Source organism: Sus scrofa, chromosome 7 (genome assembly GCF_054392235.1).
Source record: "Sus scrofa isolate SSC_HxYL_T2T_F1_AM1 chromosome 7, Sscrofa_HxYL_maternal_Yorkshire_Landrace_v2.0, whole genome shotgun sequence".
Lineage (NCBI taxonomy): Eukaryota > Metazoa > Chordata > Mammalia > Artiodactyla > Suidae > Sus > Sus scrofa.
In genome coordinates this window covers 21,854,345-21,926,433 of record NC_139389.1, presented here as the reverse complement: position 1 = coordinate 21,926,433, position 72,089 = coordinate 21,854,345, and the positions used below count along the sequence as shown (strand labels likewise).

The window sequence follows — 72,089 nt, the reverse complement described above, 5'->3', positions numbered from 1 at the left end:
TTTTATGGCTGAGTAGTATTCCATATACCACATCTTCCGAATCCAATCATCTGTTGATGGGCATTTGGGTTGTTTCCATGTCGTGGCTATTGTGAGTAGTGCTGAAATGAACATGTGGGTGCATGTGTCTCGTTTAAGTAGAGTTTTGTCCGGATATATGCCCAAGAGTGGGATTGCAGGGTCATATGGAAGTTCTATGTATAGATTTCTCAGGTATCTCCAAACTGTTCTCCATAGTGGCTGTACCAGTTTACATTCCCACCAACAGTGCAGCAGGGTTCTTTTTTCTCCACACCCCCTCCAGCACTTGTTATTTGTGGACTTATTAATGATGGCCATTCTGACTGGTGTGAGGTGGTATCTCATGGTTGTTTTGATTTGCATTTCTCTTATAAGCTGTGATGTCGAGCATTTTTTCATGTGTTTGCTGGCCATCTGTATATCTTCCTTGGAGAACAGTCTATTCAGGTCTTTTGCCCATTTTTCCATTGGTTGATTGGCTTTTTTGCTGTTGGGTTGTATAAGTTGCTTATATATTCTAGAGATGACGCCCTTGTCCATTGCATCTTAAATACAATTTAAAATTCAGTTCCTTAGCTACCACATTTTAAATGCTCAGGTAGCAACGGGTGGATGATGGCTGTTGTCCTAGGTAGTGAAGACAGAATATTTCATTAGTAATTCTATTGGGGAATTCTCCTTCAGCTTCCTATGGGATCAGACTCATGTTATTCCAGGTGAGATCACATCATGCTTAGTACCTTTTCTGCTCGCTTTTGCTTCTCTCACTCCTTTTATCCGGAATGTATTCTCTCAAAAAAGACATGCAATGGAATTCCTAGTTTCGCTTCTTGTTCCATTAAACACTGTCTGTGTTAGATAGATGTGTCATTTCCAATACCAGGATAGATCTGTTCCCCCTCATTTATATGTCCTCCATTGCCGTCTTGGGCCAGTGCTGATATAGGTCTGGGCTGAACGCAGATATGACATGGAAGCATTATGAATGCAATAGCAATTCAGTCATAGCACAGAGGTTGTGGAAATTTTGCCACGAGTTGTTCAGGATTCATTATAGGGCAAAGTCGTGTGTTGAATATATCAGTGAATTTTTGTGTAATTTGAAATACCTTTAAAACCGACATTATCTTGAAATCTTGTTTGTAAAATACATGGTTAACATACTGAGTGTTTAGGTTTATTGAAATACTTATTCCTCCACTAATATCTAAATTTTATTATGTGTCATTATTGTACAATTATTGTGATTGCAGACTAGTGCCTCTACCACCTGATATGTGTCAGCACTAATCCTTTAACCGCTTTCATTTGATGAGTATTCCCTTGACTAGTATATTAAAATTGTGTTCTTATAAGACATCATTTTCCATTACATCAAATTTTTAATAATTGTGACACAGAATATCATATTGTGTTTTAGGGTGTATTTATTTTTATTTTACCTATTTAAAAATTTCTCTCTCTTTATATATGTTGCTTTGTTCAATTATTTCTTTTTTGTATCCAAGTAATAGTTTATCTATAATGCTTATAACAAGATTTTCATGTATCATGTCATATCATAATGGTTGCCAGGGGCACTATTTTTTTGTTCCTATATTAGGATGAATGTGTCTAATGTTTGCAGTCATTATTATTTCACTAGTGTGTCTAATATAAGTCAGTATTTCTTACTGCATTGTCAATGGATGCTTATCTTAACATAGATGATGACTACAGAATTCTTTACATGTGGTAGGAAAGAAATGAGAATTTCTCATTAACTTTAGCCAAAGAAGATTCCTTCTCCTGGAAGGATGCCTTTTGTGGTGGTGCAAATGGCTTTAGGAGAGATGGATGTTGAGCAGAGTAGGAAAATAGGCAGGGAACAAGGTGACCCAGATGAGCAGAATATACTCTTGAGAATCAGTGGGAAAATGCACCTTGCACCTAGAGATTTTCCATGTCTGTTGTTACTAAAGGATAATAATTTCCTGGATTGTAAAAGAAAAACAATTTCAAGAGGACAAAATATGACATTGGTAACCTAATTTCATCCCAGGGTGCCCTCCATGTGGCTTGGAAGCAGCTGAAACATGTACAGTTACTTTTTTTCCCCCTGTTTTAGTTGGTGTCTCCTTTGCCTGATACTTTATTTTTCAACCTAAAATCATTAAATTTTATAGCCATCAGATATGTAGCTATTCAGCATTCTTTTTGTTAATCTACATGTTATTCTGTAAAACAGCCCATGCTTTGTGCAAATTATCAGGGAGATTTTAAAAAATCGAGTATATTTGACTTACAATATTCTATTAGTTTGAGATGTACAACATAGTGATTTTGATATTTCTGTGGGTTGCACTCCATATAAAGTTATTCTAAAATATTATCTATCTTCCCTATGCCACACATTTTATCCTTGTATCTTAATTATTTTATACCTAGTAGTTTGTACTTCTTAATCCCTTACCTTTGTCTTCTCTCTTACCCACTTCTCTCTTTATTGTTAACCACTGGTTTGTTCTCTATATCTGTGAATTTGTTTCTGTTTTATTTTATTCATTTGTTTTATTTTTTAGATTCCAAATGTAAGTTAGAACACTATTTGTCTTTTTCTGATATTCGACTAGGCAAAATACCCTCCAGATTTGTCGGTGTTTTAAGCGGCAAAATTACATTCTTTTTTATGGATGAGTAATATATGTATATAAATATAAATACCACATCTTCTTTATGCATTCATCTGTTGACGGACACTCAGATTGCTTCCATATCTTGACTATTATAAATAATGCTTTGATGAAAATTGGAGGGGTGAAGTTCCTGTCATGGCTCAGTGGAAATGAATCCGACTAGTATCCTTGAGGACACGGGTTTGATCCCCAGCCTCGCTCAGTGGGTTGGGGATCTGGCCATGCCGTGAGCTGTGGTATAGGTTGCAGACATGGCTTGGATTGATGTTGCTGTGGCTGTGGAATAGGCTGACAGCAGTGGCTCTGATTCTACCCCTAGCCTGGGAACTTTCATATACTGTGGGTGTAGCCCTAAAAAACAAACAAACAAAAAAAAAAGTGTATTTACTTTTTTCTCAAGTACTTTCTTGTTCGTTATTAAATATTCTTATGTTAAAATTGTCATTATTTTATTATACTGATGCATTATGCATTATTATATTGGTCTTTTCCTTGGATAGTTAACATTGTAGGCGTTCCCTTCGTGGCGCAGTGGAAACGAATCTGACTAGGAACGATGAGTTTGAGGGTTTGATCCCTGGCCTTGCTCAGTGGGTTAAGGATCTGACATTGCCGTGAACTGTGGTGTAGGTTGCAGACTCGGCTCGGACCTGGCATTGCTGTGACTCTGGCGTAGGCTGGCGGCTATAGCTCCGATTAGGCCCCTAGCCTGGGAACTCTCATATGCAGCAGGGGTGGCCCTAAAAAGCAAAAAAAAAAGAAAAAAAAAAAAAAAAAGAGCAGTATTTAGTTTTTTCTCAAATACCTTCTTGCTCGTTATTAAATATTCTTATGTTAGAATTGTCATTATTTTATTATACTGGTGCATTATTATATTGGTGTTTTCCTGGGATAAGTTAACATTTTATTCTCTTAACTCCTGTGAATGCATCATTATTAGTACGTTAAAAAAGTTGTTATCTGTCATTTTAAATTAGTGTATTATATTTGTGTTTGTGTTCATGAGACTGAATCATGTTTTTTAATATAATCTGTCACTGGACTTTGGTTTTTATTTATTATTGTTTTATGGCCACAGCCCTGGAATGTGGAAGTTCCCGGGGACAGGGACGTTTGCTGTAGCTACAGCAATGCGGGATCTATTAATTAACTGCTCCTGACCAGGGATCCATCCCATGCCTCCCCAGCGAGCGAAGACAGTGGAGTCAGATTCTCTACCCACTGTGCCACAGCAGGAACTCCTCCCTGGACATTTAGACTGTCTCTTATACTTTTATTTTTCTCATAGTTTTATAATTCTGTTAGGAAAATTTTGGACGTGGATTGTGAGTACTACTTAACAACAAATCAAAGGAAGTATAAAATATTATGAAATAGCACGTTCTTTATGTCACATGAACTGTCTCTCAGTTTTAATATATTCGTTTGATTGATGATAGGTGTTATGATGGTGAAAAGAGTGAATTTTGATATCAAAGAGACCTGATTTGTGTTCAAATAGTTAGGAGTTTAATAATCTTTTGGTAAGCTATTTAATCATGTTAATGTACTTGTTCATTTGTGAAAGGGAAACTAATACATTTTGAAAAATTTTGGAAATAGTTGAGATTATGCATGTAAATGTTTTAGGACATATCAAACACTCAGGAATACCAGTTATATTGATGTTGTTAACTGTAAGTAGCAGATCAGTCCAGGTCCAGACACTTGGATGTTTTATTTTACAAGCATTAAATGTGGAAAAAATTTACTAATGAAAAATCGTTTTTGCAGGGTTTGTGAACTAGTACTCTTGCGTAGAGCTGTTAGGTGACCGAGTGTAAAGCTATATGAGTTTAATTAATGCCTACATATGAAGTACTACATTTCTGTTATGCTTGCTTTTGTAGTTTATATTTTTTGGTTGTTTGCTTTCCTTGCAACTGAATTATGGGTCAAGGAGGATGTTTATGTCAGTGATGGAAGACTACTTCCCAGTGGCCTCTCTACCACTACGTGTCTTTGATTTGACCTTTACTTTTCCCTATTCAGCTTTTGTTAACATTTATTTTATGCCAAGTTTGTACCAATTTCTTTCACACATCAATGGGTCTACACCCACACCCAAACCCGACTCAGATTTCAAATGTCTTGGAAGAATTACAAATTTACTGTATGTCTAACAATTTGACCATGATAGAACTGAACTATTTGTCTTCTAATGACACTTGAGTCAGTGTGTGACCGTGTTTATGCAAATACTAAGTCACTGGATAAAACTGGTAATGAAATAAGCTTAGAGGTGGCAATGTGTTTGCTTTAGTATAACTAATGCTTCAGGATTGCTCCCAGAAAGGTACCTATGTAAAATTAACCTAAGGTAGGACTTCCTGTCGTGGCTCCGTGGTGACAAACCCGACTAATATCCATGAGTATGTGGGTTTGATCCCTGACCTTGCTCAGTGGGTTAAGGATCTGGTGTTGCCACAAGCTGCGGTGTAGGTCACTGATGTGGGTCGGATCTGGCGTTGCTGTGGCTGTGGCGTAGGTCAGCAGCTACAGCTCCAATTTGACCCCTAGCCTGGGAACTTCCATATGCTGTGGGTGCGGCCATAAAAAGACAAAAAAATAAATAAAATAAATAAAATTAACAAAAGGTAGATGGAAGTTCTTAGATTTTTATAATATCCAAAATATCCTTATGCCTTTCCTTGTATGACTTTTATTTTTGTGTTCTATCTTTGCCCTGTCATTGCACTGACAAGGTATCTGTTATTATCTCTATGTATTTATCAATTTAATTGTTTATCATAAGGAGTGATGTAAAACATTACACTTTGTAGTAGGTTGCACAATTGGACAACTTTGAAAATGTCTATGTTGATCAGAATGTTGCTAGTGAATAATCCTACCTACTTTGGGAATTGCGGTCGCTCTAGTTGTTGGTAACATGTGAAGTGAAATCAACAGAAAGAAGAGGTAAGTGTTGCTCCTTGGATTTTGGACAACTGAGTATGCACAGCCAGTGAATTTTTGGAGTCCTTGTTAAATTGGGAGAGTAATTTTGGTATCTTGAGGGCAATACTTAAACACTCTAATGGAATGGTAATATTTTCAGGCTTTACCTGAGGATTTAACTGCTTTACTCCCGTCCAGAAGCCCAAGGTAGCATTCACAAATATATTAGGAGAGAAGATGGGCAGTTCTGCTAAAATGTTTCTGTGTAGCCCTCTTAGTGATATGTTGAAAGTAATTTAATCCTTTGTATAGGTACATTCTAGGCCATAAAATCCTATTACCGAATGCATTTTAGAGATTTTCTTGTGTTCAGTTACATGTGATGTTTGTGCAAATTCCATTGTGTAGGATTATGAGATACCTATTTAAGATACCTATTAAGGGCTCTCTCCCCTTGTCGAGCTGTTTTTCTTACTCTTTCTGATCAGTCTCCCTATTTCTCCTTATTCCCAGTTTCTCTAAAGAGTACATATATTCTTAGAGTACTTTTAAGTCCTATTAAACTCGATCTGAAGCAGTCCTTTTATACGTATGATCGATGCAAAAACCATTGTTGATTTTTCGTATATAAAATATCAATGTTTTTGTGATAACGTACAACTAAATTGGGATAAGATATGTCAGTCCCAATAAGCACATCCTTTTTTCCCCAAATATCTGCTTATGCTTTCCCATGGTCTTGTCTTTTAACGAGATAGGTTCACTTCCTCCCATACCCCCACCCTTTTTCAAGGTACCCTTTCAAAATAACTAAATGCTTTTTCTTGTTAGGAACCATGTGCTAACACAGGATGGAACAGAGAAATGGAAGTTCTTTCACTGGATTTATCCTGCTGGGTTTCTCTGACAGGCCTCAACTGGAGCAGGTCCTCTTTGTGGTTCTTTTGATCTTCTACGTCTTCACTTTGCTAGCAAACACAGCTATCATTGCATTGTCCCACATGGATTCACATCTTCACACCCCTATGTACTTTTTCCTCTCCAACCTAAGCTTTGTGGACCTGTGCTATACTACCAGCATTGTCCCCCAGCTCCTGGTTAATCTCAGAGGATCAGACAAATCCATCTCCTTTGGTGGTTGTGTGGTTCAGCTCTACATCTCTTTGGGGTTGGGAGGTACAGAATGCATCCTCCTAGGAGTTATGGCACTTGACCGCTATGCAGCTGTTTGCAAGCCCCTTCACTACACAGTAATCATGCACCCCCGTCTCTGTGCCCTGATGGCTTGTGCTTCATGGATCACTGGTTTTGCCAACTCCGTATTGCAGACAGTGCTCATCTTCCTTTTACCACTCTGTGGGAGAAATGAATTAGACCACTTCTTTTGTGAGGTCCTTCCTTTGCTCAAGCTTGCCTGTGTTGACACCACTGTGAATGAGTCTGAGATCTTCTTTGTCAGTGTCATCATTCTTTTTATACCTGTTGCAGTAATCATGTTCTCCTACAGTCAGATTGTGAGGGCCGTCTTAAGAATAAAGTCTTCTGCAGGGCAGAGAAAAGCATTTGGGACCTGTGGATCCCACCTGACAGTGGTCTCCTTGTTCTATGGCTCAGCCCTCTATGCATATCTTCATCCCAGCAGCAATGACTCCCAGGATCAGGGCAAGTTCATCTCTCTCTTCTACACCATCGTTACCCCCATGATCAATCCCCTGATATATACATTGCGCAACAAGGAAGTGAAGGGAGCAATGAGGAGGGTGCTTTGGAAGGATTCTGCCTCTAGATGATGGGTTGAGGAAGACAATTTAATGAAAGGACTTTGATTGTCAGAGCTCTTTGGATGTATGTGTGGCCCATGTGTCATTGAAAATTGAGCCGGAAATTCTGATGGGACTTTCTTTACTTCAATTCTCTTTCAACAGTGAGTTTTCAGAATCTAAGTTCATGGATTCATTCCAATTCCTAGAGATGTACAACATCTTATTTATATTTACTATTATTTTTATTGTTGTTGTTGTTATTATTTTTATTATTGAGGCCAGGCCCACTGCACATGGAAGTTCCTGAGGCATGCATCAAACCTTAGCCACAGCAATGACAAAGCCAAATCCTTAACCACTAGGCCATCAGGGGACTCTTATATTTATTATTATTATTATTTTAATTTTTATCATTGTTGATTTACAATGTGATGTCAGTTTCTGCTCTAGAGCAGAATGTCCCAGCTGTACATATACTTTCTCTTTTCTCATATTATCTTCTATCATGTTCTATCACAGTGATTGGATATAGTACCCTGTGCTATGCATCAGGACCTCATTGCTTATCCACTCCAAATGCCATAGTTTGTATCTACCCTATACTCCCAGTCCATCCCACTCCTTCCCCCCACACCGGCAACCAGAAGTCAGCTCTCCATATCTGTGAGTCTGTTTCTGTTCTGTCGATAGGTTCATCTGTGCCATATTTTAGATTCCACGTATAAGTGATATCATATGGTATTTGTCATTTTCTTTCTGAACTTCAGCTGGTATAAGAATATCTAGTTGCGTCCATGTTGCTGTAAATGGCATTATTTTATTATTATTATTTTTTTATTGCTGAGTAGTATTGCCTTGTGTACCACATCTTCTGAATCCATTCATCTGTTGATGGACATTTAGGTTATTTCTGTGTCCTGGCTATTGTGAATAGTGTTGCAGTGAACATAAGGGTGCACCTGTCTTTTTGAATGAGAGTTTTGTTCTGGTTTAAGCTCAGGATTGGGATTGGTGGATCATACAGTAGTTCTATATTTAGTTTTCTGAGGAACCTCCATAATGTTTTGCATAGTAGCTGTACCAGTTTACATTCCCATCCACAATGTAGGAGGGTTCCCTTTTCTCCACACCTTCTCCACTATTTGTTATTTGTAGACTTATTATTTAAAAAAATTTTTTTTAGGGAAGCACCTGGGGAATATGGCAGTCCCTAGGCTAGGAGTCAAATCAGAGCTGCAGCTGACGGCCTACCCCACAGCCACACCAACACAGGATCTGAGCCGCCCATGTGACCTATACCGCAGCTCATGGCAATGCCAGATCCTTGATCCACTGAGCGAGGCCTGGATCGAACCCACATCCTCATGGATACTGGTCAGATGCATTTTTTCTGAGCCACAATGGGAACTCCATTTGTAGACTTATTAATGATGACCATTCTAACCGGTGGTACTTCATTGTAATTTTGATTTGCCTTTCTCTACTAATTAGTGAAGTTGAGCACTTTTTCATGTGCCTGTTGCTCATCCGTATGTCCTCTTTGGAGAAATGTCTATTTAGGTCTGCTGCCCATTTTCCCCTGGGTTCTTTGTTTTTTTGCCGTTGAGTTGTATGAGATTTGGAGATTAAGCCCTTATTGGTTGCATCGTTTGATACTATTGTCTTTGGTTCTGTGTGTTGTCTTTTTTTTTTTTTTTTTTTTTTTAATGGTTTCCCTTGCTGTGCAAAAGCTCGTAAGTTAGTTTAGGTCCCATTGGTTTATTTTTGTTTTTATTTCTATTGCCTTGGGAGACTGACCTAAGAAAACATTTGTAAGGTTGATGTCAGAGAATGTTTTGCCTAGGTTCTCTTCTAGGAGTTTTATGGTGTCTTGTCTTACATTTAAGTCTGTAAGCCATTTTGAGTTCTTTTTTTTGCATGGTGTGAGTGTGTGTTCTAGTTTCATTGATATACATGCAGCTGTTGAGTTTTCCCAGCACCGCTTGCTGAAGAGGCTGTCTTTTTTCCCATTTTATATCCTTGCCTCCTTTGTCAAAGATGAATTGACCATAGGTGTCTGGGTTTATCTTTGGGCTCTCTCTTCTGTTCCATTGGTCTGTAGGTCTGATTTTGTACCAGTAGCACACTGCCTTGATTACTGTGGCTTTGTAGTATTGTCTGAAGTCTGGGAGAGTTAGGCCTCCTGCATGGTTTTTGTTCTTCAGGATTGCTCTGGCAATTCTGGGTTTTTATGGTTCCATATAAATTTTAGGGTTGTTTGTTCTAGTTCTGTGAAAAGTGTCCTGGGTAATTTGATAGGGATCTCATTGAATCTGTAGATTGCTTTTGGTAGTGCGGCCATTTTAACAATATTAATTCTTTCAATCCAGGAGCATGGAATATCTTTCCATTTCTTTGAATCCTCTTTAATTTCCTTGATTAATGTTTTATAGTTCTCAGCATATAAGTCTTTTACCTCCTTGGTCAGGTTTATTCCTGAGTATTTAATTTTTTGGGGTGTGATTCTTAAAATGTATTGTATTTTTATATTCCTTTTCTAGAATTTTGTTGTTGAATATACAGAAATGCAATTGATCTCTGAATGTTAATCTTATATCCTTCCAGTCTGCAGAATTTGTTGATTAGTTGAAGTAGTTTTTCTATGGATTCTTTGGGGTTTTCTATATACAGTATCATGTTATTTGCATAGAGCGACAGTTTTAGCCCTTTTCTTCCAGTGTGGATCTATTTTATTTCTTTTGTTTGTCTGATTGCTGTGGCTAGGACTTCCACTCCTATGTTGAGTAAAAGTAGTGAGAGTGGGCATCGTTGCCTTGTTCCAGACTTTAGTGTGAAAGATTTCAGCTTTTCTCTGTTGAGTATGATATTGGCTGTGGGTTTTCCATAACATAGAAATATACCTTTTATGAGGTTAAGGTATATTCCCTGTATGTGCACTTTGGTATGAGTTTTTACCATTGACGGATGTTGGATTTTGTCAAAAGCTTTTTCTGCAACTATTGAGATGATCATTTGACTTTTATTTGTTAATGTGGTGTATGATGCTGATTGATTTGTGTATATTGAACCACACTTGTGAACTTGGGATGAATCCCGCTTGTTGGTGGTGTATGATCTTTTTTATACGTTTTTGCATTCAGTTGACAACAATTTTGTTGAGACTTTTTACATCTGTATTCATCAAAGCTATTGGCCTATAATTTTCTTTTTTGGTAATATCTTTATCTGGTTTTGGCATTGGGGTGATGGTGGCTTCATAGAAAGTCTTTGGAAGTGTCCTTTTGGAAAAGTTTAAGAAGGAGTGGTTTTTTTAAAAATTATGTATGAAGTTTCTTTCTTTTTAAATTTTATAGTGATTTTTATCTTTTCCATTATAGCTTGTCTACAGTGTTCTGTCAATTTTCTACTGCTCAGAGTAGTGACCCAGTCACACATATACGTATACATTCTTTTTTCTCCCATTATCATGCTCCATCATAAGTGACTAGTTATAGTTCCCAGTGCTATACAGCAGAATCTCATTGCTTATCCATTATAAAGGCCATAGTTTTGCAAAGTACATATTCAATTTCATTTCTAGTGGTTGGTCTGTTCAAATTTTTCAAATTTTTTTTTTAAGGGCCACACCCATGACATATGGAGGTTCCAAGGCTAGGGGTCTAATCAGTGCTGTTGCTGCCAGCCTATGCTAGAGCCACAGCAATGCCAGATCTGAGCCGCCACTGTGACCTACTCCACAGCTCACGGCAATGCCAGATTCTTAACCCGCTGAGTAAGGCCAGGGATGGAACCTGCAACCTCATGGTTCCTAGTCAGATCCATTTCTGCTGCACCACGATGGGAACTCCAAATGATCTATTTCTTCTTGATTCAGTTTGGGTGGGCTGTATGTCTCTAGGAATTTGTCCATTTCTTCTAGGTTGTCAAATTGGTTGGCATATAATTGTTCATAGTATTCTTATGTGGTTTTTTTTTTTTTTGGTATTTCTGCAGTATCTGTTGAGATTTCTCCTTTTTCATTTCTTATTTTGTTTATTTGGGTTCTCTCTCGCTTCTTGGTGAGTCTGGCTAGAGGTTTGTCAATTTTGTTAACCCTTTCAAAGAACGAGCTCTTGGATTCATTGATTTTTTTTTTCTATTGTGTTTGAATTTCCATTTTATTGATTTGAGAGTGAGGCCCTTCAGTTGTTATACCTGTGGATTTATTGTCAGTGAAGCATTCTCAGCATTTGCAATGAATATGTTATTGGGGCTGCTCATGACTGATGGGATGTCACGGGTGTCAAAGCCTTTTTCAGGAGCCCACTGCTGATTCTGTGTTAGCAAGTTACAGTGTTTGCCAAATATTTTTAAGTCCCTATTTCAAACATTTGGAGATTGTACAATAGGCCTGCAAGATTCTCTTTGGAAAGTTTCTTTATTAATTTATAGCAATGACAACTCTTCTTGTTTTAATGTACTTAAAGGGAGCATCAAGGCCACAACGCGTCATTTTTAGCATGAGATGAACCTCTCTACGGATTGATTTCCTGTCTTGGAGAGAGCCTCTTATACTCCCCCAAATTATTTCTCTTCATATTCCTCCACAACATGTTACATTATGGTTTGTATTTGGCTTGAAATAACATATATATTAATATGTTATTACACACATGGATATACACATGCACGAGGCACGTACTCCACTTGCAATCTCTTGTAGGTCAATATCTTAACTCTTTCTTGAGGATGACTAGTAGAAAAAAAAATGTTTCCTCCAGTTCATGCGACTTAGAACTTATAGGTGTATAAATGGTGTAATTCCAGTGTTCTCTGAGATAAGTACAAATATACAGAAGTAAATGTGGCAACTATTTATTCCTGAAAGTCATAATAAAAGGAAAACGGATAGAATTTTGCTGCAGTAAAGAGTTCCATGGAACAAATTATACTCCTTTTGCTCTTGTGATAGATACACATAATTTCGAAGATTTACATGCGCCATTCTTTCAGGCTCTGAATTGGACTTTGGATCAAGAGTGGTCTGTGCTTGCACATAGGCCAAACCTAGAGAATACTTTCATTTATTACACTATGTAGAGGGCTTTTGGTCTAAACAGTAGTAAAAATCTAGCCTTAGGAGAGGAGTAATAAGTAGACTGAAAGAAATGAATGATAAATCTTGTTCTTACTTATTGTTTCCCAGATTTACTGAGATTTCAATGACATGTAACATTGAGCAGGTTCAAAGAGCAGAAACTGATTTGACGTACCTATATGGTGCAAAATATTTACCACATAGTGTGTTGGATAACACTTCCACTATGTCAAATATTTACCCTTTTTTGTGGTGACAGCATTTAAGACATCTACTCTCTTAGCAACTTTCCAGTGTGTAATCTAGTATATTTAACTATAATCACCATACTGTACATTCAATCTCCAGAATTTATTCATTTTATAACTGGAAGTTTGTACCCTTTGCCCAGTATCTCCCTATTTCTCCCGCCATTCTTCTCTCTGTTTCTACAAGTTCAGGTTTTCTAGATTCCCCAGATATTTGAGATCATCATATAGTATTTGTCTTTCTCCTCGGACTTATTTCACTTAGCAAAATGCTCTCAGGGTCCATCTCTGTTATCACAAAGGGCTGTATTTCTTTGTTTCTCATGGTTGAATAGTATTCCTTTGGCTATGTTTGTATGCCATATCTTCTTTATCCATTCATTTCTCTGAACACTTGAGTTGTTTCTATATCTTGGCTATTGTGAAGACCGCTGCCTTGAACATGGTAGTGCTGATATCTCTTGGAGAGCGTGATTTCGTTTTTGGGGATAAGCCCTGAATTTAGATTTCTGGGTAATATAGGTAGTCTCTTTTATGAAATTTTTGAGGAGTTCCCATCGTGGCACAGCAGAAATGAACCCAACCAGGAACCATGAGGTTGTGTGTTTGATCCCCGGCCTCACTCAGTGGGTTAAGGATCTAGTATTGCTGTGAGCTGTGGTGTAGGTCACAGATGCTGCTTGGGTCCTGCGTTGCTGTGGCTGTGGCATAGGCTGGCAGCTGTAGCTCTGATTTGACCCCTAGCCTGGGAACCTCCATATGACATGCGTGCCACCCTAAAAAGCAAAATAAATAAGTAAGTAAATAAATAAATAAATAAATAAATAAATAAATAAAAATTTTGAAAAAATCTCAAACCCTCCTTGAAAAAGACACTTGCACCCCTATGTTCATTGCAGCACTATTCACAACAGCCAAGGCATGTAAACAGCCTAAATATCCCTCGACAGATGAACGGATTAAGAAGATGTGGTATATATACACATGGAATACAACTCAGCCATTAAAAACAACAAAATAATGTGATTAGCAGCAACATGAATGGAACTGGAGACTCTCATACTAAGTGAAGTAAGTCAGGAAGAGAAAGACAAATACCATATGATATCACTTATATCTGGAATCTACTATATGGCACAGTTGAACCTCTCCACAGAAAAGAAACTCATGGACTAGGAGAATAGACTTGTGGTTGCCAAGGGGGAGGAGGAGGGAGTGGGATGGACTGGGAATCTGGGGTTACTAGTTGCAAACTATTGTATTTGGAATGGATAAGCAATGAGATCCTGCTGTATAGCACTGGGAAATTTATCTAGTCACTTGTGATGAAGCATGATGGAGGATTATGTGAGAAAAAGAATATATATACATGACTGCTTCACTTTGCTGTATAGTAGAAAATTGACAGAACACTGTAAACCGAGTGTAATGGAAAAAATAAAAATCATTTAAGAAAAAAAGCAAATAAGTTGACTCCAAAAAATTTTTTATTGAAAAATCTCCACAATATGTCCATAGTGGCTTACCAACTTACATTCCCATTGACAGTGCACAGTGTTCCACTTACTTCACATCGTCACCAACAACTCCTGTTATTCGGCCTTTGTGATGGTAGCCATTTTTCTCTCTTACCGTTTTATTGAGATATATTTGATATATAGCACTGTATAAGTTTAAGCATTAGAGTGTAATGATTTGATGTACATGCATCATGAGATGATTATCATAATAAATTTAGTATACATCCATCATTTAATATAAGTACAAAATTAAGGAAAGAGAAAACTTTTTTGTCCTTGTGGTGAGAACTCTTTAATTTACTCTCTTAATAAATATCATTTATGACATATGACAGTATTAATTATATTTAACATTTTGTATGTCATGTCAATGGTAGTTTTTAATCTTATAACTGGAAGTTGCACCTTTTTAAAAATTTTTTTATTGTTATTTCTCCAATACATTTTTTTTCCTACTGTACAGCATGGTGATCCAGTTACACATATATGTATACATTCTTTTTTCTCACATTATCATGTTCCATCATAAGTGACTAGACCGAGTTCTCAGTGCTATACAGCAGGATCCCAGTGCTAATCCATCCCAAAGGCAACATTCTGTATCAATTTACCCCAAGCTCCCAGTCCCTCCCACTCCCTTCCTATCCCCTTTGGCAACCACAAGTCTATTCTCCAAGTCCATGGTTTTCTTTTTTGTGGAAAGGTTCCTTTGTGCCGTATGTTAGATTCCAGATATAAATGATATCATATGGTATTTGTCTTTGTCTTTTGGACTTCACTCAGTATGAGTCTCTAGTTCCATCTATGTTGCTGCAAATGGCATTATTTTGTTCTTTTTTATGGCTGAGTAGTATTCCATTGTGTATATATACCACTTCTTCCTGATCCATACATCTGTTGATGGACATTTGGGTTGTTTCCATGTCTTGGCTATTGTGAATAGAGCTGCAGTGAACATGTGGGTGCCTGTGTCTTTTTTAAGGAGAGTTTTGTCTGGATATATGCCCAAGAGTGGGATTGCTGGGTCATATGGTAGTTCTCTGTATAGTTTTCTGAGGTACTTCCATATAGTTCTCCATAGTGGTTGTACCAGCTTACATTCCCACCAACAGTGCAGGAGGGTTCCCTTTTCTCCACACCCTGTCCAGCATTTGTTATTTGTGGAGTTATTAATGATGGCCATTCTGACTGGTGTGAGGTGGTATCTCATGGTAGTTTTGATTTGCTTTTCTCTAATAGTCAGGGATGTTGAGCAGTTTTTTCATGTGCTTGTTGGCTATCTGTATATCTTCCTTGGAGAAATGCCTATTCAGGTATTTTGCCCATCTTTCAATTGGGTTGTTGGCTTTTTTTTTTTTTTTTTTTTTGCTGTTGAGTTGTATAAGTTGCTTGTGTATTTTGGAGATTAAGCCCTTGTCAGTTGCATCATTTGAAACTATTTTCTCCCATTCTGTAAGTTGTCTTTGTGTTTTCTTTTTGGTTTCCTTTGCTGTACAAACGTTTGTCAGCTTGATTGGGTCCCATTGGGTTATTTTTGCTTTTAATTCTGTTGCTTTGGGAGACTGACCTGAGAAAACATTTGTAAGGTTTATGTCAGAGAATGTTTTGCCTATGTTCAGGTCCAAAGCATTCAAAAGTCAAATATTGTTTATACTTTCCTTTTGCCTTATTTTCAATTAAAGATAAGTTGTTTGAAATAAATTAATTGATCTTCAAACTTGACTTTTAACAGATAGAACACCCACAACTTCCTTCTATTTTTCTTTAGCAATTACTTATTGTTATTTTGGTAACGCAAAAACGTGAAACTTAAATGCAAAGCCTAATTAAATTCAAACAAACTATGTCAGTTTTGTTAAAAAAATTAATATTTTTTCAGTGGTTGAGTAAATAATTAGAACTTTCGGGTATAAACCAAACAATGTTATAGAGGACTTGATTTTTTTTTCCCCTTAGCCACATTAGAAGTTTGTTAAATGGGGTGGTTTCTCTCCATTATATTCACCTTCAATACTAGAACGTACCTAATTGTTCCTCTGTGATACCATATGAGGTAATAATATATGGTCATTTATATTAAGTGAAAAATCATTTGCATATTTACATTAAAATTAAGTGGCTGAAGGCATTCTCATTTGTATATATTATATATAATTTTTATTATATATATATTTTTATATATAATTTTTTTTTTACTATTGTGAGAAAAACATCTTAAGTATTTGGTGAAACATCGAAGTCATTCAAAGATGAGAGTTAAGGTAAGTGGGAGGTCTAGGGGATTGTCTGTCCTCTGTCAAATATTGGAAAACAGAAACAAGAGAGATTAGGTATCCTCTGGCACTCTTCTTGATGTTCATTTTTCCCTGAGGATTGTCATCTCTGGACAGCTTAGTGACATGAGCTAATTAACAGTATAGGACAGACATTCCCTAGAGACTTTGGTTGGGGCCGATTCTTTCTCAGTGCCAGCCGAGTCACAGTGCAGGTTTATGCCACCTTCTCTTGTTGCCCATATAGACCTATCTGTCATGTATCCCGGTCATTATTCATGAAATAGTACTGAGCGTTCAAATTGCTTTCTTTCTTCTGCTTACCACCTAGACAGAATCCAGATCTTCAATTCCGTGTGAAGATATTTGAAGTCATCACGAGAAAGTATCTTCTTATTTAAGAAAAATTTTGGAAAAACCCAGTGCTGGGGTAATCAATCTTTGTACTCAATTCCACACAACCTGCTTCCTGATTCTACATATTCCATTTCCAATCCCCAGTACTCTATTAAAGTAAATTGGATATGAGGTAGGGAAAGAGTTTGGTACCCACAGATAAAATGAGTAAAGGTGAGTAGAATGGCATGGAATTCATTCTCTGTGTTGCTTTAGGAATTGGCAACGTTTGTTTTTAGTTGCAGTGGAAACAAAAAGCCAGACTGGTTATCATTTATGTCAGTTGGCAAAAGAAATAGAAATTTTTACAGAAATTTACCACATACAAAAACTAATCTTAATTGTTTATTTATTTTTTTCATTTTTATCTTTTTTTTTAAAGGCCGGTACTCACGGCACATGGAGGTTCCCAGGCTATAGGTTGAATTGGGGTTATGGCCCCCAGCTTATGCCACAGCACCGCAACACCAGATCTGAGCAGCAGCTTGTGGCACATGGAGGTTCCCAGGCTATAGGTTGAATTGGGGTTGTGGCCCCCAGCTTATGCCACAGCACCGCAACACCAGATCTGAGCAGCAGCTTGTGGCAATGCAGGATCTTAGTGTGGCAACTCACTAACCAAGGCCAGGGATCAAACCCACAATCTCATGGATACCAGTCATGTTCTTAATCTGCTGAGGCAAAATGGGAACTCCTTTATTATTTATTTTGGAAACTAACATTTTGTTCTTAGACATTTCATCCTATTGTAGCAGACTCATTATACCTCAGCATGTACATATGGATAATAGTGAAACATAACATACTTAGCTGTAGTAAAACATGCCATTCAGTAACAGATTAATAGTGCATGTGTGAATGTAAAAAAATAGACTATATGCTTTTACTTATTTCCTTTGGCTCCTTATTTTCTGTGAAATTATGAAATGTATTGTCAGTATTTGTAGTTTTAAAATGTTCATTTCCTCAGAGAGGCACAAAAATACCTAAAACATATATGGAATTTTCAAAATGCTATGTCGATAGCTACCAGGATGTAGTTCCATTTTGTGAACTTTGTGTACATTCATCTTTATTGAGTTTATTGTTAATGAGAAATGATGTTTCATCAGTTGAGCACATATACCAATTTGAAGAGGAAAAGTCTGGAAGAGCAAATGTCACTTGAAAGTTTAATTGGTCAGTTAAGCAAAGGACAATATGTGTGTGTGTGTGTGTGTGTGTGAGAGAGAGAGAGAGAGAGAGACAGAGAGACAGAGAGACAGAGAGACAGAGAAAGGGAGAGAGAAAGAGATTGCACTGAAATGATGTGTAATGTATACTAGTGGCCATGCTTTTATTCTTGCATACACTTAGGAATGAACTCTTTTGTATAAACCCTTTTGTTGTCCCACTCGGATCTCTTTTACTGGCTGGTGCAGCTATCCAGACTCTACTTATGAGTACTGGCCGCTATGTTCTCAGTCATTCCATTCTTCAGAGACTAGACCTCAGCTGAATGGGGGGGTCACATTGCCAAGAGTTCTCCTGAGCCTGGTGGGGACAACCCACAGCCAATGACAGACTCAAAAATCCTGGATATATGAAAGCCTGCCTTTGCATCACAGTGGCACTTAATCTGATACAATTCATAATCCATAGCTGTATTGTTCAATACAGTAGTAACTAACTGCATGCTCTTTAAATTTATGTGAATTATGATTAAATACAATTTAAAATTCAGTTCCTTAGCTACCACATTTTAAATGCTCAGGTAGCAATGGGTGGATGATGGCTGTTGTCCTAGGTAGTGAAGACAGAATATTTCATTAGTAATTCTATTGGGGAATTCTTCAGCTTCCTATGGGATCAGACTCATGTTATTCCAGGTGAGATCACATCATGCTTAGTACCTTTTCTGCTCGCTTTTGCTTCTCTCACTCCTTTTATCCTGAATGCGTTCTCTCAAAAAACACATGCAATGGAATTCTTAGTTTCGCTTCTTGTTCCATTAAACACTGTCTGTGTTAGATAGATGTGTCATTTCCAATACCAGGATAGATCTGTTCCCCCTTGATTTATATGTCCTCCATTGCCGTCTTGGGCCAGTGCTGATATAGGTCTGGGCTGAACTCAGATATGACATAGTAGCATTATGAATGCAATAGCGATTCAATCATAGCACCAAGGCTGTAGACATTTTGCCATGAGTTGTCCCGGACTTGTACAGAGGGCAGAGTCGTATGTTGAATATATCAGTGAATTTTTGTGTAATTTGAAATACCTCTAAAACTGACATTATCTTGTGATCTTGTTTTTAAAATATGTGGTTAACATACTGAGTGTTTAGTTTTATTGAAATACTTATTCTTCCACTAAAATTTTAGCTATGTGTTAGTATCATAGAATTATTATAACTGAAAGTTATTACCTCTACCACCTGATATGTCAGTACTAAGCCTTTAACCTCTTTCACTTGATGCCTATTTTCTTGACTGGTATAGTAAAATTGTGTTCTTTTTTTTTTTTTTTTTTTTTTTTTTTGTCTTTTTGTCTTTTCTAGGGCCGCACCCACGGCATATGGAGGTTTCCAGGCTAGGGGTCCTATCAGAGCTGTAGCTGAGCTGTGTCTGCGACCTACACCACAGCTCATGGCAACGTGGGATCCTTAACCCACTGAGGAAAGCCTGGGATCGAACCCGCAACCTCATGGTTCCTAGTTGGATTTGTTAACTGCTGAGCCATGAAGGGAACTCCAAATTGTGTTCTTATGTCATTATCCATTATACTAAATTTTTAATAATTGTTACACAGAATGTGATATTGTTTTGTAGGATGTATTTATCGCTATTTTACCTATTAATTTTTTTTCTCTCTCTATATATATGTTGCTTTTTTCAATTATTTCATTTTTGTATCCAAGTAATAGGTTATATATAATTTTAATAACAAGAGTTTCTTATATCATGTCATATCATGATTGTTGCCAGGGACACTACTTTTTGTTCCCGTAGCTAGGATGAATGTGTCTAATATTCCCAGTCATTATTATTTCAATAGTTTGTCTTATATGAAAAAATATTTCTTACTGCATTGTCAGTGGATGCTTATCTTAACATAGATGATGATTACAGAATTCTTTACATGTGGTAGGAAAGAAATGAGAATTTCTCATTAACTTTAGTCAAAGAATATTCCTTCTCTTGGAAGGCTGCCTTTTGTGGTGGTGCAAATAGCTTTATGAGAAATGGATGCTGAGTAGAGGAGGAAAGTAGGAAAGGGACCAAGGTGATCCAGATCAGCAGAATGTATTCTTGAGAATCAATGTGATAATGCACCTTGCATCTAGAGATTTCCCGTATCCATTTTTACTAAAGGATAATAATTTCGTGGATTGTAAAAGAAAAAGAAATTTAAAGAAGACAGAACTGGCATTCATATACTAATTATGTCCCAGGGTGCCCTTTATGTGAATTGGAAGCAATTGTAACATAGACAATTACATAATAGTTTTCTGTTTTAGTTGGTGTCTCCTTTGCCTGATATTTTATTTTTCAACTTAAAATCATTAAATTTTATAGCCATCAGATATGTAGCTATTCAGCATTCTTTTTGTTAATCTACATGTTATTCTGTAAAACAGCCCATGCTTTGTACAAATTATCAGGGAGATTTTAAAAAATCGAGTATATTTGACTTACAATATTCTATTAGTTTGAGATGTACAACATAGTGATTTTGATATTTCTGTGGGTTGCACTCCATATAAAGTTATTCTAAAATATTATCTATCTTCCCTATGCCACACATTTTATCCTTGTATCTTAATTATTTTATACCTAGTAGTTTGTACTTCTTAATCCCCTACCCAGTCTTATCCCTTACCCACTCTTCTCTTTACTGGCAACCACTAGTTTGTTCTCTGTACCTATGAGTTTGTATATGTTTTATTTTATTCATTTGTTTGTTTTACTTTTTGAATTCCACATATAAGGGAAAACACTCTTTGCCTTTTTCTGACTTATTTCCATAGGTATAATATCCTCCATGTTAGTCTATGTTGTTGTAAATGGCAAAATTACAATCTTTTTTATGGCTTAGTAATATTCCATTGTATATGTATGTACATATACACCACAAATACACCACATCTTTTTTATCCGTTCATCTGTTGATGGACACTTAGATTGCTTCCATATCTTGATTATTATAAATAATGTTTCTATGAAAATTGGAGGTATTTACTTTTTTTTCCCAAATACCTTCTTGTTATTAAATACTATGTTAAAATTATCATTTTATTATACTGATGCAATATAATATTCATGTTTTCCTTGGATAAGTTAACATTTTATTTTTGCCCTTCATTCTTGTGAATACATCTTTATTAGGTACACTAAAAAATTTGTAATCAGTCATTTTGGATTATTGTGTTATATTTGCGTTTGTGTTCATGAGAAGGAACCATGTTTTTTAAATGTAATTTGTCACTGGACATCTTTTTATTAATTATTTTTTTGTGGCCACAACCCTGACATATGGAAGTTCCCTGGGCCAGAGGCTAGGGCAATGCAAGATCTGTTAACTTACTAAACGTGGCTGGGGATTAGCACGTGCCTCCACAGTGACCCGAAGCCACTGCAGTCAATTATTCAACCACTGTGCCACAGCAGGAACTCCTCCCTGGACATTTAGACTGTCTCTTATACTTTTATTTTTCTCATAGTTTTATAATTCTGTTAGGAAAATTTTGGACGTGGATTGTGAGTACTACTTAACAACAAATCAAAGGAAGTATAAAATATTATGAAATAGTACGTTCTTTATGTCACATGAACTGTCTCTCAGTTTTAATATATTCGTTTGATTGATGATAGGTGTTATGATGGTGAAAAGAGTGAATTTTGATATCAAAGAGACCTGATTTGTGTTCAAATAGTTAGGAGTTTAATAATCTTTTGGTAAGCTATTTAATCATGTTAATGTACTTGTTCATTTGTGAAAGGGAAACTAATACATTTTGAAAAATTTTGGAAATAGTTGAGATTATGCATGTAAATGTTTTAGGACATATCAAACACTCAGGAATACCAGTTATATTGATGTTGTTAACTGTAAGTAGCAGATCAGTCCAGGTCCAGACACTTGGATGTTTTATTTTACAAGCATTAAATGTGGAAAAAATTTACTAATGAAAAATCGTTTTTGCAGGGTTTGTGAACTAGTACTCTTGCATAGAGCTGTTAGGTGACCGAGTGTAAAGCTATATGAATTTAATTAATGCCTACATATGAAGTACTACATTTCTGTTATGCTTGCTTTTATAGTTTATATTTTTTGGTTGTTTGCTTTCCTTGCAACTGAATTATGGGTCAAGGAGGATGTTTATGTCAGTGATGGAAGACTACTTCCCAGTGGCCTCTCTACCACTACGTGTCTTTGATTTGACCTTTACTTTTCCCTTATTCAGCTTTTGTTAACATTTATTTTATGCCAAGTTTGTACCAATTTCTTTCACACATCAATGGGTCTACACCCACACCCAAACCCGACTCAGATTTCAAATGTCTTGGAAGAATTACAAATTTACTGTATGTCTAACAATTTGACCATGATAGAACTGAACTATTTGTCTTCTAATGACACTTGAGTCAGTGTGTGACCGTGTTTATGCAAATACTAAGTCACTGGATAAAACTGGTAATGAAATAAGCTTAGAGGTGGCAATGTGTTTGCTTTAGTATAACTAATGCTTCAGGATTGCTCCCAGAAAGGTACCTATGTAAAATTAACCCAAGGTAGGACTTCCAGTCGTGGCTCCGTGGTGACAAACCCGACTAATATCCATGAGTATGTGGGTTCAATCCCTGACCTTGCTCAGTGGGTTAAGGATCTGGTGTTGCCACAAGCTGCGGTGTAGGTCACCGATGTGGGTCGGATCTGGCGTTGCTGTGGCTGTGGCGTAGGCCAGCAGCTACAGCTCCAATTTGACCCCTAGCCTGGGAACTTCCATATGCTGTGGGTGCGGCCATAAAAAGACAAAAAAATAAATAAAATAAATAAAATTAACAAAAGGTAGATGGAAGTTCTTAGATTTTTATAATATCCAAAATATCCTTATGCCTTTCCTTGTATGACTTTTATTTTTGTGTTCTATCTTTGCCCTGTCATTGCACTGACAAGGTATCTGTTATTATCTCTATGTATTTATCAATTTAATTGTTTATCATAAGGAGTGATGTAAAACATTACACTTTGTAGTAGGTTGCACAATTGGACAACTTTGAAAATGTCTATGTTGATCAGAATGTTGCTAGTGAATAATCCTACCTACTTTGGGAATTGCGGTCGCTCTAGTTGTTGGTAACATGTGAAGTGAAATCAACAGAAAGAAGAGGTAAGTGTTGCTCCTTGGATTTTGGACAACTGAGTATGCACAGCCAGTGAATTTTTGGAGTCCTTGTTAAATTGGGAGAGTAATTTTGGTATCTTGAGGGCAATACTTAAACACTCTAATGGAATGGTAATATTTTCAGGCTTTACCTGAGGATTTAACTGCTTTACTCCCGTCCAGAAGCCCAAGGTAGCATTCACAAATATATTAGGAGAGAAGATGGGCAGTTCTGCTAAAATGTTTCTGTGTAGCCCTCTTAGTGATATGTTGAAAGTAATTTAATCCTTTGTATAGGTACATTCTAGACTATAAAATCCTATTACCGAATGCATTTTAGAGATTTTCTTGTGTTCAGTTACATGTGATGTTTGTGCAAATTCCATTGTGTAGGATTATGAGATACCTATTTAAGATACCTATTAAGGGCTCTCTCCCCTTGTCGAGCTGTTTTTCTTACTCTTTCTGATCAGTCTCCCTATTTCTCCTTATTCCCAGTTTCTCTAAAGAGTACATATATTCTTAGAGTACTTTTAAGTCCTATTAAACTCGATCTGAAGCAGTCCTTTTATACGTATGATCGATGCAAAAACCATTGTTGATTTTTCGTATATAAAATATCAATGTTTTTGTGATAACGTACAACTAAATTGGGATAAGATATGTCAGTCCCAATAAGCACATCCTTTTTTCCCCAAATATCTGCTTATGCTTTCCCATGGTCTTGTCTTTTAACGAGATAGGTTCACTTCCTCCCATACCCCCACCCTTTTTCAAGGTACCCTTTCAAAATAACTAAATGCTTTTTCTTGTTAGGAACCATGTGCTAACACAGGATGGAACAGAGAAATGGAAGTTCTTTCACTGGATTTATCCTGCTGGGTTTCTCTGACAGGCCTCAACTGGAGCAGGTCCTCTTTGTGGTTCTTTTGATCTTCTACGTCTTCACTTTGCTAGCAAACACAGCTATCATTGCATTGTCCCACATGGATTCACATCTTCACACCCCTATGTACTTTTTCCTCTCCAACCTAAGCTTTGTGGACCTGTGCTATACTACCAGCATTGTCCCCCAGCTCCTGGTTAATCTCAGAGGATCAGACAAATCCATCTCCTTTGGTGGTTGTGTGGTTCAGCTCTACATCTCTTTGGGGTTGGGAGGTACAGAATGCATCCTCCTAGGAGTTATGGCACTTGACCGCTATGCAGCTGTTTGCAAGCCCCTTCACTACACAGTAATCATGCACCCCTGTCTCTGTGCCCTGATGGCTTGTGCTTCATGGATCACTGGTTTTGCCAACTCCGTATTGCAGACAGTGCTCATCTTCCTTTTACCACTCTGTGGGAGAAATGAATTAGACCACTTCTTTTGTGAGGTCCTTCCTTTGCTCAAGCTTGCCTGTGTTGACACCACTGTGAATGAGTCTGAGATCTTCTTTGTCAGTGTCATCATTCTTTTTATACCTGTTGCAGTAATCATGTTCTCCTACAGTCAGATTGTGAGGGCCGTCTTAAGAATAAAGTCTTCTGCAGGGCAGAGAAAAGCATTTGGGACTTGTGGATCCCACCTGACAGTGGTCTCCTTGTTCTATGGCTCAGCCCTCTATGCATATCTTCATCCCAGCAGCAATGACTCCCAGGATCAGGGCAAGTTCATCTCTCTCTTCTACACCATCATTACCCCCATGACCAATCCCTTCATATATACTCTGCGCAACAAGGATGTGAAGGGAGCAATGAGGAGGGTGCTTTGGAAGGATTCTGCCTCTAGATGATGGGTTGAGGAAGCAATTTAATGGAAGCATTTTGAATGTCAGCACTCTAGATGTTTGTGTCCCCCATGTTTCATCTAAAATTTCCCTGGAGACTCTGAAGGGAATTTCTTTACCTCAGTTCTCTTTCAAAAGTGATTGTTGACCATCTGAGTTCATGGCTTCATTCCAATTCCCAGAGATGCTGATTCACTTCCCCCTCCAACATCTGATTTATATTTACTCTTATTTTTATTGTTATTATTATTGTTGATATTATTTTGGCCACACTGGCTGTATGTGGAAGTTCCCGAAACATGGATCAGTTCTGAGCCACAGCCATGATGAAGCCAAATCCTAAACCATTAGGTCACCAGCGAACTATATTTATTATTATCATTATGTTGATTTTTATTATACTTGTTTTACAGTGTTCTGTCAATGTCAGCAAAGTGACCCAGTTATACGTATGCATTGTTTTTTTCATATTATCTTATGTTATGTTCTTTCACAAGTGATTGGTTACAGTTACCAGGGCTATGCAGCAGGACCTCATTGGTTATCCAGTCCACATGCAATAGCTTGTATTTACCCTCGAATCCCAGTCTATCCACTCCCTCTCCCTACCCCTTGGCAACCAGAAATCTGCTCTCCTTATCTCTGAGTCTGTTTCTGTTCTGTAGATAGGTTCATCTGTGCTGTATATCAGTTTCCACATATAAGTCATATCATATGGTATTTGTCTTTTTCTTTCTGACTTGACTTAGTAGGAGAATCTCTAGTTGCATGCATGTTGCTGCATATGGTATTATTTTGGTTTTTTTTAAGGCTGAGTAGTGTTCCATTTGTAAACGTACCACATTTTTTTAATCCATTTGTCTGTCAATGGACATTTAGGTTGTTTCCATATCTTTGCTAATGTGAATAGTGCTGCTGTGAACATAGGGGTGCATGTATCTCTCTGAATGAAAGTTTTCTCTGTATATATGCCCAGGAGTGGGATTTCTGGATCATATGGTATGCCTATATTTAGTTCTCAGTGATATCATCATACTGTTTTCCATAGCGGTTGTAGCAATTTACATTTCCACCAATAGTGTAGGAGGGTTCCCTTTTCTCCACACCCTCTCCAGCATTTGTTATTTGTGGACTTTTTTTTCTGCTTTTTTTTTAGGACTGCACCTGTGAGGCATATAGAAGTTCCCAGGCTAGGGGTCGAATTGGAGCTACAGCTGCCAGCCTGTGCCACAGCCACAGCAATGTGGGATCTGAGCTGCATCTGCAACAGCTCATGGCAATACCAGATCCCTGACCCACTGAGCGAGGCCATGGATCAAACTCCTGTCTTCATGGATATTAATCAGATTCATTTCCACTGAGTTATAATGGGAAGTCCATTTGTAGACTTATTACTGATGGCCATTTTAACCAGTGTGAGGTGGTACTTCACTGTAATTTGATTTGCATTTCTCTAATAATTAGTGATGTTGAGCGATTTTTCATGTCCCTGTTGGCCACCCATATGTCTTTGGACAAATGTCTATATAGATCTTCTGCCCATTTTTCAATTGGATTGTTTGTTTTTTTTGCCATTGAGTTGTATGTATTGTTTGTATATTTTGGAGACTAAGCCCTGTTGGTTGCATCGTTTGAAACTATTTTCTCCCATTCTATAGGTTGTCTTTTTGTCTTTTTTTTTTTATGGTTTCCTTTGCTTTGCAAAAGCTTGTCAGTTTGATTAGGTCTCATTGGTTTATTTTTGTTTTTATTTCTCCTGCCATGGGAGACTGATCTAAGGAAACATTTGTATGGTTGATGTCAGAGAATGTTTTGCCTGTGTTCTCTTCTAAGAGTTTTGTGGTGTCTTGTCTTACATTTAAGTCTGTAAGCCATTTTTTTTTTTTTTTTGTGCATGGTGTGAGGATGTGTTCTGGTTTCATTGATTTACATGTGGTTGTTGTCCCAGAACCACTTGCTGAAAAGACTGTCTCTTCCTCATTTTATATTCTTGCCTCCTTGCTTGAAGATTAATTGACCATAGGTGTCCAGGTTTATTTCTGGGTTCTCTATTCTGTTCCATTGGTCTGTATGTCTATTTTTGTACCGGTACCACACTGTCTTGATTACTGTAGTTTTGTAATATTGTCTGAAGTCTGGGAGAATTATTCCTCCTGCATGGTTTTTGTTCCTCAGGATTGCTCTGGCAATTCTGGGTCTTTTATGGTTCCATGTAAACTTTTGGGTTGTTTGTTCTAGTTCTGTGAAAAGTGTCCTGGGTAATTTGATAGGGATCACATTGAATCTGTAGATTGCTTTTGGTAGTGTGGCCATTTTTACGATATTAATTCTTCCAATCCAGGAGCATGGAATATCTTTCCATTTCTTTGAATCCTCTTTAATTTCCTTGATTAATGTTTTATAGTTCTCATATAAGTCTTTCACCTCCTTGGTCAGGTTTATTCCTAGGAATTTAATTTTTTGGGGTATGATTTTAAAACGTATTGTATTTTTATATTCTTTTTCTAATATTTCATTGTTAGTATATAGAAATGTAACTGATTTCTGAATGTTAGTCTTGTATCTGCCACTTTGCAGAATTTGTCATTCTGCAAATAGTTCAAGAAGTTTTTCTATGGATTCCTTAGGGTTCTCTCTATATATCATGTCATCTGCATAGAGTGACAATTTTACCTCTTGTCTTCCAATTTGGATCCATTTTATTTCGTTTGTTTGGCTGATTGCTGTGGCTGGGACTTCCAATACTATGTTGAATAAAAGTGGTGAGAGTGGGCATCGTTGTCTTAGTCCAGATTTTAGCGTGAAAGATTTGAGCTTTTCTCTGTTGAGTATTGTATTGGCTGTGGGTTTGTCGAAAATGGCTTTTATTATCTTAAGCTATATTCCCTCTCTACCCATTTTGGTTAGATTTTTTTTTATCATTAATGGATACTGGATTTTGTCCAATGCTTTTTCTGCAGCTGTTGAGATGATCATGTGGTTTTTGACTTTTATTTTTTTAATGTGCTGTATGATGCTGATTGATCTCTGTATGTTGAGCCATCCTTGTGAACTTGGGATGACTCCCACTTGTTTGTGGTGTATGATCTTTTTTATATTTTGTTGTATCTGTCTTGTTGGCTAAAATTTTGTTGAGGATTTTTGCATCTGTAATCATCAAAGCTTTTGGCCTATAATTTTCTTTTTTGGTAGTATCTTTGTCTGGTTTTGTTATTAGGATGATGATGGCTTCATAGATAGTCTTTGGGAGTGTTCCTTCTTGTTCACCCCTGTGGAAAAACTTAAGAAGTATGAGTTTAAGTTCTTCTTTGAACACTTGGTAGAATTTGCCTGTGAAACTGTCTGGTCCTGGACTTTGTTTATAGGGAGTGGATTTAATTTTTTTTATTACATATTCAATTTCATTTCTAGTGATCAGTCTGTTCAAATGATCTATTTCTTCTTGATTCAGTTTTGATGGGCTGTATGTCTCTAGAAATTTGTCCATTTCTTGTAGGTTGTCAAATTGGTAGACATAGAACTGCTCATAGTATTCTTATGTTTTTTGTTAGTTAGTTAGTTTGTTTGTTTATGTATACCTGCAGTATCCATTGAGATTGTTCTCTTTTCGCTTCTTATTTTATTTGAATTCTCTCTCTCTTCTTTTTGGTGAGTCTGGCCAGAGGTTTGTCAATTTTGTTTACCCTTTCAAAGAATCAGTTCTTGGATTCATTGATTTTTTTCTATTGTTTTTGAATCTCCATTTTATTGATTTGAGAGTGAGGCCCTTCAGTTGTTATACCTGTGGATGTGGTGTCTGAAGGATCCTCAGCATTTGCAATGAGTAGGTTATTGGGGCTTCTCATGATTGATGGGATGTCACTGTCAGGTGTCAAAGCCTTTTTCAGGAGCCCACTGCTGATTCTGTGCTAGCAAGTCACAAATAGTGTTTACCAAGTATTTTAAGACCCTATTTCAAATATTTGAAGATGTAAAATATACCTGCAAGATTCTCTTTGGAAAGTTTCTTTATTAGTATATAGCAGTGACAACTCTTCTTGTTTTAATGTGCTTAGAGGGAGCATATAGGGCCACAATATGCTATTTTTAACATGAAATCAACCTCTCTATGGATTGACTCCCTGTCTTGAAGAGAGCCTCTTATATGCCCCAAAATTATTTCTCCTCATACTCCTTCACAGCATATTACATTATGGTTTGTATTTGGCTTGAAATGACATTTATGTTAATATGTTATTACATGCACAGATGTGTACATGCACAAGGCAGGTACTCTATTTGCAACCTTTCGTGGGTCAATGTTTTAGCTCTTTCTTGAAGATGACTAGTAGAAAAAAATTGTTTCCTTCAGTTCATGCGACTTAGAACTTACAGGAGTATAAATGGTGTAATTCCAGCATTCTCTGAGATGAGTACAAATAAACAAAAGTAAATGTGGCAACTATTTATTCCTGAAAGTCATAATAAAAGGAAAACGGATAGAATTTTGCTGCAGTAAAGAGTTCCGTGGAACAAATTATACTCCTTTTGCTCTTGTGGTAGATACACATAATTTCGAAGATTTACATGCACCATTCTTTCAGGCTCTGAATTGGACTTTGGATCAAGAGTGGTCTGTGCTTGCACATAGGCCAAACCTAGAGAATACTTTCATTTATTACACTATGTAGAGGGCTTTTGGTCTAAACAGTAGTAAAAATCTAGCCTTAGGAGAGGAGTAATAAGTAGACTGAAAGAAATGAATGATAAATCTTGTTCTTACTTATTGTTTCCCAGATTTACTGAGATTTCAATAACATGTAACATTGAGCAGGTTCAAAGAGCAGAAACTGATTTGACGTACCTATATGGTGCAAAATATTTACCACATAGTGTGTTGGATAACACTTCCACTATGTCAAATATTTACCCTTTTTTGTGGTGACAGCATTTAAGACATCTACTCTCTTAGCAACTTTCCAGTGTGTAATCTAGTATATTTAACTATAATCACCATACTGTACATTCAATCTCCAGAATTTATTCATTTTATAACTGGAAGTTTGTACCCTTTGCCCAGTATCTCCCTATTTCTCCCGCCATTCTTCTCTCTGTTTCTACAAGTTCAGGTTTTCTAGATTCCCCAGATATTTGAGATCATCATATAGTATTTGTCTTTCTCCTCGGACTTATTTCACTTAGCAAAATGCTCTCAGGGTCCATCTCTGTTATCACAAAGGGCTGTATTTCTTTGTTTCTCATGGTTGAATAGTATTCCTTTGGCTATGTTTGTATACCAAATCATCTTTATCTATTCATTTCTTTGAACACTTGAGTTGTTTCTGTATCTTGGCTATTGTGAAAACCACTGCCTTGAACCTCTTTGCTATAATGATTTCGTTTTTGGGGATAAGCCCTGAATTTGGTTTGCTGGGTAATATGGTAGTTCCTTTTATAAACTGTATGACAAATCTCTGTAATATTTTCCATAGTGGCTTACCAACTTACTTCCCATCGAGAGTGCACAGTGTTTCCCTTAGTTCACATTCTCACCAACAACTCTTCTTATCACTTGTTGATGGTAGCTATTTTTTTTCTCTCTTTCACTTTTATTGAGATATAATTGATATATAGCACTATATAAATTATAGCATAATGTTTTGACATAAATGCATCATTAAATGATTATCATAATAAATTTAGTATGTATCTATCATTTCATGTAGGTACAAAATTAAAGAAATAGATAACTTTTTTGTCCTTGTGGTGAGAATTCTTAGAATTTACTCTCTTAATAAATTTCATGCATGACATATAGCAGTATTAATTATATTTATCATGTTGTACATTATGCTAGTAGTTGTTTACAATCTTATAATTGGAAGTTTCTCCTTTTGACTGTCTTCATCCAATTTCCCATTCCTTCATCTCCTGTTTCTGGTAATCTCAAGTCTGATTTTTTTCTTTTTTCTTTTTTTGGTCTCTTTAGGTCTGCACCTGAGGCACATGGAGGTTTCTAGGCTAGGGGTGGATTTGGAGCTGTAGCTGCTGACCTACACCACAGCCACAGTAATGCCAGATCCAAGCTGTGTCTGTGACCTGTACCACAGCTTGTGGCAATGCCCGATCCTTAACCCACTGCGCAAGGCCAGGGTCAAACCTGCGTCCTCATGGATGCTAGTCAGATTTGTTTCTGTTGAGCCACGATGGGAACTCCTGATATTTTTCTATTAGTTTGTCTGTTTCTTTGTTTTTGACCTATAATTGACCTACAGAGTTGTGTTAGCTTCTGTTACACAACACAGTGATTTGTTATTTCTGTACTTCTCAATTGATCACAAAGGTATGTCCAGTGATGATGTCTCCACACAAAGATACAATTATCGACTGTATTCCCCATACTGTATCTTTTGTACTTGGGATTCCTTTGTTTTGCAGCCAGTAATTTGTTCTCTGTATTGTTGTGTTTGTTCATTTGTTTTGTTTTTAAGAGTCCACATGTAAGTGAAATCATCACTGTCTGACTTGTTTCACTTAGCATAGTACACTATATAGGTCCATTCATGTTGTCACAAATGACATGATTGCATCTTTTTTATGGCTGACATTCCATCGCTTATATTATACCACTTCATCTTTATCCATTCATTTACTGCTGGGCACTTGGGTTGCTTGCAGATATCTTGGATATTGTTAATAATGCCACAGTGAACATAGGGTGCATATACCTTTTCTAATGACTGTTTTTGTTTTCTTCTAATAAATACCCAGGAGTGGAAATGCTGTATCATTTGATAATTCTCTTGTAAAAATTTTCAGGAATTTCCTTACCATTTTCCATTGTGGCTGCATCCATTTACATTTCTGCCAGCAGTGTGTGAGGGTTCCCATCTCCACATCCTCTTCAACACTTGTTACTTGTTGTTTCTTCTTTTTCTTTTTTTTTTTAAAGGGCTACACCTGTGGTGTATGGAAGTTCCCAGACTAGGGGATCGATTTGGAGCTGCAGCTGCAGCTGCAGACGTATGCCGCAACCACAGCAACACGGGATCCCCAAGTGGTGCAGCTTGTGGTGCAGTTGTGGCAATGCTAGATGATTAACACACTGAGCAAGGCTAGGGATTGAATGTGCATCCTCACAGACATTATATTGGGTTCTTAACCCGGTGAGCCACAATGGCATCTCCACCATTGTCCTTTGAAAATAGCCACTCTGATTGATGTGAGGCGTTGGTAGCATTTCTTCAGAAGTTTTGACTTTTTCTCCTATTTAGATAGAGGACAAGTAGTAAGGAAGAGATTCAGACAGCTGTGAATAATTCAGAGACCAGAAGTCACCTGCGCAATAATTTACAGAATGGTGCTAATTTAGACATTTCAGGTGAAAGGCTGTTCTCATTAATATAGCTCTACAGAGAGGTTCTTGTCCTGGAACCTGGTGGAGAAGTATATATGATCTATAACATGGGTATGACATTGTGCTATATGTTATTCCTTTTATCTTCTGGCTATCCTTCTCTTTCTCTGCTGTCTGTCTGTCTGTCTGTCTCTCTCTATAAAATACATCCATACAAATAAATATTCAACTTAAAGAATAATTAAAATTGAGTAGTTATGATTTCTGTACTCATAACTAAAACCTGGAAACTACCTCTGACAGCCTCTACCTAATTGTATCCCCTTTTCTCCCCATGGATTTTGCCTTTGTTATTATCAGCTTTTTGACGTTCTTTTTAGTTTTGGATATCACTTTTGACTATAATTATAGATGTAGCACCCCTATTTGCATTCATAAACAACACCTTGTTTTATCTGTTTTTGAACTTTTTGTAGGGGGGCTGATTATTTTGTGAATTTCATCTTTTGCTCAGCATTTTTGTGAGTGAGACATCCTCTTGATTTGTTTAGCTGTACTTTGTTCGTATTTGTTGTTGTGTAGTACTCTGTTGTATGAAGAGGCCAAAATGTACCCATTTTGCTCTTGATGGCATTTGGATTGTTTCCAGGTTTGGCTAACAATGTATCTATGAGCATTTTTATACATGTCTTTTGGGGCACATGACCAAGAACTACTTTAGAGCATATTGTACCTAGGAATGTAATTGCAGGAAGCATTCCTAGCTAACTGTCAAGCTGTTATCCAAAACAGATTTTACTAATTACTATTTGCAACAGGAAGACTGAACCGAGAAGAAAAGCATTAATAGCAGGTCTGTATTCTGTCCCCTCCCTGGGCAACTTAAGTTGTATTGGCCTTAGTTCAGCCTCCTTATAAATGTTATGATGTGATTTAACTGGTAGTGCGATCACTGAGAAAAGTTTAATCTAAGAATGTTTTCATCAAGAGATAGTGTAAGTCTCTAGGCAGACTATTATAGCAAAGGAATTAATGGATATATGGGAAATAGTTGTCTCTAGGATGTAAATACATCGTAGAAATTCTCTATGCTTGTCTCAGTAATGGCATATGGAAACCAAGATGCTTTAAACCTAAATGACTTTTTCTGATGTAGGTTGTACTGCTAGGTAGCAGTCATCCATTAACCGTGAAACAAAATGTGTTCCACTCTGGAAAAGGGATTTTGCTTTGTTTTTGAAATTGCATTTGATATTTGAGGCCACATCTTCCCCAAATCAGATGTTATTTATACCTGCCTATATATTGTCTGTATATTAAATAGAAGATAATTGATTTGAAATGAATTAATTGATCATCAAATTGACTTCTGTAGACACAAGTCCTTCAACTTCCCTCCATTTCTCTTTAGTAATTATTTAGAACTATCTTGGTAAAGCAAAATCATGTGAAACTTAGTGTACTGACTAGCTGAGTTCAGACAAACCATGTCAATTCTTTAAAAAATTAATACTTTTCTTTTTATTGTTTGAGTAAATAAATAAAACTTCAGGCATACACTGAACTGTTGCAGAGGGCTTGATTTTTTTTTTTCTTAGCCACACAAAAGTTTGTTAGTAAATGTGGTGGTTCCCCTCCATTATAATCACCATAGATACTAGAATCTGCCTCACTATTACTCTGTAATCCATCATAAAGTGCTTATGAATTGTATTAAGTGAAAACCCATTTGCATGTATACATTTGAATTTAAGTGATGGAATGAATTCTTATTTATTTTTTGTATTTTTGTGTAAAAATTTTTACTGTAATTTTGAAAAAAATTTTAAGTGTTGGAAGAACATCTAAGACATTCAGAGATGAGAGGTATGGTAATTGGGTAGGGGCTAGGGAATTATCTTTCTCTGTCAAATATATGAAAACATCAAAAAAGATTAGCTATCCTCTGGCATTCTTCTTTTGTAATCATTTTCCCTGAGGATTGGCATCTCTGGATAGCTCAGTGACCTCAGCTAATTAATAGGATAGGACATACATTCCCCAGATAGTTCAGTCAGGTTTGTTTTTTCTCTGTGCTATCCCAGGTGCTGCGATGATTTACACCACCTCCTCTTGTTGCCTGTATGTATAGATTTCTCTATCATATATGCTGGTCATTGTATTCAGGAAATAATACTGAGAATTCCAAGTTGGCTTCATCTTCCTACCACCTAGACGGAATGCAGCTCTTTCATACTATGTGAAGATTTAAAGTTATTATGAGAAGTAATCTTCTTGGAAAATTTAAGGACATTCCAGTGCTGGAGTAATTGAGCTTTACAGTCACTGCACGCAATCTGCTTCCTGATTGTACATATCCAATTCCAACTCGCAGTAGCGTATTAAAGGTGGTGTCTTGGAAATGAGGGAGGGAAAGAGCTTGGGACACACAGATAAGGTGAATGAAGGTGAGTGAAATGAAGCTTGATCTCTGTGTTGTTTTAGGGCTTGGCAAGTAAGTTGTTTCAGTTGCAGTTTTTCTTGAAACAAAAAGCTAAGTTGGTTTGCATATATGTCAGCTGACAAAGGAACAGCATGCAGAAATCCACCAAATAAGACTAAATTTAGTTGTTCAATTTAGAAGCCAACAGGGGTACATTTGCTACCACTCAGTATGTGCATATGGAAAGTGATTTAAATACAGCATATTTAACTCTAATAAAATATGCCATCCAGTAATGGGATAGCAGTGAATGTGTGAATGTAAAAGAATTAGACTATATGCTTCCATTCTTTTGCTTTGGGTGTATTCTCTCTGCAGAATTACACAGTATTTGTTCTCTGTGCTTAAGATGTATTGTCAGGAAAAAAAAAAAGTATTGTCAGTCTCTATAGTTTTTTAATGCTCATTTCCTCCCTGAAAGAGTTACAGAAATATCCAAATATGAATGGAATTGTCAGTATATAAGTTTGTAAGGTACAACAAGGAAGTTCCATTTTGTTTTGTGTATACATATATACACATTCTTTTTCTCATCCTATCTTCCCTCAGGTTCTGTCCCAAGAGATTGGATATAGTTCCCCTTGCTGTAGAGCAGGACCTCATCGCTTATGCATTCTAAATGTAATAGTTTGCATCTACTAACCCCAAACTCCTGGTCCATCTCACTCTCTTTCTCTTTAATTGAGTCCAAATACCAGTTTGAAGAGGAAAAAGATTGGAAGAGAAAAGGTGACTTGTTTGTGTAATTGCTGAATTGGGCAAATGACCATTTTTTTTGTGGTATTGCATGGAGGAGATGTGTAATGTACCCCATCCTTCCATCCTTGCACAGGCTTGTGAATGGACTCTTTGGTATGAACACTGTAGGTAACCCATTCACATCCTCTTTACTTGACTGGTGTACCCATGCATACCCAACTTCTTATGAGTATTGGCTCCTAGGTTCCCAGCCCTTCCCTTCTTCAGAGAATTTCTCTCAGCTGAAAGGTGCCACGTTGCCAGGGGTTCCTCTGAACCCTCGTGGATGCAGTCCACATCCAGCGATACGCTCACGGGATATATAAATGCTGCCTTTGCATCAAGGTGGAACTAAATCTGGTGTAATTTATTCTCCTCAGCTGTGCTGCCCAGTGGAGTAGTAACCAGGCCCAGGTAGCTATTTAACTTGAAATTAAGTAAAATGTAAAATTCTGTTCTTTAGTTTCCATGTTCCGTATGCTTAGGTTGGACCATGTAAGAGAGTGGTTATTGTATTAGACAGTGAAAACAGAATATTTCTATCACCACAGTTCCATTGGCGAATCCTGCTCCAGCTCCTTATGGGATCAGACTCATGTTATATTCCAGTTGAGTTCACATCCTTGCTTAGCACCTTTGTTCTACTCTGCTTCCTGCACTCTCTTTATTTTGAATATTCCCTCAAAAAACAGCATGCAGTGGAATTCCTGCTTCAGCCTCTTCTTCCTTAGAACCTGGCTGAAGCACTGTCCAAGTTCATCAGAACTGTCATTTCCAGTACAATTACAGATCCGCTTCTCCCTCATGACTAGCAATCCTCCATTGCTATCAGGTGCCAGTCTTAACATATCTGAGTTCTGCACAAACCTTTGAGACGGAAACAAGATGAGAGTAATAGTGATTAGTCATAGCCCCGAGGCTGTGGAAATTTTGCCAGCACCCTGCCAGGATTTTTTGAGAAGCTAGATTGGAGAGTTTGTATGTTAAATATATTGTGTATTGTATATTGTATGATTTAATAACTGAAAAAAGATATTATCTTTAGATATTGGTCTTTAAATTGTGTAGTTTGCATACTGAACATCTAGTTATATTGAAATATTGAATCTTGCAGTAAATCTTTTACAGTTGCATTATGTGTCAGTGTTGTACAATTGTTGTAATTGTAAACGGCTACTTATACCACCTAATGTGTGTCAGTACCAAGCGTTTAACATTTTTCATTTGATGAGTGCTGTGTTGAATATTATAGCAAAATTTCATTCTTGCAAGATGTCATGTTGTATTATAATCTTTTTTGATATTAGCTGTTACATAGAATGCCATATTTATTTATTTTTCAGAATCTATTTTTACATTACCTATTAAAAAGTTTTCCACACACACACACACACACACACACACACACACACACACACATGTATATTTCTTCCTTTTTATGGCCGTACCAGTGGCATATGGAAGTTCAGAGGCCAGGGATTGAATTGTAGCTGCAGCTGTGGCCTGTGTCACAGCATGGCAACACTGGATCTGAGCTGCGTCAGCAATTGACACTGCAGCTTGCACAATCCCGGATCCCTAACCCACTGAGAGAGGCCAGGGATTGAGCCCCCATCCTCACAGAGACCAAGGCAGGTCGTTAACCACTGAGCCACAGTGGCAGCTCCTGTCATTTATTTTTAAGTGATTATTTATCTTTTGTGTCCAAAGTAATAATTTATGTGTAATTTTTTATGACAAGATGTTTCCAATCATATCATATAATGATACTAACTGAGGGTATCAGTCTTATTCTTGTAACGAGGCTTAGTGTGTCTGATATTTTCAATCATTAATATTTACATAGCTTGTCTAATATGAATCAACTTTTATTACTGCATAGATTCATTTGACGTTTATCTAAACAAAGATGATGGCTCCCAATCAAATTATATAATTCTTTAGATTTTGTAGGAAGGAAATGAAATAACAGTTTAAATTAACTTTAATTTTAAAATATTCCTTGTATTGAAGACTGCCTTTTGTGGTGGTACAGAAAGCTTTAGGAGGGATGAATGCTGATAAGGAAAAGAGGAAGGGTAGAAAATCACCCATATCAATAGAATACTTTTTTTTTTTTTTTTTTCTTAGGGCTGCACCCACGTCATATGTCAGTTCCCAGGCTAGGGGTCAAATTGGAGTTACAGCTGCCGGCCTATAACACAGCCACAGCAACATGGGATCCAAGCTGTGTCTGCAACCTCCTTAACTCACTGAGTGAGGCCACTGAGTGAGGCCAGGGCTTGAACCTGCATCATCGTGAATACTAATCGGATTTGTTTCCGCTGTGCCACAATGGGAACTCCAGCAGAACATACTCTTGAGATCAATGGGATACTGCATCTTGCACCTAGAGATTGCCCGCATCCATATTACTAAATGATAACTATTTTTGTGAATTGTAAAGAGAAAGAAATTAAAAATTAGAAGATAGAATATAACTTCAGTATCCTAATTCCCTCCCAGTGTCCTCTCCAGAGTGGAAACAATTGTAATGCACAGAGAAAATCATATTCTTTACTGTTTATTGGGCATCTCCTTTGTCTGGTATTTTATTTTATCCTTCAGCGTAAGTCATATTCTTTTCTATATTTATCATATAAGTATCATCTCTAAAGCATCAAATTGTCTGTATAAATTCATATTTCCACTGTTTTATCTTTTATCAGCTGCTTTCTTGGTACTTAATGATATGATAATATTAAAATATATCATGATTTTATTATAGTGGACCGTTATCATATAAGTGTTTTCTGTGGATTAGTTAGCATTTTATTTTTGTCCAACTTCATTTTGGTGAATGCTTCAGTAAAAAAAGAATTTGCCAGCAGGTCATTTCAGATGAAAGTATTATAGTTGTGTATGTGTTGTGTGTGTGCATGAGGCCGAAACATGCCTTGTTTTATTGCTCTTCTGAGTAAGTGTGGGTCAGAGGGATGTATTCTGTCATTGCACATTTAGATTGTTTCTCATACATTTATAGTTAATATTAAGAATTTTTCTTCTGTAGAGATAGATTGCCTTTTGTCTAATCTCTTTCTTATTTTTCAGGTTCCTCTCTCTGTTTTTCCTTCATCACCATTTTCTCTAAAATGTACATATACTCTTAAATTACTTTATATCCTATTAGATCCAATCTGAAGTGCACCTCTGATTAGAGCAAACACAGGTTTATTATTTGATTTTTTTCATATTAAATATCAATGACATTAAGTTTGTGATAATGTGGAACTAAATTGGTATAAAATATGTCAACTCCAATATGGCAAATGCTTGCTCATGACAGAAACCATATGCTAACACAGGATGGAACAGAGAAATGGAAGTTCTTTCACTGGGTTTATCCTGCTGGGTTTCTCTGACAGGCCTCAACTGGAGCAGGTCCTCTTTGTGGTTCTTTTGACCTTCTACATCTTCACTTTGTTGGGAAACACAACCATCATTGCATTGTCCCATGTGGACCCACATCTTCACACCCCTATGTACTTTTTCCTCTCTAACCTAAGCTTTGTGGACCTGTGCTATACTACCAGCATTGTTCCCCAGCTCTTGGTTAATCTCAGAGGATCAGACAAATCCATCTCCTTTGGTGGTTGTGTGGTTCAGCTGTGCCTTGCTCTAGGATTGGGAGGTGCAGAATGTATTCTCCTAGGAGTTATGGCACTTGACCGCTATGCAGCTGTTTGCAAGCCCCTTCACTACACAGTAATCATGCACCCCTGTCTCTGTGCCCTGATGGCTTGTGCTTCATGGATCACTGGTTTTGCCAACTCCGTATTGCAGACAGTGCTCATCTTCCTTTTACCACTTTGTGGGAGAAATGAATTAGACCACTTCTTTTGTGAGGTCCCTCCTTTGCTCAAGATTGCCTGTGTTGACACCACTGTGAATGAGTCTGAGATCTTCTTTGTCAGTGTCATCATTCTTCTTGTACCTGTTGCATTAATCACGTTCTCCTACAGTCAGATTGTGAGGGCCGTCTTAAGAATAAAGTCTTCTGCAGGGCAGAGAAAAGCATTTGGGACTTGTGGATCCCACCTGACAGTGGTCTCCTTGTTCTATGGCTCAGCCCTCTATGCATATCTTCATCCCAGCAGCAATGACTCCCAGGATCAGGGCAAGTTCATCTCTCTCTTCTACACCATCATTACCCCCATGATCAATCCCCTGATATATACATTGCGCAACAAGGAAGTGAAGGGAGCAATGAGGAGGGTGCTTTGGAAGGATTCTGTCTCCAGATGACGGGTTGAGGAAGACAATTTAATGAAAGGACTTTGATTGTCAGAGCTCTTTGGATGTATGTATGACCCACATGTCATCCAAAATATCCCTGGAAACTCTGAAGGGACTTTCTTTACTTCAGTTCTCTTTCAACAGTGAGTGTTCAAAATCTAAGTTCATGGCTTCATTCCAACATCCAGAAGTGCTGATTCTGTGTTCCATGAACATCTGGTTTATGTTTATTATTTTGAGAACTACACAGGTGTTTCTCATTTGCACGCCTATATAGGAACATCATTACATTTCTACTTGCAAAAAGACATGTGAGTAAATAACAGGAAGGCACAGCCAAAATAACAATACGCCACTGAAACACTGTAGGGACTACTAATATTTTCTAATATTTGCTAGAAGGATATCATTTATTCTTGCATATTGTTTTTCCTTTGGCCATGCCTTCATCATGTAGAAGTTCCAGGGCCAGGGATTAAACCGGCTCCACAGTGACAATGTGGGATCCTTAATCCACTGTGTCACAAGAGAACTTTCTATACTTCCATTGATCATGGCGTTATTACGAAGTAAATGGGTTGACTGTAGGAGAGATTTTTCACAGAAGTAGGTGGGGAAAATTGAGAAAAATAATTTAATCTCAAAGAAAACTCGTTACATTAATCCTGATAAAGCCATTCAGTTATTAGGCACAACAGTGATATCACCAGTGTGGTAGCCATATCATGTGGCATCGTTTCAGAGAAGGCTGTGCATAGGAAGCACTGGGTAAAAGGTGTGCTGCCCTGCTGCCAGTGCCAATAGTAGCCCTCATCTGGTAATAATAGCAGGGGGTGCTTGTGTATAAGTGTGTACGTTGCAGGAGAAACCCTACTATGAGTTATGGAGATTTTAAAATTTAAATTAGTGAGTTATGATCATGTGGTTTTTGACTTTTGTTAATGTGGTGTATGATGTTGATTGATTTGTGTATGTTGAACCATCCTTGTATACCTGGGATGAATCCTACCTGGTCGCGGTGTACGATCTTTTTTATATGTTGTTGGATTCAGATGGCTAAAATTTTGTTGAGAATTTTTGCGTCTATATTCATCAAAGATATTGGCCTATAGTTTTCTTATTTGGTGGTATCTTTGTCTGGTTTTGGAATTAGGGTGATGGAGGCATCATAGAATGTCTTTGGGAGTGTTCCTTCTTCAACCTATTGAAAAAGTTTACGGAGGATGGGTATAATTTCCTCTTTGTATGTTGGGTAGAATTCTCCTGTGAAGCCCTCTGGTCCTGGACTTTTATTTGTAGGGAGTGTTTCTATGACATATTCAATTTCATTTCTAGTGATCGGTCTGTTCAGTTGATCTATTTCTTCTTCTTCTTCTTCTTTTTTTTTTTTTTTGGTCTTTTTGGCATTTCTTGGGCCGCTCCTGTGGCATATGGGGGTTCCCAGGCTAGGGGTCGAATTGGGTCTGTAGCTGCCGGCCTACACCAGAGCCACAGCAACGCGGGATCCAAGCCTCATCTGCGACCTACACCACAGCTCATGGCAATGCCGGATCCTTAACCCACTGAGCAAGGCCAGGGATCAAACCCGTAACCTCATGGTTCCTAGTCAGATTCATTAACCACTGAGCCATGACGGGAACTCCATCTCTATTTCTTCTTGATTCAGAAAACCACATGATCATCTCAATAGATGCAGAAAAAGCATTTGACAAAGTCCAACATCCATTCATGATCAAAACTCTTACCAAAGTGGGTAGAGAGGGAACATACCTTAACATAATCAAAGCCACTTATGACAAACCCACAGCACATATAATACTCAATGGAGAAAAGCTGAAAGCCTTCCCACTAAAATCTGGAACAAGACAAGGATGCCCACTCTCACCACTGTTATTCAATGTAGTACTGGAAGTCCTAGCCACAGCAATCAGACAAGCAAAAGAAATAAAAGGCATCCAAATAGGAAGAGAAGAGGTGAAACTGTCACTGTATGCAGATGACATGATACTATACATAGAAAACCCTAAGGACTCAACCCAAAAACTACTTGAATTGATCAACAAATTCAGCAAAGTAGCAGGATATAAGATTAACATTCAGAAATCAGTTGCATTTCTGTATACGAACAATGAAAAAAGGAATACAAAAATACAATAGCTTTTAAAATTGCACCCTCAAAAATCAAATACCTGGGAATACACCTGACGAAGGAGGTAAAGGACGTATATGCTGAGAACTATAAAACATTAATCAAGGAAATTAAAGAGGATGTAAAGAAATGGAAAGACATTCCATGGTCCTGGGGTGGAAAAATTCATGTTGTAAAAATGGCCAAACTACCCAAAGCAATCTACAGATTCAACGAAATCCCTATCAAATTACCCATGACATTTTTCACAGAACCAGAACAAACAATCCAAAAATTTATATGGAACCACAAAAGACCCAGAACGGCCAAAGCAATTCTGAAGAACAAAACCAAGCAGGAGGCGTCTCTCTCCCAGACTTCAGGCAGTATTACAAAGCCACAGTCATCAAGACAGTGTGGTAGTGGTACCAAAGCAGACATATAGACCAATGGAACAGAATAGAAAACCCAGAAATAAACCCAGACACCTACGGTCAATGAATCTTTGACAAATCAAAAAGGAGGCAAGAACATAAAATGAGAAAAAGACAGTCTTTTCAGCAAGCATTGCCGGGAAACCTGGACAGCTGCATGCAAATCAATGAAACTGGAACACACCCTCACACCATGCATGAAAATAAACTCAAAATGGCTGAAAGACTTCAATATAGGACAAGACACCATCAAACTCCTGGAAGGGAACATAGGCAAAACATTCTCTGACATCAACCTTATGAATATTTTCTCAGGTCAGTCTCCCAAAGCAACAGAATTAAAAGCAAAAATAACCCAATGGGACGCAACCAAGCTGACAAGCTTTTGCACAGCAAAGGAAACTAAAAAGAAAACACCAAGACAACTTACAGAAAGGGAGAAAATAGTTTCAAATGATGCAACTGACAAGGGCTTAATCTCCAAAATACGCAAGCAACTTATATAACTCAACAGCAAAAAAGCCAACAACCCAATTGAGAAATGGGCAAAAGACCTGAATAGACATTTCTCCAAGGAAGATGTGCAGATGGTCAATAAGCACATGAAAAAATGCTCAACATCCCTGATTATTAGAGAAATGCAAATCAAAACTACCATGAGATACCACTCACACCAGTCAGAATGGCCATCCTTAATAAGTCCACAAATAACAAGTGCTGGAGAGGGTGTGGAGGACAGGGAACCCTCCTTCACTCTTGGTGGGAATGTAAGCTGGTACAACCACATGGAGATCAGTATAGAGATACCTTAGAAATCTATACATAGAACTTCCATATGACCCAGCAGTCCCACTCTTTGCCATATATCCTGATAAAACTCTACTTTAAAAAGACACAGGCACCCACATGTTCACTGCAGCTCTATTCACAATAGCCAAGACAAGGAAACAACCCAAATGTCCATCGACAGACGAATGGATTAGGAAGATGTGGTATATATATGCAATGGAATACTACTCATAAAAAGAACAAAATAATGTGATTTGCAGCAACGTAGATGGAACTAGAGACTCTCATACTGAGTGAAGTAAGTCAGAAAGCGAAAGACAAATACCATATGGTATCACTTACATATGGAATCTAATATACGGCACAAATGAATCTTTCCACAGAAAAGAAAATCATGGACTTGGAGAATAGACTTGTGGTTGCCAAGGGGGAGGAGGAGGGAGTAGGGTGGTTGGTGAGCTTGGGGTTAATAGGTGCAGACTATTGTCTTTGTAATGGATTAGCAATGAGATCCTGCTGTGTAGCACTGGGAACTATGTGTAGTCACTTGATAATGTGTGAAAATAGAATGTGTACATGTATGTGTAACTGGGTCACCATGCTGTACAGTAGAAGAAACACTGTATTGGGGAAATAACTACTAAAAAATAATAATAAACAAAAGGAGAATGCCAAAAAATAAAAATAAAAAATAAATCATTGAGTTATCTAACTCCTTTTTAAAAACACTTTAGAGGATATCATCTTATCTGAACACTAAATGGCCCATGCCCTGTTTCATAGTATACACGTTTCACCTACAGTGATGTAGCAAATGTTTCAAAGAGTAAGATATATTTAGATTACTAGCTTCATACCATTTCATAAGCTCTTTAATTCAGGCATCAATTGGTCAGGACCACTGCATTTACATCTTGCAAAGACCCTGGGTTTATTAGGCTGAATGAAACATAAAAGTGTGGGAAATGCCCCTGATTCCCAGGAAACCTATGTTGTGGAAAGTTAGACCATGGCGCTGAGAGAATAACTCAGTCCGTATGGTCAACCACTCTATGTTGAGACTGTGATTCCAGTCTGACATCCGGTAGCACTCTACCCGTGGACCTTGTAAAACTAGGTGCTGCCTTTTAGTGATGGGTGATGTTCTTGGTCTTCAGTGCTGGTGTTTCTATTAAACCTCCTTATTCAGTTTAAATTTGCTTTAAGTAACCTTCGTTTTTGTTTTGACATTTGATTTCCACCAGGAGCTTTTATTGTTTTCTAAAGCCAACCTTCTTTTTTTTGGCTGCATGTCATAGGAAAGCGATTTTCTATTTCTCTGTCTCACACCTCATAGTTATTTACCTCAAAGTGAGGGAAATGTAAAATCCTTCTCGCTGTTGCCATGGTTAAAAACCAGACAACCTCACAAATCTAGAAAGTTCCCTTGCCTATTGTGGATGTCCTCAAGCTCTGTGTGCCTAGTCATGAGATAAATATCTTCAGGGCACATGGAAGAGTCTTCTACTTATTATTTGACCACATTTTGGGAATTTCTAGTAAGAGAGACTGTATTTCTAGTCATGAGATAAATATCTTCAGGGCATGTGGAAGAGTCTTCTACTTATTATTTGACCACATTTCAGGAATTTCTAGTAAGAGATACTGTATTTCTAATTTCTATAATGTCTGTTTAATTCTTTCAATAGAGTCCAAAATTCTTGTGAAATACTATTTTCTTTCATCCTCACCCCCCACTTTCCCCTCTAATTTTTAAAAATCTCTTAGGCATAGCTGTTTTTAATGTCCCAGGCTGCACATTCCATTATCTGGATGATCTCTTCCTTTGATGTATTGGCATTTCCTCCCTCGGTCAAGAGTCATATGGTTGTCCCTCTTTTCATGTCTTATAATTTTTAATCACACACCAGACATGATGTGTCAAAGAGCCACAGAGGGCCCAGATGACATTACCTTCCCCCCAAAGGGAGTTCTCCTTTTCCTGGATAGGACTGAATTGGTCAGGCTGTTTGGCAGACTCACTTTCACCCTACCTTTTATTTGTTTTACTTATTTTTATCACAATTTTTTAAAAACATTTATTTCCCCAATACATTTTTTCCCCAACTGTACAGCATGGTGACCCAGTTATACCTACATGTGTACATTCTTGTATCTCACATTATCATGCTCCATCATAAGTGACTACACAAAGTACCCAGTGCTACACAGCAGGATCTCATTGCTAATCCATCACAAAGGCAATAGTTTGCATCTGTTAATCCCAAGCTCCCAATCCAACCCACTCCCTCCACCTTCCCCTTGGCAACCACAAGTCTATTCTCCAAGTCCCTGATTTTCTTTTCTGTGGAAAGGTTTATTTGTGCCATATATTAGATTCCATATGTAAGTGATATCATATGGTATTTGTCTTTCGCTTTCTGACTTACTTCACTCAGTGTGAGAGCCTCTAGTTCCACCCATGTTGCTGCAAATGGCATTATTTTGTTCTTCCCCCTACCTTTTGTTCCCTCACATTTCTAGGGCATGGTCCTCCTGGGAAGTCTTTTTTTTTTTTTTTTTTTTAAATGGCCATACCCACAGCCCATGGAAGTTCCCAGGCTAGGAACTGAATACAAGCTGCAGCTCTGATCTCTGCTACAGCTGCGGCAATGCCAGGTCCTTTAACCCACTGTTCTAGGCTGAGCATCAAACCCACACCTCCACAGCAACCTAAGCTGCTGCATTCGGGTTCTTAACCCAGTGCACCACAGTGGGAACTCCTGGGAAGTCTTGTTTTCTCGGTCCTGAAAGACTCTGGAAGAATTCATTCTGTCCTTTAAAGATATTCAGCTTAGCTCTTTATCCTTCTTCTCTATGTAGCCTCAAAATTTGGCAAATGCCTTAAAGAAGAAAACTGTGGTAGAAAGAGGAGGACACTTCCCCCTAGTTGTTTTCTGTTTCCTAAGCACAATGAACCTGAAGAATGTTTTATTCTATGTTTTTGAAGCTTTTGGTGTAGCTCTCTGGCTTCTCAGGTAGTTCACTGAACATGGAAATACCCATTGGAACATATGGCCAGGTATTTGGGGTCTCTTAAGTTCTTAGTTTGTCCCTTCAGCCTTACATAACTCTTGTGCTGTTTCTTTTTTCTCCTGGATAAGGCCCTTTCTTTAGTCCAAGCCCAAGCCTCAGTTCACATCAGGCTTGTCAGATGCTCCACTGGTTAAAGAAAATGCTGATGCTCATCATCTCTGTACAGAAGGGTCCTGTCCTCTCTGTAATTCTTGCCTCCATCACCCGCATCACTTCCAAAGCTATCTAATGGGTTAAAAAATATGATTGCTAAAAATTAATTTACCTTTTTCAATTACAGTTGCCCCTCACTCTTTGCAGAGGGCTGGTTTCTGGACCCCTGGAATATCAAAATCTGTGAATCATCAAATCCCTTGTAGTAAATAGTTGATGGCCTCAGTCTGTGGTTGGTTGAATCTGCATATTTGGAAACTGCGACTAAGGAGGGCTGATTGTACTTGAAGTGGTAATATTGGTCGGGTGTCACCCAGTACCCCCTATCTGGAAGTGGAAGTTGCAAAATGCTACCTTGAATGAAATAATAAATTGAATTAGTGAATGGAAGCAATGTTTATTTTCTGGAAAATAAAAAGTAAACATGTAGGTAGTTAAAGAGTATGGAATCTTTTGGTCAAAATGATATAGTTAGCAATGAGGGTAGCTGTCATGATTTGAAAGAAAAATCTATGGATTGTTATTGAAGTAATCATATCTTATACTATACTGATTATAATCAGAAATCACTCAAAATGCTCATATATGTAGAAAATGACTGTGAATCTCATTATTCACTAATCAGTTTTCACTTAAAGAAAGAAAAATACCCGCTCCTTTGTTTTTTCATTAGCGCAATGATAAATGAACAGTCCTTCAAACTTTCCAATTTAAAGGAGAAATATTTAAGATGATATTATGTACACAAACTGTCTGTTGACTGTACCAAACACTTATTTCTTTTTTTACGTGTTTTATAAATTCAGTATGTGCTGTGCTACAAATATAATTTCAAATATTTAAAAATCTTGATGTCCTACAATAATGTTTTTAAAACTCAGTTGTGAATTTTTATACACTACATACATATGCCTACACACAGATACACCCACAAACACATACAGAAATACACTGAGTAAACATCTTTTTCAGTAAATACAGTACGATACTCAGTAGTAAAATTTTCATCAAAAAATCATTTGAAAAATATCACTATTAATTTTAGACTCAAGAACTGGCCACTAATGTCTACATGGAATGAACAAGAGAGCAGAGACTCACTGTATACATACATGATCTGATTGAGGTTTCAAAATAATATTGCATTCTAGGTGGCTAAATATGACTAGCATCAAAACAATTCAAATCTATTAATTGAGTTCAGTGGAAAAAAGAAACTTAGATTTATAAACATTTAGATTATAAACCCAAATTTTATGTGAAAGGAACAAAAATATTTAATGTGGTTACTTAGTATCATAGTATTCTGTTAATATCTCCCTTATTAAAAACTTTAAAAATTAAATGATTTGGAGGGCAACATACATCAAGAAAGTGGAAGTATCTTAGGTGTAAGTTTTGATGTATTTTCACAAATCAAATTTGTCATAAAACCAGCATCCAAAAAAAAAACAAAAAACCAAAACCCAAAAACCAGCATCCAAGTCAAGATGAAAAAGACTAGAACTCCAGAAGGCTCCTCCCCCGTTTCTCCTTCCAATGCAGAATAACAATTCCCCAGAGGCGCAACTGTTCTGACTTCCAGTTCTAGAGATGCATTGTGCCTGGTTTTGAATTTTATATAAATGAAACCATACAATAGGACTTATTTTGTACCTAGTCTTTTCATTCAACATTATGATTGTAAGTATCATTCATGTTGTTTTAGGTATTATAATTTGTTTGTTCTCATTATCACATTGTATTCCAGCACACGAGAAGCCATAGTTTATTTTTAGCTTATTTTACTCTCTTCACTAGAATTTTAGCTCCATGGGGACAGGGGTCTCGATTTGACAGCTAAATCTCAAATAACTAGAACTGTGCCTGGTACATCTTGGGTGCTTATGAGGGAGTGTTGGATTAAGTTGCAACTAGTTTAAGTCACTCAGAAGTATCCCAGTGCACTAGAGTTTCACTCTGCAAACCCTGCACTAGCTCTGTCTCGAGTCTGGTGTTCTCCTCACTAGTCTTCTTAGTGCCCCTTTGACTTCGTTGTTTCTCAAAGTGTAAATCAGGGGATTCAGCAGGGGAGTCACCAGAGTATAGAAGAGCGCCATGCTTTTGTTCACATCCTGAGAGTAACTGGAGGGAAGCTGGAGGTACATGGAGATGAGTGTCCCGAAGAAAACACTCACTACCATTGAGTGAGAACCACAAGTTCCAAAAGCCTTGTGCCTCCCCTGGGCTGACTTTATCTTCAGGACTGCATGGGTAATGTGGCCATAGGACACTAAGATAAGTGACAGGGGCACCACCAAGAAGAGGACACTGACAGCAAAGAGCTCAGCCTCATTGATGGAGGTGTTGGTGCAGGCCAGTTTCAGCATCGCTGGAACTTCACAGAAGAAATGGTCCACTTGGTTTTTGCCACAGAGAGGAAGAGTCATGGTCAGTGCTGTCTGTACTACAGAATTGCCAAACCCCGTGAGCCAAGCAGTTGCCACCAGCTGCGAGCAAAGCTGAGGATGCATGATCAGCATGTAGTGGAGTGGGCGGCACACAGCTGCCTAGCGGTCATAGGCCACGACAGACAGGAGGACACATTCTACACCCCCAAGTCCCAAGGCAACGAAGAGCTGGGTCACACAACCACCATAGGTGATGCTCTTGTCCTTTCCCTTAAAGTTGGCCACTGTCTGGGGGACAGTGCAAGTAGTCAAACACAGATCCATAAAAGAGAGATTGGAGAGGAAGAAATACATAGGGGTGTGGAGGTGAGAATCCACAAGTGACAGAAGTATAATGGTGCCATTGCCTAAGAAGCTCAAAAAGTAGATGATCAGGATGAGCACAGACAGAGCGGTTTCCAGCTGAGGCCGACTGGAAAAGCCCAGGAGAATGAATCCAGAGAAGGTGCTGTCATTAGCTCTTTCCATTGTTGTCTATGTGTTGAAATTAAGAGGACTCACACTTTTTTTTTTTGGTCTTTTGTCTTTCTAGGGCCGCACCTGCGGCATGTGGAGGTTCCCAGGCTAGGGGTCCAATCGGAGCTGTTGCTAGGGGCCTATACCAAAGCCACAGCAATGCCAGATCTGAGCCGCGTCTGCAACCTACACTACAGCTCACGGCAATGTCGGATCCTTAACCCACTTTGTGAGGCCAGGGATCGAACCTGAAACCTCATGGTTCCTAGTCGGATTCAGTTCCGTTGCGCCACGGTGGGAACTCCAGGACTCACGCTTTTATCTTGCATGTTTAATCTACCTCTTTTTTCCTAGAGTGGGTAAATAGTGGTTAGAAGATTGAGGCATTTTCACAGTTACTTTCCTGTTGGCAAGATAGAGGGTGCTAGATAGCTACGTATGTGAGTATCTTCTATGTTTCAGGCACTGGCCTAAGCATGTACTATACATTGTGCCACAACAGTTCTATGAGCTTCAAATAAATAGATGAGGGAACTACGAGTTAAAGAGGTTCAGTAGGTTTTTTTTTTTTTTTTTCTCCCTATTTTTGGCTGCCCTTGTAGCATGCAGAAGTTCCTGGGCCAGGGTTGGAGCCGGCACCATAGCAGCAACCTGAGCCACAGCAGTGACAATTTCAGATCCTTAACCTGCCAAGCCACAAGGGAACTCTGATTAATTTTTATCATAGTGATGTGCCTAAGAAACTACAGAGACAGGATTCAAACTGACTTTGCAACATGAGTTCTAAACTGCTAGGGACACTATATATATGATTGTGAACTATTAAGATTACTCATGACGCTCCAAAAATTAAATCTGATTGTTTTTTCTACATAAGTTGCAAATATGTACCTCTTGTATCCCCCACTTTTTTTTCATCATTGAGCTTTGAAGTGTTTCAGACTGGCTCTCGTGCTCCTGTATTTTTTCTGTAGAGAAAAAATATTTTCTGGAGGTGCACATATAATGAAATTTACTATTGCATTTACAATTTTATTTAAATGAGGGCAATACATCATAATGTGTAAAACAAAGAAAGCTTTGGCGTGGAGCCTGTAATCATGTCTCTGGATTGGGAATCTTCTATTAGAAATGATTTGAGAATTTGTTGTATCCCAACTTCACGTTCAGGGAGGACTAGGCTGAGTAATCATCACTGATACCACTTTCAGTAAAAAGCCAGTAAACTACCAATTACCTTTTCCTTTTCTTTCACTTTAAAGTCTTGTAAAATTGTTGAATGTGATAGAGCAGATATTCTTCTTCAGTTTCTCTGTGTGCACTTCTTCTAAATGCAGACCTCACATTAATCATTCTGTTTGCCATTAAGTCATCTAGTCTTATGTTAGGAATCACTCTCTCTCATACAAATACCCACACAACACCATGAGGCAAATTTAATAGTAAATAATACCTAAAGAACAGGAAAATGTCATAATAGCATCATAAGCTAGAAAAGCGTCTTGTGTATTTAGTAGACTTGGACAATAATTTTGTTGACTATGTGAAAATATGAAGGAAGTTTAAAAAGTATAAGAGGATATAGAAACTAAATTTAGGAGTTGTAGAGATTTATAAATGTGCAAGTGGAAAACAAATGAAATCTGGAACAGCACTTAACAAGTAGTCAACTATTCTAATTTTATGTATATATATATTTAATGCTGGTTTGCATGGAAACTTGCAGGACTCTCTCTTTTGTAAATATAAAACTTTTCAAGAGCAAAATGCATGACCAGGAAAGAGGATACTTTTCTACGTGTCAGTTATGCCTCTTCTGTTGGCTTCTTGGTACCCATATTGCTTTTATTCCTAATTTTTAAAGTAATTGTTTTGGTATCTTGGTGGCTGTTCTTACTGTGGTGCCAAAGCATAAAATAAATCTGGAATAAAAAGTTCTAAAATGCAAAAAGAAAAAAGGAGATCCGGGTACTGGAATACTAAGAATCAATCTGCCCGTGCAAGCTTTGAGATGCTAAAGGCTGACCTCCCACTCCTACATCCGGGCCCTTTCTACTTTGAAAGAATAGAGATGATGTCATTAGGTTTTAAAAAGAAATAAAGGAGATGATGTCCTTAGTTCTCTACTGAAACCTGGTAGGTTTAATGTTCCAGTAGATCTGTTGTCCTATTTTGAGTAAGCTCTCCTCAATCCTTGGACATTCTTTTTTTTTTTTTTTTTTTGTCTTTTTGTCTTTTTGTCTTTTTGCCATTTTCTTGGGCCGCTCCCACAGCATTTGGAGGTTCCCAGGCTAGGGGTCGAATCAGAGCTGTAGCCACCTGCCTACGCCAGAGCCATAGCAACGCAGGATCCGAGCTGTGGCGGCAACGCCAGATCTTCAACCCACCGGATCCTCAACCCTCTGAGCAAGGCCAGGGATCGAACCTGCAACCTCATGATTCCTAGTCGGATTTGTTAACCACTGAGCCACGACGGGAACTCCATTCCTTGGACATTCTTTAGTGACAGCATGATTCTTTTTTTTTTTTTTTTTCCTTTTTTTCTTTTTTCCTCCTTACACCTACACCTGCTGCATATTGAAGTTCCGGGACTAAGGGTCAAATGGGAGCTGCAGCTGCTGGCCTATGCCAGAGCCACAGCCATGGTCAATCCGAGCCGTATGTGTGACCTTTGCTGCAGCTTGCAGCAATGCCTGATCCTTAACCCATTGAGCCCCATCTTCACAGACTCTGTATTGGGTTTTTAACCTGCTGAGCCACAACGGTAACTCTGACAGTGTGGTTCTTAACTCCTATACCTTGCATATTTTCAGGCCTAGTATCAAATTATCTAGAATCATAAAACTGGCATCGGTCAGTATAACTTATTTTATCAAATGTTGTTGGTGCCTACCTTTGCTTCTTTCCTCCGTGTTTGTGCATCTGGTCCATCACGGTGCCCGGTGGGAGTCTGGCAATGTGTTTGAATAGGCTGTTTCTCAGAGATCATGGAAATAGCTCATAATCCAGTCTGGAACATGATTTAAATGATTTTTTTCTCAGTGACACACAGAATGTGATCTGAACTAAGAAATATCCCTTCTGACGAGAATATGTGAAATTCCTTATAACTACAAAAGTAGAATTATATTGACAAAGATGTTTAATACAAATTAACATGTATTATTTTCCTAGTCTGCTATAAGACAGTACGTACTACAAACTGGAGTTTTAGGATGACAGAAGTTTATTATCTCACACTTCTGGAGGCCGGAAGTCCCAAACTGAGGTGCTCTAGGACCTGTGAGCCCTGTAGGGGAGAATAGATCCTTGTACCTTTCTAGCTCCTGGTGGTTTGCTGGCAATTTTAGGGGTTCCTTGGCTTGCAGCTGCACCCCTTCAATTCCTTCCTCAGCAGCCACATGGTGGTGTCCCTGCCTCTCTGTCTGTTCTGTTTTTCTTGTAAGAATATCAGTTATATTGGATTAGGGAACATGCTAATGAGTCTGACCTCATCTTAACCTCATCACATCTACGGAGACCCTGTTTTCAAATAAGGTCACATTAACAGGAATCTGGGTTTAGGATCACTTGGTGAGGTTGGAATGGGGTGGGCAAGATTCACCCCATAGCAATAGTGTAATATAATCATGCCCATCTCCTTATAACAACTCCTAATTATAAATGCCTGGTGTGCAGTGGTAAGCCTAAGATGCAGGTATTAGTTCTATCCTATTCCAAGTTCATAAATCAGGTACATATTGATCATGACAGTTGCCTAGTTTATTATTGATAGTGTTCCTATTTTTCTTATTCTTTATGGTGTGTAGACAGCAGAAGTGTAGTGTAGTGGGGAAAAACGGACGTCCCGTTACTTGGCATGAATGTCCAGTAAAGTCGTTTGCCCATACTCACCTCTGTTACACTTAAGAGATCTAAGACATCAAGTCATATTGCATACTAATAAGACCCAGCAGTTGGATTGGTTTGAACTGGAAGAGAAACTCCTCACATTCTTTGATTTCTTTAGTGAAGCGATGTTCAGCTAATCTGGAGTTCAGATTCCTCTTCCAGTCTTGCACTTAACTCTTAGTGAATAGCATACCCGTGCATGGACACTGTATCTACAGTTAACACCAGTACATTCTTGGGAATAGAAACTTTGTCCCCTGGCCTTAGGGACACTTGAATCGGTGCTGGACTAAGAATTTGGTGTCTCCCTCAAGAGAAAATAACAAAGACGAAAGATACACACCTACTTCTGGAAGGAACTGGGTTGCCTTGAAGGACTGCTAAAGTTCTATGAAACTGGAAGATTGGCATATTGATGGGAATGTTAGTATCAGGCAGCTGAAGTTACATGACTGCTTTTCCGCCATGAAAGATAGTACCTTCAGTGGTTATCAACAGTACCTTCAATGGTCGAGGAACTGGGCAAAGGTGTTAGGAGATGAAGTAGATAGAAGAAAATCTTTAGAATAAATACAGAGTCCTGTATTTAAACATGCTTTAAAATATGCCAGCCTTGGAAGTGGTTAGTTATCAAAGGCAAGAATATGGAAACTTGCTATACACTCAGGCTCTGTTAAAGTTGGATCCAATCCTTTTAAAAATTGCTGTTAGGATAACTAGTGTCATCCCCAGGAAGGATCTGCACTCATTTTATAGACTGTTTCAGGGCATCAGAGGGAGGATAGGGTTGACGACTGATTCTATAACTAAACAGATGTTGGACTCTGAATTCTACAGAATCTGCCTGTGAACAAAAGGGCTAATATTATATCTGAGGGATGTTTTTATAAGCCACCAAAGTCCAAGTACATGCTTTAGGGACTGAGGTGCTTGAGGATGTGTTTATTTTTAGTGGCCCCAAGAAACTCATTAGCTAGCATCAGTTCACGTATGCAGAGTTTGACTGCCTCTAGAGAGCAACCAAAGAGGGAGGCTCTGGAGCAGGGACATCGACATAGTCAAGCTTTTCCTTCCAAGTTGAGTAGCCGTGAAGTTGTCATCTCTGCTTAACTTGCAAATCCCAAATGTAATGGTGTAGATTGCAATTTTTTGGCAAGCCTTTAAATTATTTTTTAGAGTTGAGATATAGTTGACATTGAACATTATGTATTAGTTTCATGTGTGCATTGTAATGATTTGGTGTTTTTTATGTTGAAAAATGATCTCTGCAATAAGGCTAGTAATTTAGGTTGCCACACAGAAATAAAAATTTAGCTTCTTATTTCCCAGTATCTGTTGACCTATGAGCTTGAAAATATTGCTCATGTCCATTCTATTAGAAAAGTAAAATGAGAATTAACCCCTCTTCACCCTGCTCCCCACTTTTCTAGGTCTCCCCTTCCATTAACTTCATCTTCTTGATAGGACACAGAGAATCCAGTTGTTTCTCATCCCATAACCCTCCAAATACTCTTGTTTGTCTTCTTCCCCCACCACTCTGGTGACTACTTTTTGTGAAATCTCCAGCACTTTCCCCATCATACAATGTAAGTGAGCTAACCGTCATTATTTAATGTAATTTGACTGATTCAAATTATGACTCAAGTATTATGCTATCCATATGCTTCTGTCTGTCTATTGTTTCTTGGAGCCCTGATTCTCAGTTTAATCTCACTGGACACACATGTCAGTGTTTAGATTTCAGAAAGCTCCATCCTTAGCTCTCTTTTATTCTCTCTCCATAGCGTTCCTAAGAGACATTGCTATTTCCATGGCTCACACCATCACTTACCTGTAGGATAAATCTTCAATCCACAGTATAATTGACCTCAAGAGGAGGGAGTTTCGAACCCCATCTTGAGTTCCATACTACAGCAAGTGGAATCACAGATATATAACTATGGATTATCTGTGAACTCTAAAATTTCAGTGGTTTTCAATCTAACTTATCTTCTGAAAACAAACTCTTGTCTTTGCATGTCAGATTTTGCGAATCTCAATACCACATCCTCAGTAAGCTCAGTGAGACCCTTGAATTATCCTGGATTCTTCCCTTTGTTTGGGTTCCAACATTAAACCTAAGCTTTGTTGATTGTCTCTGGCATTGATTCTTTCTGGCCTGTGTTTTATTTATTTTATTGGTTTTTGTCTGCGCCCACAGCATGTGGAAGTTCCCAGGCCAGGGACTGAACCTTTGCCAGAGCAGCAACCAGAGCCACTGCAGTGACAACGCCAGATCCTTAATCCATTGCATCACAAGGGAACTCTCTGACATGTCTTTAGAATACATCTACTCTCCAGCACACATTTTCCATTTGTTATCAATATGTTAGTTAATTCATTTTACCATTGCATCAACCATTTAATTCATCTCCTTAGAGGATTTTCTAACCAGATCAACTCTCAGCTTTTGTAGTACTTTCTGATTTTTTTTTTTTTTTTTTTGGCCGTACCCATGGCACATGGAAGTTCTCAGGCCAGGGATCATCGCCTGGCCACAGCAGTGACTCAAACCACTGCAGTGGCAATGCTGGATTCTTCACCTGCTGTGCCATAAGAGAACTCCCTATCTTAATTATTTTTGATAAACTATACCAGCACATCACTATTTGCTTACCTAGTTTTGGCTACCATTGTCCACAAGACTGAATAAAAACCACGTCTTTATATGCAAGTGTATTTATCCCATGGACCTGGAAGAAACCCACAACTTTCTCCTCCCTGAATACACATTCTAGCTTGAGGCCAGCTTTCTATTCTTCATTCTCTTACTCTAATCTGTTATTTCAGCTGAGAGATATTATCCTGCACTAATTCCCATAGAACATATCCCATTTCTAATTCAAATCTTTGCTCAAGGATCACATTTTTTGAAGACCATAAAATGCCCACGTGCTATCTTTTTGAGGCTCTGCAAACGTTCCTACCTAATTATTATTATTACTAATCAGGAGTCCTGGTAATTACTTCTTGGCTGCCTACATTCCACATTAGAATGTGAACTCCTCAGGAAAATGATCCTTCCTTCCTTCCTTCCATTACTTCTTTCTTTTCTTTTCTTTTTCAGCCGCACCGGTGGCATATGGAAGTTGTTGGGCTAGGGACAATTTAAGATATTCACCACTTTGGGAATGTTTACACCCAGTTTTATTTAGCCACTTGATGTGACTGCTTGGATTAATCAGCTGTTGAACCTTCTATTTGTTTCCCTGTTGGCAATTATCAATCAGCACGTACTGTTTTTGATATAGTTACTATTTGTTCTAGGTTTATTTGTCTAATTAAAATGATTCTCTGCTTTCATGAGTAGAAAAGACATGCTTATGTTATAAAGAAGCACATACGTATTGTGCCCATATATGGGAACATTCACTTGCTTATACAATCATTTAAAAAGTAAAACATATGGGAGTTCCCATTGTGGTGCAGAGGAAACAAATCCAACTAATATCCATGAGGATGTGGGTTCAATCCCTGGCCTTGCTTAGTGGGTTTGGGATCCGGCATTGCATGATCTAGGGTGTAGGCCTCAGATGCAGCTTGGATCCTGTGTGGCTGTGGCCAGCAACTGTATCCCTGATTCAACTCCTAGCGTGGGAACTTCCATATGCAGTGTATGGCCCTAAAAGTTCTTTTTTTTTTTTTTTTTAAAGTAAACATGTTATTATTACTAGGAGCAAACCCATAAATGTTGGGAACATGAACGTGTTATTGTTAGTCTCCACGTTATGTAACTTTGGTCTGGTAGTGTTAGACAGTAAAATTAAACCGGAAACTAAACAAAACAAAAACAAGAGCTTATAAAAATAAGTGTTTCTTAGAAAAGAAACAAAATATTTTTATTTGCATCAAATATGATCATACAGTTTAAAATGTGTTTTCCAAAAACTTATTTAACAAGCTTATGAATTATGAACTTGTTATTCAAAATAAATAATTTTAACATTTTCAAAAGATTATCTTCCTGGACATATGCAGGAAATTTGAGCAATAGTTGATATATGTAGGAATTACATAAGATGGCCATCTGCAACTTATGGCATGGGGTTGCTTGTCATAAAGTTATTGTTGTATTTATTGTAAATGTCATCATTTTTTCTCATTGATAAGGGATACTTTGAATGCATGTAAGAGAACAGAGTTTTATCCTCTTAGTCTTCAGCTCCTAAAGAGACGGGATATTTCATAATTTGTAATCTTTGATGGTATTGAGTGAGAACATTTGAACGAGTCTTCAGTGCAGATATTGGACCTCAGGAGGGCTTCCAAAGAAAGCATTAACTATGGGATAGTAGCAACGGGGAATCCGAGCCTCATCTGCAACCTATACCACAGGTCACAGCAATGCTGGATCCTTAACCCACTACTGAGCAAGGCCAGGGATCAAACCCGCAACCTGGTTCCTAGTAGCATGTTGTTTAGTCTCCACATGTTTTTATTTTTTGCAATTTTTTCTGGTTAATCTCCAGTCCTATAGTGTTGTGGTTGGAAAAGATGCTTGATATAATTTCAATTTTCTTAAATTTACTCAGGCTTGATTTGTGGCCCAGAATGTGATCTCTCATTTGCGTGTTTACATTTAAAATTAAGTGGCTGAAGGCATTCTCATTTATATATATTATATATAATTTTTTTTTTACTATTGTGAGAAAAACATCTTAAGTATTTGGTGAAACATCGAAGTCATTCAAAGATGAGAGTTAAGGTAAGTGGGAGGTCTAGGGGATTGTCTGTCCTCTGTCAAATATTGGAAAACAGAAACAAGAGAGATTAGGTATCCTCTGGCACTCTTCTTGATGTTCATTTTTCCCTGAGGATTGTCATCTCTGGACAGCTTAGTGACATGAGCTAATTAACAGTATAGGACAGACATTCCCTAGAGACTTTGGTTGGGGCCGATTCTTTCTCAGTGCCAGCCGAGTCACAGTGCAGGTTTATGCCACCTTCTCTTGTTGCCCATATAGACCTATCTGTCATGTATCCCGGTCATTATTCATGAAATAGTACTGAGCGTTCAAATTGCTTTCTTTCTTCTGCTTACCACCTAGACAGAATCCAGATCTTCAATTCCGTGTGAAGATATTTGAAGTCATCACGAGAAAGTATCTTCTTATTTAAGAAAAATTTTGGAAAAACCCAATGCTCGAGTAATCAGTCTTTGCATTCATTCCACCCAACCAGCTTCCTGATTCTATGTTTTTCAGTTTCCAATCCCCAGTACTGCATTCATGGTAGTAACTTGGATATGAGGTAGGGAAAGAGTTTGGTACCCACAGATAAAATGAGTAAAGGTGAGTAGAATGGCATGGAATTCATTCTCTGTGTTGCTTTAGGAATTGGCAACGTTTGTTTTCAGTTGCAATGGAAACAAAAAGCCAGATTGGTTAGCATCAATGTCAGCTGGCAAAGGAACAGAAATTCTTACAGAAATTTACAGACAAAAACCAATCTTAGTTGTTTATTTATTTTTGATTTTTTTCTTTTTTTTTTTGTTGGGTGGTGGTTGTACCTACTGCCCATGGAGGTTCCCAGGCTAGAGGCTGAATTGGAGCCATGGCCCTCAGCCTATGCCCCAGGCACATCAATGTGAGACCTGAGCCGCAGCTTGTGGCAAAGCCAGATCCTTTAACTCACTGACTGAGTCCAGGGATCAAACCCTCATCCTCCTGTATACTAGTGGGGTTCTTAACCCCCTGAACCACAATGGGACTCCCTAATTGTTTATTTTAGACGCCAACATTTTGTTCTTTGATCTTTCGTCCTATTGTAGTATACCTCGGCATGTACATATGGATAATAATGGAATGTAACATATTTGGTTGTAATGAAGCATGCCATTCAGTAACAGAATAATGGTGCATGTCTGAATGTGAAAGAATTAGACTATATGCTTCCACTAATTTCCTTTGGCTCCTTATTTTCTGTGAAATTACAGAATATTTCTTAAAATGTATTGTCAGTAATCATAGTTTTAAAATGTTCATTTCCTCACAGAGGTACAAAAATACCTAAAGTACATATGGAATTTTCAAAATGCTATGTCGATAGCTACAAGGAGGTAGTTCCATTTTTTGAACTTTGTGTATATTCATCTTTATTTTGAGTTTATTGTTAAGAAGCGATGTTTTATCAGTTGAGCACATCTACCAATTTGAAGAGGAAAAAGGTTGGAAGAGCAAAGGTGACCCGAATGTTTAATTGGTCAGTTAAGCAAAAGACTCTGTGTGTGTGTGTGTGTGTGTGTGTGTGCGCGCGCGCATGTGTGAGACATTGCATTGAAATGATGTGTAATGTATACTAGTGGCCATTCTTTCATTCTTGCATACGCTTATGAATCCTTTTGTTGTCCCACTCAGATCTCTTTTACTGGCTGATGCAGCTATGCAGACTCCACTTATGAATACCGGTGGCTATGTTCTCAGTCATTCCATTCTTCAGAGACTAGACCTCAGCTGAATGGGGGGGGGGGTCACACTGCCAGGGGTTCTCCTGAGCCTGGTGGGGACAACCCACAGCCAATGACAGACTCACAAATCCTGGATATATAAAAGGCTGCCTTTGCATGAAAGTGGCACTTAATCTGATACAATTTATAATCCATAGCTGTGTTGTTCAATACAGTGGTAACTAACTGCATGCTCTTTAAATTTATGTGAATTATGATTAAATATAATTTATTTAAAATTTTTTTAAAATTTATTTTTATTTTTATTATTTTATTTTATTTTTTCCCACTGTACAGTATGGGGATCAAGTTACTCATACATGCATACATTTTTTCCCCCACCTTTTGTTCCGTTGCAATATGAGTATCTAGACATAGCTCTCAATGCTACTCAGCAGGATCTCCTTGTAAATCTATTCTAAGTTGTGTCTGATAACCCCAAGCTCCCGATCCATCCCACTCCTTCCCTCTCCCATCGGGCAGCCACAAGTCTATTTTCCAAGTTCCTGATTTTCTTTTCTGTGGAGATGTTCATTTGTGCTGGATATTAGATCCAGTTATAAGTGATATCATATGGTATTTGTCTTTGTCTTTCTGACTCATTTCACTCAGGATGAGAATCTCTAGTTCCACCCATGCTGCTGCAAATGGCATTGTGTCATTCGTTTTTATGGCTGAGTAGTATTCCATATACCACATCTTCCGAATCCAATCATCTGTTGATGGGCATTTGGGTTGTTTCCATGTCTTGGCTATTGTGAGTAGTGCTGCAATGAACATGTGAGTGCATGTGTCTCGTTTAAGTAGAGTTTTGTCTGGATATATGCCCAAGAGTGGGATTGCAGGGTCATATGGAAGTTCTATGTATAGATTTCTCAGGTATCTCCAAACTGTTCTCCGTAGTGGCTGTACCAGTTTACATTCCCACCAACAGTGCAGCAGGGTTCTTTTTTCTCCACACCCCCTCCAGCACTTGTTATTTGTGGACTTATTAATGATGGCCATTCTGACTGGTGTGAGGTGGTATCTCATGGTTGTTTTGATTTGCATTTCTCTTATAAGCTGTGATGTCGAGCATTTTTTCATGTGTTTGCTGGCCATCTGTATATCTTCCTTGGAGACCAGTCTATTCAGGTCTTTTGCCCATTTTTCCATTGGTTGATTGGTTTTTTTGCTGTTGGGTTGTATAAGTTGCTTATATATTCTAGAGATGAAGCCCTTGTCCATTGCATCTTAAATACAATTTAAAATTCAGTTCCTTAGCTACCACATTTTAAATGCTCAGGTAGCAACGGGTGGATGATGGCTGTTGTCCTAGGTAGTGAAGACAGAATATTTCATTAGTAATTCTATTGGGGAATTCTCCTTCAGCTTCCTATGGGATCAGACTCATGTTATTCCAGGTGAGATCACATCATGCTTAGTACCTTTTCTGCTCGCTTTTGCTTCTCTCACTCCTTTTATCCTGAATGTATTCTCTCAAAAAAGACATGCAATGGAATTCCTAGTTTCGCTTCTTGTTCCATTAAACACTGTCTGTGTTAGATAGATGTGTCATTTCCAATACCAGGATAGATCTGTTCCCCCTTATTTATATGTCCTCCATTGCCGTCTTGGGCCAGTGCTGATATAGGTCTGGGCTGAACTCAGATATGACATAGTAGCATTATGAATGCAATAGCAATTCAGTCATAGCACCGAGGCTGTGGAAATTTTGCCACGAGTTGTTCAGGATTCATTATAGGGCAAAGTCGTATGTTGAATATATCAGTGAATTTTTGTGTAATTTGAAATACCTTTAAAACCGACATTATCTTGAAATCTTGTTTGTAAAATACATGGTTAACATACTGAGTGTTTAGTTTTATTGAAATACTTATTCTTCCACTAATATCTAAATTTTATTATGTGTCATTATTGTACAATTATTGTGATTGCAGATTAGTGCCTCTACCACCTGATATGTGTCAGCACTAATCCTTTAACCGCTTTCATTTGATGAGTATTCCCTTGACTAGTATATTAAAATTGTGTTCTTATAAGACATCATTTTCCATTACATCAAATTTTTAATAATTGTGACACAGAATATCATATTGTGTTTTAGGATGTATTTATTTTTATTTTACCTATTTAAAAATTTCTCTCTCTTTATATATGTTGCTTTGTTCAATTATTTCTTTTTTGTATCCAAGTAATAGTTTATCTATAATGCTTATAACAAGATTTTCATGTATCATGTCATATCATAATGGTTGCCAGGGGCACTATTTTTTTGTTCCTATATTAGGATGAATGTGTCTAATGTTTGCAGTCATTATTATTTCACTAGTGTGTCTAATATAAGTCAGTATTTCTTACTGCATTGTCAATGGATGCTTATCTCAACATAGATGATGACTACAGAATTCTTTACATGTGGTAGGAAAGAAATGAGAATTTCTCATTAACTTTAGCCAAAGAAGATTCCTTCTCCTGGAAGGATGCCTTTTGTGGTGGTGCAAATGGCTTTAGGAGAGATGGATGTTGAGCAGAGTAGGAAAATAGGCAGGGAACAAGGTGACCCAGATGAGCAGAATATACTCTTGAGAATCAGTGGGAAAATGCACCTTGCACCTAGAGATTTTCCATGTCTGTTGTTACTAAAGGATAATAATTTCCTGGATTGTAAAAGAAAAACAATTTCAAGAGGACAAAATATGACATTGGTAACCTAATTTCATCCCAGGGTGCCCTCCATGTGGCTTGGAAGCAGCTGAAATATATACGGACAGTTACTTTTTTTTTTTTCCAAAGGTGTCTCCTTTGCCTGATACTTTATTTTTCAACCTAAAATCATTAAATTTTATAGCCATCAGATATGTAGCTATTCAGCATTCTTTTTGTTAATCTACATGTTATTCTGTAAAACAGCCCATGCTTTGTACAAATTATCAGGGAGGTTTTAAAAAATCGAGTATATTTGACTTACAATATTCTATTAGTTTGAGATGTACAACATAGTGATTTTGATATTTCTGTGGGTTGCACTCCATATAAAGTTATTCTAAAATATTATCTATCTTCCCTATGCCACACATTTTATCCTTGTATCTTAATTATTTTATACCTAGTAGTTTGTACTTCTTAATCCCTTACCTTTGTCTTCTCTCTTACCCACTTCTCTCTTTATTGTTAACCACTGGTTTGTTCTCTATATCTGTGAATTTGTTTCTGTTTTATTTTATTCATTTGTTTTATTTTTTAGATTCCAAATATAAGTTAAAACACTATTTGTCTTTTTCTGATATTCGACTAGGCAAAATACCCTCCAGATTTGTCGGTGTTTTAAGCGGCAAAATTACATTCTTTTTTATGGATGAGTAATATATGTATATAAATATAAATACCACATCTTCTTTATGCATTCATCTGTTGACGGACACTCAGATTGCTTCCATATCTTGACTATTATAAATAATGCTTTGATGAAAATTGGAGGGGTGAAGTTCCTGTCATGGCTCAGTGGAAATGAATCCGACTAGTATCCTTGAGGACACGGGTTTGATCCCCAGCCTCGCTCAGTGGGTTGGGGATCTGGCCATGCCGTGAGCTGTGGTATAGGTTGCAGACATGGCTTGGATTGATGTTGCTGTGGCTGTGGAATAGGCTGACAGCAGTGGCTCTGATTCTACCCCTAGCCTGGGAACTTTCATATACTGTGGGTGTAGCCCTAAAAAACAAACAAACAAAAAAAAAAGTGTATTTACTTTTTTCTCAAGTACTTTCTTGTTCGTTATTAAATATTCTTATGTTAAAATTGTCATTATTTTATTATACTGATGCATTATTATATTGGTCTTTTCCTTGGATAGTTAACATTGTAGGAGTTCCCTTCGTGGCGCAGTGGAAACGAATCTGACTAGGAACGATGAGTTTGAGGGTTTGATCCCTGGCCTTGCTCAGTGGGTTAAGGATCTGACATTGCCGTGAACTGTGGTGTAGGTTGCAGACTCGGCTCGGACCTGGCATTGCTATGACTCTGGCGTAGGCTGGCGGCTATAGCTCCGATTAGGCCCCTACCCTGGGAACTCTCATATGCGGCAGGGGTGGCCCTAAAAAGCAAAAAAAAAAAAAAAAAAAAAAAAAAAAAAAAAAAAAAAGAGCAGTATTTAGTTTTTTCTCAAATACCTTCTTGCTCGTTATTAAATATTCTTATGTTAGAATTGTCATTATTTTATTATACTGGTGCATTATTATATTGGTGTTTTCCTGGGATAAGTTAACATTTTATTCTCTTAACTCCTGTGAATGCATCATTATTAGTACGTTAAAAAAGTTGTTATCTGTCATTTTAAATTAGTGTATTATATTTGTGTTTGTGTTCATGAGACTGAATCATGTTTTTTAATATAATCTGTCACTGGACTTTGGTTTTTATTTATTATGGTTTTATGGCCACAGCCCTGGAATGTGGAAGTTCCCGGGGACAGGGATGTTTGCTGTAGCTACAGCAATGCGGGATCTATTAATTAACTGCTCCTGACCAGGGATCCATCCCATGCCTCCCCAGCGAGCGAAGACACTGGAGTCAGATTCTCTACCCACTGTGCCACAGCAGGAACTCCTCCCTGGACATTTAGACTGTCTCTTATACTTTTATTTTTCTCATAGTTTTATAATTCTGTTAGGAAAATTTTGGACGTGGATTGTGAGTACTACTTAACAACAAATCAAAGGAAGTATAAAATATTATGAAATAGCACGTTCTTTATGTCACATGAACTGTCTCTCAGTTTTAATATATTCGTTTGATTGATGATAGGTGTTATGATGGTGAAAAGAGTGAATTTTGATATCAAAGAGACCTGATTTGTGTTCAAATAGTTAGGAGTTTAATAATCTTTTGGTAAGCTATTTAATCATGTTAATGTACTTGTTCATTTGTGAAAGGGAAACTAATACATTTTGAAAAATTTTGGAAATAGTTGAGATTATGCATGTAAATGTTTTAGGACATATCAAACACTCAGGAATACCAGTTATATTGATGTTGTTAACTGTAAGTAGCAGATCAGTCCAGGTCCAGACACTTGGATGTTTTATTTTACAAGCATTAAATGTGGAAAAAATTTACTAATGAAAAATCGTTTTTGCAGGGTTTGTGAACTAGTACTCTTGCGTAGAGCTGTTAGGTGACCGAGTGTAAAGCTATATGAGTTTAATTAATGCCTACATATGAAGTACTACATTTCTGTTATGCTTGCTTTTATAGTTTATATTTTTTGGTTGTTTGCTTTCCTTGCAACTGAATTATGGGTCAAGGAGGATGTTTATGTCAGTGATGGAAGACTACTTCCCAGTGGCCTCTCTACCACTACGTGTCTTTGATTTGACCTTTACTTTTCCCTTATTCAGCTTTTATTAACATTTATTTTATGCCAAGTTTGTACCAATTTCTTTCACACATCAATGGGTCTACACCCACACCCAAACCCGACTCAGATTTCAAATGTCTTGGAAGAATTACAAATTTACTGTATGTCTAACAATTTGACCATGATAGAACTGAACTATTTGTCTTCTAATGACACTTGAGTCAGTGTGTGACCGTGTTTATGCAAATACTAAGTCACTGGATAAAACTGGTAATGAAATAAGCTTAGAGGTGGCAATGTGTTTGCTTTAGTATAACTAATGCTTCAGGATTGCTCCCAGAAAGGTACCTATGTAAAATTAACCCAAGGTAGGACTTCCAGTCGTGGCTCCGTGGTGACAAACCCGACTAATATCCATGAGTATGTGGGTTCAATCCCTGACCTTGCTCAGTGGGTTAAGGATCTGGTGTTGCCACAAGCTGCGGTGTAGGTCACCGATGTGGGTCGGATCTGGCGTTGCTGTGGCTGTGGCGTAGGCCAGCAGCTACAGCTCCAATTTGACCCCTAGCCTGGGAACTTCCATATGCTGTGGGTGCGGCCATAAAAAGACAAAAAAATAAATAAAATAAATAAAATTAACAAAAGGTAGATGGAAGTTCTTAGATTTTTATAATATCCAAAATATCAGAGTTCCTGTCATGGCTCAGTGGTTAACAAATTCGACTAGGAACCATGAGGTTGCAGGTTCCATCCCTGGCCTTGCTCAGTGGGTTAAGGATCCGGTGTTGCCGTGAGCTGTGGTGTAGGTTGCAGATGTGGCTCGGATCCCGAGTTGATGTGGTTCTGGCAATAGGCCGGCAGGTAGGCCCCGATTCGACCCCTAGCCTGGGAACTTCCATATGCTGTGGGTGCGGCCATAAAAAGACAAAAATAAATAAATAAATAAAATTAACAAAAGGTAGCTGGAAGTTCTTAGATTTTTATAATATCCAAAATATCCTTATGCCTTTCCTTGTATGACTTTTATTTTTGTGTTCTATCTTTGCCCTGTCATTGCACTGACTAGGTATCTGTTATTATCTCTATGTATTTATCAATTTAATTGTTTATCATAAGGAGTGATGTAAAACATTACACTTTGTAATAGGTTGCACAATTGGACAACTTTGAAAATGTCTATGTTGATCAGAATGTTGCTAGTGAATAATCCTACCTACTTTGGGAATTGCGGTCGCTCTAGTTGTTGGTAACATGTGAAGTGAAATCAACAGAAAGAAGAGGTAAGTGTTGCTCCTTGGATTTTGGACAACTGAGTATGCACAGCCAGTGAATTTTTGGAGTCCTTGTTAAATTGGGAGAGTAATTTTGGTATCTTGAGGGCAATAGTTAAACACTCTAATGGAATGGTAATATTTTCAGGCTTTACCTGAGGATTTAACTGCTTTACTCCCGTCCAGAAGCCCAAGGTAGCATTCACAAATATATTAGGAGAGAAGATGGGCAGTTCTGCTAAAATGTTTCTGTGTAGCCCTCTTAGCGATATGTTGAAAGTAATTTAATCCTTTGTATAGGCACATTCTAGGCCATAAAATCCTATTACCGAATGCATTTTAGAGATTTTCTTGTGTTCAGTTACATGTGATGTTTGTGCAAATTCCATTGTGTAGGATTATGAGATACCTATTTAAGATACCTATTAAGGGCTCTCTCCCCTTGTCGAGCTGTTTTTCTTACTCTTTCTGATCAGTCTCCCTATTTCTCCTTATTCCCAGTTTCTCTAAAGAGTACATATATTCTTAGAGTACTTTTAAGTCCTATTAAACTCGATCTGAAGCAGTCCTTTTATACGTATGATCGATGCAAAAACCATTGTTGATTTTTCGTATATAAAATATCAATGTTTTTGTGATAACGTACAACTAAATTGGGATAAGATATGTCAGTCCCAATAAGCACATCCTTTTTTCCCCAAATATCTGCTTATGCTTTCCCATGGTCTTGTCTTTTAACGAGATAGGTTCACTTCCTCCCATACCCCCACCCTTTTTCAAGGTACCCTTTCAAAATAACTAAATGCTTTTTCTTGTTAGGAACCATGTGCTAACACAGGATGGAACAGAGAAATGGAAGTTCTTTCACTGGATTTATCCTGCTGGGTTTCTCTGACAGGCCTCAACTGGAGCAGGTCCTCTTTGTGGTTCTTTTGATCTTCTACGTCTTCACTTTGCTAGCAAACACAGCTATCATTGCATTGTCCCACATGGATTCACATCTTCACACCCCTATGTACTTTTTCCTCTCCAACCTAAGCTTTGTGGACCTGTGCTATACTACCAGCATTGTCCCCCAGCTCCTGGTTAATCTCAGAGGATCAGACAAATCCATCTCCTTTGGTGGTTGTGTGGTTCAGCTCTACATCTCTTTGGGGTTGGGAGGTACAGAATGCATCCTCCTAGGAGTTATGGCACTTGACCGCTATGCAGCTGTTTGCAAGCCCCTTCACTACACAGTAATCATGCACCCCCGTCTCTGTGCCCTGATGGCTTCTGCTTCATGGATCATTGGTTTTGCTGACTCCTTAATACAGACAGTGCTCATCTTCCTTTTACCACTCTGTGGGAGAAATGAATTAGACTACTTCTTTTGTGAGGTCCCTCCTTTGCTCAAGCTTGCCTGTGTTGACACCACTGTGAATGAGTCTGAGATCTTCTTTGTCAGTGTCATCACTCTTTTTATACCTGTTGCAGTAATCATGTTCTCCTGTAGTCAGATTGTGAGGGCCGTCTTAAGAATAAAGTCTTCTGCAGGGCAGAGAAAAGCATTTGGGACTTGTGGATCCCACCTGATAGTGGTCTCCTTGTTCTATGGCTCAGCCCTCTATGCATATCTTCATCCCAGCAGCAATGACTCCCAGGATCAGGCCAAGTTCATCTCTCTCTTCTACACCATCATTACCCCCATGATCAATCCCCTGATATATACATTGCGCAACAAGGAAGTGAAGGGAGCAATGAGGAGGGTGCTTTGGAAGGATTCTGTCTCCAGATGACGGGTTGAGGAAGACAATTTAATGAAAGGACTTTGATTGTCAGAGCTCTTTGGATGTATGTGTGGCCCATGTGTCATTGAAAATTGAGCCGGAAATTCTGATGGGACTTTCTTTACTTCAATTCTCTTTCAACAGTGAGTTTTCAGAATCTAAGTTCATGGATTCATTCCAATTCCTAGAGATGTACAACATCTTATTTATATTTACTATTATTTTTATTGTTGTTGTTGTTATTATTTTTATTATTGAGGCCAGGCCCACTGCACATGGAAGTTCCTGAGGCATGCATCAAACCTTAGCCACAGCAATGACAAAGCCAAATCCTTAACCACTAGGCCATCAGGGGACTCTTATATTTATTATTATTATTATTTTAATTTTTATCATTGTTGATTTACAATGTGATGTCAGTTTCTGCTCTAGAGCAGAATGTCCCAGCTGTACATATACTTTCTCTTTTCTCATATTATCTTCTATCATGTTCTATCACAGTGATTGGATATAGTACCCTGTGCTATGCATCAGGACCTCATTGCTTATCCACTCCAAATGCCATAGTTTGTATCTACCCTATACTCCCAGTCCATCCCACTCCTTCCCCCCACACCGGCAACCAGAAGTCAGCTCTCCATATCTGTGAGTCTGTTTCTGTTCTGTCGATAGGTTCATCTGTGCCATATTTTAGATTCCACGTATAAGTGATATCATATGGTATTTGTCATTTTCTTTCTGAACTTCAGCTGGTATAAGAATATCTAGTTGCGTCCATGTTGCTGTAAATGGCATTACTTTTTTATTATTATTTTTTTTTATTGCTGAGTAGTATTGCCTTGTGTATATGTACCACATCTTCTGAATCCATTCATTTGTTGATGGACATTTAGGTTATTTCTATGTCCTGGCTATTGTGAATAGTGTTGCAATGAACATAAGGGTGCACCTGTCTTTTTGAATGAGAGTTTTGTTCTGGTTTAAGCCCAGGATTGGGATTGGTGGATCATACAGTAGTTCTATATTTAGTTTTCTGAGGAACCTCCATAATGTTTTGCATAGTAGCTGTACCAGTTTACATTCCCATCCACAATGTAGGAGGGTTCCCTTTTCTCCACACCTTCTCCACTATTTGTTATTTGTAGACTTATTATTTAAAAAAATTTTTTTTAGGGAAGCACCTGGGGATTATGGCAGTCCCTAGGCTAGGAGTCAAATCAGAGCTGCAGCTGACGGCCTACCCCACAGCCACACCAACACAGGATCTGAGCCGCCCGTGTGACCTATACCGCAGCTCATGGCAATGCCAGATCCTTGATCCACTGAGCGAGGCCTGGATCGAACCCACATCCTCATGGATACTGGTCAGATGCATTTTTTCTGAGCCACAATGGGAACTCCATTTGTAGACTTATTAATGATGACCATTCTAACCGGTGGTACTTCATTGTAATTTTGATTTGCCTTTCTCTACTAATTAGTGAAGTTGAGCACTTTTTCATGTGCCTGTTGCTCATCCGTATGTCCTCTTTGGAGAAATGTCTATTTAGGTCTGCTGCCCATTTTCCCCTGGGTTCTTTGTTTTTTTGCCGTTGAGTTGTATGAGATTTGGAGATTAAGCCCTTATTGGTTGCATCGTTTGATACTATTGTCTTTGGTTCTGTGTGTTGTCTTTTTTTTTTTTTTTTTTTTTTTAATGGTTTCCCTTGCTGTGCAAAAGCTCGTAAGTTAGTTTAGGTCCCATTGGTTTATTTTTGTTTTTATTTCTATTGCCTTGGGAGACTGACCTAAGAAAACATTTGTAAGGTTGATGTCAGAGAATGTTTTGCCTAGGTTCTCTTCTAGGAGTTTTATGGTGTCTTGTCTTACATTTAAGTCTGTAAGCCATTTTGAGTTCTTTTTTTTGCATGGTGTGAGTGTGTGTTCTAGTTTCATTGATATACATGCAGCTGTTGAGTTTTCCCAGCACCGCTTGCTGAAGAGGCTGTCTTTTTTCCCATTTTATATCCTTGCCTCCTTTGTCAAAGATGAATTGACCATAGGTGTCTGGGTTTATCTTTGGGCTCTCTCTTCTGTTCCATTGGTCTGTAGGTCTGATTTTGTACCAGTAGCACACTGCCTTGATTACTGTGGCTTTGTAGTATTGTCTGAAGTCTGGGAGAGTTAGGCCTCCTGCATGGTTTTTGTTCTTCAGGATTGCTCTGGCAATTCTGGGTTTTTATGGTTCCATATAAATTTTAGGGTTGTTTGTTCTAGTTCTGTGAAAAGTGTCCTGGGTAATTTGATAGGGATCTCATTGAATCTGTAGATTGCTTTTGGTAGTGCGGCCATTTTAACAATATTAATTCTTTCAATCCAGGAGCATGGAATATCTTTCCATTTCTTTGAATCCTCTTTAATTTCCTTGATTAATGTTTTATAGTTCTCAGCATATAAGTCTTTTACCTCCTTGGTCAGGTTTATTCCTGAGTATTTAATTTTTTGGGGTGTGATTCTTAAAATGTATTGTATTTTTATATTCCTTTTCTAGAATTTTGTTGTTGAATATACAGAAATGCAATTGATCTCTGAATGTTAATCTTATATCCTTCCAGTCTGCAGAATTTGTTGATTAGTTGAAGTAGTTTTTCTATGGATTCTTTGGGGTTTTCTATATACAGTATCATGTTATTTGCATAGAGCGACAGTTTTAGCCCTTTTCTTCCAGTGTGGATCTATTTTATTTCTTTTGTTTGTCTGATTGCTGTGGCTAGGACTTCCACTCCTATGTTGAGTAAAAGTAGTGAGAGTGGGCATCGTTGCCTTGTTCCAGACTTTAGTGTGAAAGATTTCAGCTTTTCTCTGTTGAGTATGATATTGGCTGTGGGTTTTCCATAACATAGAAATATACCTTTTATGAGGTTAAGGTATATTCCCTGTATGTGCACTTTGGTATGAGTTTTTACCATTGACGGATGTTGGATTTTGTCAAAAGCTTTTTCTGCAACTATTGAGATGATCATTTGACTTTTATTTGTTAATGTGGTGTATGATGCTGATTGATTTGTGTATATTGAACCACACTTGTGAACTTGGGATGAATCCCGCTTGTTGGTGGTGTATGATCTTTTTTATACGTTTTTGCATTCAGTTGACAACAATTTTGTTGAGACTTTTTACATCTGTATTCATCAAAGCTATTGGCCTATAATTTTCTTTTTTGGTAATATCTTTATCTGGTTTTGGCATTGGGGTGATGGTGGCATCATAGAAAGTCTTTGGAAGTGTCCTTTTGGAAAAGTTTAAGAAGGAGTGGTTTTTTTAAAAATTATGTATGAAGTTTCTTTCTTTTTAAATTTTATAGTGATTTTTATCTTTTCCATTATAGCTTGTCTACAGTGTTCTGTCAATTTTCTACTGTACAGAGTAGTGACCCAGTCACACATATACGTATACATTCTTTTTTCTCCCATTATCATGCTCCATCATAAGTGACTAGTTATAGTTCCCAGTGCTATACAGCAGAATCTCATTGCTTATCCATTATAAAGGCCATAGTTTTGCAAAGTACATATTCAATTTCATTTCTAGTGGTTGGTCTGTTCAAATTTTTCAAATTTTTTTTTTAAGGGCCACACCCATGACATATGGAGGTTCCAAGGCTAGGGGTCTAATCAGTGCTGTTGCTGCCGGCCTATGCTAGAGCCACAGCAATGCCAGATCTGAGCCGCCACTGTGACCTACTCCACAGCTCACGGCAATGCTGGATTCTTAACCCGCTGAGTAAGGCCAGGGATGGAACCTGCAACCTCATGGTTCCTAGTCAGATCCATTTCTGCTGCACCACGATGGGAACTCCAAATGATCTATTTCTTCTTGATTCAGTTTGGGTGGGCTGTATGTCTCTAGGAATTTGTCCATTTCTTCTAGGTTGTCAAATTGGTTGGCATATAATTGTTCATAGTATTCTTAT

At 37.9% G+C, this 72,089-nt stretch overlaps 4 protein-coding genes and 1 pseudogene across 4 annotated transcripts; 4 read left to right on the top strand and 1 right to left on the bottom strand.

The window, feature by feature from the left end:
- The first annotated feature begins 6,484 nt into the window (after nt 1-6,484).
- Nucleotides 6,485-7,423, top strand: LOC146401253 (olfactory receptor 2B8-like). The gene has a single exon (XM_084967738.1). The coding sequence runs from the start codon at nt 6,485-6,487 to the stop codon at nt 7,421-7,423; it is 939 nt and encodes a 312-aa protein (XP_084823864.1).
- A 16,693-nt stretch (nt 7,424-24,116) lies between these two features.
- Nucleotides 24,117-25,134, top strand: LOC146401252 (olfactory receptor 2B8-like). The gene has a single exon (XM_084967736.1). The coding sequence runs from the start codon at nt 24,117-24,119 to the stop codon at nt 25,053-25,055; it is 939 nt and encodes a 312-aa protein (XP_084823862.1). The 3' UTR covers nt 25,056-25,134.
- Nucleotides 25,135-38,950: 13,816 nt separating this feature from the next.
- Nucleotides 38,951-39,889, top strand: LOC100156522 (olfactory receptor 2B8-like). Its single transcript, XM_021099822.2, has one exon. The coding sequence runs from the start codon at nt 38,951-38,953 to the stop codon at nt 39,887-39,889; it is 939 nt and encodes a 312-aa protein (XP_020955481.2).
- An 8,543-nt stretch (nt 39,890-48,432) lies between these two features.
- On the bottom strand, nt 48,433-49,377 carry LOC100155320 (olfactory receptor 2B8-like; annotated as a pseudogene).
- Nucleotides 49,378-67,207: 17,830 nt separating this feature from the next.
- LOC146401251 (olfactory receptor 2B8-like) lies at nt 67,208-68,146 on the top strand. Its single transcript, XM_084967739.1, has one exon. The coding sequence runs from the start codon at nt 67,208-67,210 to the stop codon at nt 68,144-68,146; it is 939 nt and encodes a 312-aa protein (XP_084823865.1).
- Nucleotides 68,147-72,089: the final 3,943 nt, after the last annotated feature.

Coding starts and splice junctions, on each gene's coding strand:
- LOC146401253 (XM_084967738.1), top strand. CDS start 6,485: ATGGAACAGAGAAATGGAAGTTCTTTCACTGGATTTATCCTGCTGGGT.
- LOC146401252 (XM_084967736.1), top strand. CDS start 24,117: ATGGAACAGAGAAATGGAAGTTCTTTCACTGGATTTATCCTGCTGGGT.
- LOC100156522 (XM_021099822.2), top strand. CDS start 38,951: ATGGAACAGAGAAATGGAAGTTCTTTCACTGGGTTTATCCTGCTGGGT.
- LOC146401251 (XM_084967739.1), top strand. CDS start 67,208: ATGGAACAGAGAAATGGAAGTTCTTTCACTGGATTTATCCTGCTGGGT.